This window comes from Medicago sativa, chromosome 1 (assembly GCF_051527215.1).
Source record: "Medicago sativa cultivar Bolivia chromosome 1, Bolivia_mono, whole genome shotgun sequence".
NCBI classification, from domain to species: Eukaryota; Viridiplantae; Streptophyta; class Magnoliopsida; order Fabales; family Fabaceae; genus Medicago; species Medicago sativa.
The window spans coordinates 29,923,071-29,984,018 of record NC_140749.1 but is presented as its reverse complement, the minus strand read 5'-3'; the positions used below and the strand labels follow the sequence as shown (position 1 = coordinate 29,984,018).

Here is a 60,948-nt window from a genome sequence, read left to right as displayed (position 1 = left end):
TGGTTGGTGGCTTCGTCCGTTTACTATTCTCGGCATAGGTTAATTGTTAGTTTCTTTGTTGTTTTGTCCGCCATTGCGGATTGGCTTTGCCATGTGATTATATATGTGACACTGTTTGAATTCTGGTGTTTCTTCCTTAGCACACCTTGTGCTGGGAAGGCCATTTTGAGGTGGTAATACAATTTCATTTTAGCCTCTTAAAAAAAAAAAGTCGTTTTTTTAGAGATACATTGAACAAGTCGTTGTTATTACAAATTTTAAAATAATCATTATGCACAATAAAAGTGGTCACTTTTCTTTTAAGGAAATAGTTGTCACTCTTAAAAATTTAAAAATTTGTATTATACGCGGGATATGTTGTCATTGATAAAAAAAATTTAATTTTTTTAATACTAGAGACGAGTAATTGCTGATATAAATTTTAAAATAATTATTAAACATGTGACATGTCATCACTGATATATTATAAATTAATTTTTATACACGGTACAAATTGTCAATGTTAGATTTAAAAATTATTATTATACATGGGCCAAGTCGTCTCTGATACGAATTATACACATGCCATGTTGTCATTGGTAAAAAACTTTAAAATAATTATTAAGCATGTGGCAAGTCATCAACGATATAATTTTTTTTTTACAAAAAAATAAATAAATAAAGATTATACACGGGGCAAGTCGTTGATGATACAAATTTTAAAATAAAGATTATACATGAACAAGTTGTCATTGCTAAAAATTTAAAATAATTATTATACACAAGACAGATCTTCATTGCTAAAAAGTATTTTTTAAAGTTTCTTTTCAAAGAATGAAAGAAATATTTTTCCAAGTTGATATTTTAATTTGGCAAACATATTTCAAAATCATATATGTTGATATTGTTTTTTGGAGAAAAATTATATAAGTTGATATCATTATTGTGTAAACTTGCATATAAAAAAACTTGAAATTAAATAAATCATCCACACCAACGGGTACCCGTGCGGATGCACGGGTATCTTACTAGTTTCTAATATAGCGATGTAACTTTGATATTCCTACTTTTTCTATATATAAAGAAAAACAATGACTATTTAGATATAGGAAAACACAGGCATGCAGGATGGAGCCAGGCAGTGATATATAGTTTTAGTTTTACGGTTCCTTTTTTTTTTTTCTTTTTTTCTCTCAATTTAAAATTTAAATGCAATTAATTACTTTTCCTTTCCTATAAAAACCTAGGACGAGAAAACACGTAGAATAGGTGTTTCAAATATCATCAATCAACCTGTTTTTTTTTTTTGGACTCATGAATCATCTTCATCAATATATAAAAGGTTTTAATTTAGTGCTCTGATCATTTGCGTTGTACATGTATGTGGGCTTGTCGTATATTGGTGTTATGGCATGATATATCTATAGATAATAAATATTCTTGTTTGTTTGCCTCATTTTTTTATTAGTTTATGATTTATTTAAGTGTGCATTTATTAACATTTCCCTTTATTTAATCATTTTTATGGGGCCATTTGTCACATAGACGCCTCGTCATTTAAAAAGTTTACATGGCAAGACCCAATCAGATGTTCTTCATCTTTCTCATTAGCACCATTTTAAGATTGGAGACCAATTTTTGCTAACGGGGAACAACTTAATCAATTACATCCTTAAAAAATAAAAAATATAATGAATTACACGAGGTAGACCAACATCTATATTGACTTTGAACCAAGCGAAAGAAGAGGACACAAGCTACATGGATATTTATCCTAGCACCAATGTGACTAGGAAAAGAATTCGAATTATTATGATGGCAAATGAAGGAAGTTTGTTGCTTAATCTGAATAAAATATCCTTGGTAACAACAATTTGATGAGAGAAAACCATAGCAAAGCTTTTCATTTCATATAAGTATCTAAAACTCTCCCCGGCTCTGAACTTTGTGGCCGTGGGTTCGGGACCATGGTGGACGCCAAATGTACTTGCAGTGAGTACAATATCTAAAACTATGGTTTAGTATCTGTTTAGATCATGTCTTGAGAATGCTTTCAATGTGGGTATTTATAACCTTTCTTGGCTTGTATTTCCGTAACTTAGGCTCTAAGTCACGCCTTTTGTGTTACAACGCGTTCTAGATGCTTCTAGAAGCCTTTAAAGGCGATGACATGGAGGGGGCACCCTAGGGTTGTTTGGTCCTTACAAGGGGTGCTATGTCCTAAATATAATATTTGTGGTTCACAACCTCCAAACACGAGTCTTGGTAAGAGGCGAAGTGGTTCAATGTGAATTTACTACTGTCCAAGTATAAAGCAACACCAAAACAATTGAAATATAAGTTTCTATCAAACCAGTTATATATACCCATATTGAAGAAGAAAATACTATGCTCCTCTGGATCAATCACCATAACCCTAAATTACGTCATGATCTCACAATCCCTCAACATATAGATTATAGACTTAGAAGAATCAAAGCAGCTAGGACAAATATCATTAGTGGAAGCATATAATGAACAAATGTCCAAAGGAAGGCTCTATAACGATTGAGACCATGCCACTTCCACACCCTATCAAACAAGGGTTATGCACATCATGGGGCGCCTTACTCTTGAATAAAATAGCATAAGCGGATTTCATAGTAAAACTACAATCCGAGGAATGCCAACATACGAAATTTGTGAGGCCGGGACTAGGAGGTTTTGTTTTCTGTTAATGCTCCGGTGTATAGCGAAAAGGAGCCCTAATAATTTAGAATTTGACCGTTAGGTAAGTGAAACATGATCAAGAGTTGTTCAATCGGGACTAGAAGGTTTAACATAAGCATTCATGTAACAAATAAAATCCAGAAATTAAGGCTAATGAGATCCCAATTCCAGGTATCATTTTGCCCAGAATAGCTAACAGGAAAATCAAGCACTCTAGCTGGGAATGGGATGGTATTGCACTGTTGCAAATAGCTTCAGAAGTGCAACTAATGTTTTTAAGCCAAGAATCTTTCCAGAATTTTGTATCCAGAACATCACAACTATCCAAGCGCATTTAGCCTCATCCCAAGCATTCATTATGGCTCAGAATTATGACCCTTTTGGGTTTCATTTAGGAATCAAAATAAAATTGTGTAAAACTATGTAGGCAAAAGGATCAAAAGAATAGATCCATATTTGCACTAAGATATAGATAGATTTAAATCTCATGGTTATTTGCCCACCATACTCCACCAAATGTATATAAGACATGTATGATGTTTAGATACAAAACAGTGTTCATGTGATCGCAAATATCCATCATCCTACAAAAGTTTATTGACATGCACAATGTTTAGATACAAAACAGTGTCCATGTGATTCCAGCTTATCTGGGATCCATGACAATGGTGTGTTTGGGAAGTGTTAGTTTCATAACACTTACAATTACTGCCAAACAAATAAATCACTTCATATTGCTAGAATTTACATAAAAAAATGAATTTAAAACTATAGTGCCCCTGTAAAAAATGATACATGACCATGTGAGGAGGGAAAGTAAACAGTAGACTTTTGTTAAGCTTTATATATGCAGTAAGTTTCAAAATTCACAACTGAGTTTCAAACCACATGCCAACGGTTCCGGACATTTTACAGCACATGAACAACAGGATTTTACTTCCAAACGACCATCATGCAATCTAGCTTTATAAAACGGGCATCATCCTAGTGTAAAATATCCAAGCATCCTGCAAAGTGTGCGAGTTTGCATCACTGAATTGTAAACATCTAACTCAATTTATTATTATTCACAACAAGGTTTCCAATGAACATGATCAAAGATTACAAAATACTAGTCGATTAGTTAATATCAACAGAGATGAATCAACATCTGTATTCAGTGGCTACTTAACTTCAATATGAAACTTACCGGCTTAACCATGACTATCAGAAAAAAGGGGAAAAGAGAAGGGGGAATACAATGCCTTTTTATAGTTTGATTAATCTTCAATCTTACCTTGCGCATGCACCTATCAAATTGTATATATGAAGTACTAGCACAGACACTGTAGAACAAAGGTGTGTCCGGTGTTTGACATCAACACGATACTATTACTGACACATGTGGTTACATTCAATCACTTCCATTTTCTTAAATTATTGCATCTGTCTACATGTCGGTGTCAGTATAGTGTCTGAGGTCCGTAACTGTGTCAGTGTTTTATAGAATTGTGTACACACGAAATCAAATTTGATGCACTCAGTTTTTTAAAGCAGTCAGTTTTATTTCATAATTCCAAAAATACTGATGTTAAATCACGACGCCTGGCCATTGATCAGATGGCCAAGAACACATGACAGCGTGAACGCGGCAAATTGTATAGTTTGATTAAATTATTGCAAGTACCTGTCAAAAAAAGGGGAAAAGAGAAGGGGGAAAACAGTGCCTTTCTTTAGTTTGATTAATCTTCAATCCTACCTTGTGCATGTACCTATCAAATTCTATATATGAAGTACGAGCACAGACACTGTAGAACAAAGGCATGTCCGGTGTGTGATACCAACACAATACTGACACATGTGGTTTCATTCAATCACTTCCAATTTCTTAAATTATTGCAGGTGTCTGCATGTCAGTGTCAGTATAGTGTCTGATGTCCGTAACTGTGTCAGTGCTTTAGAGAATTGTATACACACGAAATCAAATATTATGCAGTCAGTTTTTTAACGCAGTCAGTTTTATTTCATAATTCCAAAATACTGATATTAAATCACGACCGTCTGACCATGATCAGATGGCCTAGAACGCATGACTGTGTGAACGCAGCAAGCAAATTGCAGACTGCAGTCGATCTCGGTCCGTATACACACATATGCTAATATCATTGCAGACAGGTTCTAAGATTCTCGGTCCGTATACACACATAAGCTAATATCATTGCAGACAGGTTCTAAGATTTTTTGTCACTATAGGCATTCACTTCAGTCGTGTCAAAGCAAAAAGTGAATGGATTATGGAATCATTTACCTAATAAGGTAGTATATGAATATGAAGGCAAGTGTGAAATAACCCACAAGTGAGCATGTTTTCCTTGTTGATTTCTTCTCAAAAACCTACAAAATTCAATTTTTATACACTAAATCATTTTCCGATATTGCGGTAAGTAAAAGCAGATAAAATGAGGCACATTGAGAAGTAAAAATGTTACCTTCTTGAATCGATCCATGGTTCCCAACATCATACCCCTTGATCCATCCATTTTATTACCCTAATGAATTCACAGTGGAATCTAATTATTAGAATAGAGAGAAGACAGTTTGTCAGAAAAACAGACAGTATGTAATTTACATACCACCCGATCGAGCATACTGTTATGACTCTCAACCTCCTCATGTATATCACCTGTTAACTGTTGATCAAGTAAATATTAAAAGTCAATAGATAAGGCTTTTTCCTTTTAATGATTGCATCAACAAAATGGTAAATAAGTAATTAGAAAACTATGCTCTGTAATCCAATAGGCTGCATAATTTCTGATATATGTTAAATTTAGTTATTGACCAATGTTTCATATTTCTTACTCACATGTACACATTTGTATAAACAAATACTAGTAGCATGCCAGTTGTGACATGGCAACATATTTTCATTTTAGATAAGATATCACCAGCAAATAGCAAATTATAAACCATGTCCACATACAGTCTTGATAAACAAATTACAAGCATTTTCAGACCTGCAACAAACATGAATTCTCAAAGCCTTTTGATGGCCTTTTATCTACAAATACATTGATGCGAGTTAAAAAGAAAAAATAACGCATTTGTTTTTAGAATACAGCAAAATATTTGTTGTTAAAAAAGAATACAGAAAATTATAAATAGGGTAAACAATTTCTTAATATTAAGTGATCCAAAACAAAAATTCAAATTAAAAAATGAAAAACTAACGCATATGTTTGTAGAATAAATAAACCAAATTAGAAACAGTCCAACAGAGCAACCAATTTCTTACCAATATTTCAGCAAGTGATCCGAAACAAAATTTCATTATTATAAACAAGTTAAACAACATACATGCACAATGTATAACCAACTTCAATGCACTAAAGTGTAGATTTAATGATTGCGAATTCATACAGCCAGATGTTAAGATAAGAAATTAATCGATACATACAAGAGAAATAGTAGCTAAATAAAAAAAAACTTACTTGCTTTAGAAAAGGAACTTACTCGCTTTAGAAAAGAAACTCTGTCGTGCAGAGTGTCTATGGCATTATCATTATCACGCTCATTTATTTCAGATGAGTAAGAAGAAGAAGCCCTTAAACCACCCTCCTCCAGACTATCAAGACCATCTAAAAGTGATGATCTGGATGACCGGTTATCTCTGTTTTTGAAAATCAAACAGATTACTAGTGTTAATATACAAGGAATCCGTTTTCAGCAAAAATAACTAGAAACAACAAAATGAAGTCTTCTAATCAATGGAAAAGACAAGAGAAAAGTAATAAAAATTAGTGGTAAACTTTTAACTCAAGTTGGTTCTCAACGGTTTGAATTCCAAATATTCAATCACGCTCATGGTGGTTTGAATTAAAAAACCAAAATGAATTATTAATGATAATGTAAATAAGATTGACAGCTTCCTGAATAAATTGAAAAGAATGATAATATTCATCAGAAGAAGTTTGAATCAAAATGAAACCTTGATTTGCAATCGCAGATTTAACAAGAAAAAATTAAGATGCAGCAGCAGTACTACAACAGTCTTCTTGTCGTGAAATAAAATGTATTTAACAAAAAAGAAACTCTCACATTAGACTCATGATACCGCTGGAAATTAGGAAATAAAATGCTTTACATGCCATATGATAGCATACAACAAGTTCGCAGACAATTTTCTATAACCCGATTTGACAGAACTAAACCAATGAATTTTCCTCTACTGTTTCCCCCCAGGTAATAGATTCTACAGATTCCATATGTACATGTGTCAAGACAAACCAAGTTTGTAGAAACATAACAGCGATGATTTGAAATTGAAATAACTCAATGCATAAGGTATAAAACTAAGACATAAAAATGAACAGCAAAGTATCTAATAAGAAATTTGACCTCAAATGTTTATCCTGATTTTCAATTTAAAACTATTTTTTATCTAATCGTTTAATACACCTAGAGTAAAAATCGATTCACAAATGATGATACAGGGCAACAAGTTCAAGATTTTAGATGCTTTAAAAACTGAATAACTAGGAACTATGGAAAACCAATGGGGGTTGGGTCTAGCAAAAGGGGCTAGACTCCCACAGCTTGGCGAAAAGCTTCAAATTCCAGCTGGAAGAGGTACCACATTTAGTGTCCCACACTATGAAGCACTGACACTCCTCGGATTAGGTGTATCCCAGTGACGGACACGTGTCGGACACATGTCGGAGTCCGACACCAACACGATCCCTATGATTACACTAAGTTATGTCATTTTCTCAAATTATTATCCGTGTCAGTGTCCATGTTGTATCCGGTGTCCATATTTGCATTCGTGCTTTATAGGTCCCACACACACCTCTAATAGGATTACCTACAAGAGAGTTTGGATTTGCTCCATTTACGGTCCATAAACGAGAGATTGACACAAGTGATAGATTAGTGGGACTCATTTTAACAAGTGGACCCCACTAATGGATCCCACTAATCTCCCCATTGTGTTTATCTCTCTCATTGATGGACAGTAGATGAAGTAAATCCGGACTCCACCTATGGTAAACCGAAAAAAAAAACTCTCGCAGCGGAATATATACATATCAATTTATCCCTTCTCCCTAAAAATCAATCATTCAAAAATAAAAAAACATGCATTTCACTGAAATCTTGATTGTAAGTTGGTTCATATACCAAACAAGATTTAATACTATCCTCTTCAACTTCTTTTCATTTCACGATTCATACTGAATAAGGCACATAAATTCGCGGAATTAGTTACTCCAATTCGGTTGAACGAGTTGAAATGTAAATCATCAGCATTGTCTAGTTGCTACATCACTATTTCTACCGGCACAAGCACAACCTAATCACTAAGAACAACCCAACCACTAAAGGCCTGTTTGGATTGGCTTATTTAAGCTTATCTACCGGCATAAGCATGTGTGAGACTATCTAATAGAACTTATAAAAACAGCTTATGACATGTTCATTTTGATAAGTTCTCTAAACGCAGCTTATTAGAATAAGCGCTTAAATTAAATTAAATGAACGCAAAATGGCGAAGATCGTGCATTGGAATTGGAAAAATATATAAGCGGAAATTAAAATGGAGAGAAAGAAGAGAAGAGATTAACGAACGAACCTTCTATAACTCATTGATTAGTAAAATAAAACGAGCGATCTTATTGAGAATAAGAAAAACAATGTAGAAGATGTTGATTGAATGTTTAGAAATGACGAGAAGGTTTCTTTTCGTTTGAGATCTAACCAGGTAATGTGTAATCAATGAATTGAATCCCTCAGAGAACACGTATACGGTGTCGTATCACTTTTTTAAAAATAAAACGGTGTCGTGTAAGTTACAAGGATAAATCATTTTAAAAGAGTAATGATATTTTGACATCCATTTGATGACAACTTTCTTGACAACCTTGTTTTTCTCACTTTTTATTGGTCAAAAACAATGGAGAGAGAAAAAGGAAGAGAGAGAATAACAACATCATGTGAGTATGAGAGAGAAAGTTGTCCAAAAATTGTCAAAAAGTGGTTGTCAAAATATCATTTCTCATTTTAAAAAGGCTTAAATATGTAAATGGTCTTGTAATTTCCCGCATTTTTGGTTTTCGTCACTGTAAATTTTTTTGTTCTAAAACAAACCCTGTATTTTGCTAACCTTTTGGAAAAGGTCCTTGCCGTCAGCTTCCGTCAACAAAAACGGCATGGTGGCTAACGGAGCACACGTGGCAGTTCATGAGTTGGCAAAGTTGATGAGATGGAATGAGAGATGATAAGTTGTTAAAATACAGGGACTAAAATCAAAAACGTAAATTGACACAGGGATGAAATTAAAAAAACGTTAAATCTTCTTCTTCCTCTCAAATTTCAGTCTTCTTCTTCCTCTCAAACTTTCCCCAATCTATCCCATACCTTGCGCCCTTGAACCAAAACCCATATCCTTCAAGGATACATCTTTTTCATCCCTCTTTTTTTTCCACATTCAAATTCAAACCCTAATTTCATCTTTTCAAACCCTAATTTCTCAAATTCACATTCAAATTCAAACCCTAATTTCTCAAATTTCATATGTTGAAAACGCCAGGTTGTGGAAAGGGGCATTTCAACATACACATACTTGAAAATCCAAAAGAAGTGGCACATGGGTTTCTTCCGTTTTAGCAGCAAGAGACAAACAAGCAACAACACAGTAATCTGAGTGATCCATGGCTTATCCTTTTGAAATATCAAACTAGTAACGAATCTATCACATAATCATTTTATTGGGTGAAATCGTGTATAATCACTCTCATTAATTGTGAAATTGTAGAATCCACGATCTTTGAATCGATTTCTCAATTCTGGTCACAGTGGAAAAGATGTGACGTTTTCAATCGCGGGTCATAGAAAGGAAGGAGATTGAGGTTGTTGTTGTTGTTGGGTTTGAGACATCTTCTATGGAGAAGATGAAGAGAAAAGGTTGTTTCATTGTAACAAAGTGAGAGAAAGCAGAGCCATTTTCAACTATGTAATTTGAACATTTGTTTGAATTGTGTAATTTTGTGTTTTTATGTAATTGATAGAGAGTTTGTGTTGTTTTAATGTGTTGATGAAGAGTGGGTCTTGTTGTTGTTGAATGATGATTATTAGTTTTGTTTTAAAAAAATCTATTTGTTTTTTCTTTCTGTCCTTGGGTTTGGTGTTGATGATTTATGAATATGGTGATGAAGATGAAGAAGACAATGAGGGAAGAAGAAGAATAAGATCTTGATTTTAAATCTGAAATTTTGATTTTACGTTTTTGATTTTAGTCCCTGTGGTAATTTACGTTTTTGATTTTAGTCCCTGTCTTTACACAACAAATCATCTCTCATGCCATCTCATCAAATGTGCCAACTCATGACTTGCCACCTGTGCTCCGTTAGCCACAATGGTGTTTTTGTTGACAGAAGCTGACGGCAAGGACCATTTTCAAAAGGTTAAGAAGATACAGGGTTTATTTTAGAAAAAAAAACTTACAGGGACGAAAACCAAAAATGCGCGAACTTACAGGGACCTTTTACATATTTAAGCCTTTTAAAAAAGGGTTAATTATGTTTTTAGTCCCTATAAAATAGCGACCTTGTAAGTTTAGTCCTTACTTAATTTTAATAGCATTTTAATAGCATTTCTCAAGAAGTTAAGAATTAATTTTTCATAATAAATATTTGCTATTAATGAAATTCTTAACATGTGCCCTAAAGGCACAAGTTAGCATACCCTTTAAATTATCCTATAAAATTACATTACCTTAACAATACAAAAAAATCAAACACACCTAAATGTATATTTTGAGACGGTCGATAAAATTTGAACTATTAAGCAAGGATGTCATATTCAAGAGAATTGTTTTACGGGTCTTTCAGTTTGCTCGAAAGTGTATCGCATTTATCGGATCGTAACTCCCGATGGCATAAAACATATCAGGAGTTACGACTCAACTGTTGTTTATAGAATTAGTTCATAACTTCTAATCAACTTATTTTAAAGGTTGACCAATCCACAAAGCGGATATAGAGCAATCTTCCATATTTAAATCAGGGCTTATTATCTATGAAATCTTTGGTGACTTGGTTTGGTGTTTCAGAGCAATAAAAAGGGCTTATTATCTATGAAATGCTTGGCATGGTGTTTCGGAGATCAGATGAGCCACAAACTTCAACTTTAGGTTGATAATATGGATAAAAAATGAGTCACATCTAAGTTCTAACTAGGAAATAGAGATTCAAGAGTAGAGTTTGTGTATGTTTGGTTCTACTTCAACAAAAATTGATTTTGAATGAACTGAATCTGTAAAATTGATTATGGCTAAAGGTGATTTGCAGATAAAGTGATTTGTATTTGGTGAGTTGAATTATCAATTTGTGTGTTAAAATCAATTCTAGAATCAAAAGTTGTAAATAGTAGTTTCGAGTAGAGTTGTTTTTAGTCTCCAAAACTGATTTCTTAAAAAAAATGTTAAGTATAAAATTTTATAAAGTTATGATTGATTTTGACATTTGAAGAATACTTCTAAGTACGTGTTTGGTTCTGCGGTGGTGAGAATTGAATTTGACATAATTGATTTTGGTTAAAAGTGAATTGAGATGAAGCGATTTAAGTTTGGATAACTTTACACTAAAAATGATTTATGATTGGTAAAGGATACGACGAATCATAGAAAATTATTGTCCGAAATTGATTTTACTTTGCCGTGAACAATTTGTAGCTTTGAATGAACGCAAATATGGGCATAGATTCACGCTGTAGAGATTCGATTTTCCAATTTCCAAACACAAAAATTGGTTTAAATCACGTTCTAGTAGTGTGACTCGTGTTTGGCCGCATAAAACATGTAACCAAACGAGCAATTAGGCGGATTTGAATTCACTGTTGTAGAGTTTGCACGTAATTTCACTCTGTAACATATCTCGTCCATTGATTTAAGATCTCAATTTCACACAATAAAACAATCTCAACCATGTATTTTGATCGGACGATTAACAACATTGTAATTGTATCACACAATTACAACATGAAATCCCATTTGGGAGTTTACCCAAGCAAGAGAGTTGGAATGAACTGAAATTCCAAGCTTGATAATGATCACAAAGCCTGCACATGCAATTTCTTCAAGTGGCTAGAAGAACTAGACCAGTGTCTGTTTCTATCATAGTGGGGACCAAAAGCATGCATACCATAGTTCCCTAATAAGTATTTTTTATAGTACACAGTTGACAGTTCATAGATTTATCTGACAAATATCATGAAGCACTGTACCATAAACTTGTGTTTGATGGTCCTCATTTCCCCTTTTCCATGGCATTAGATCAGCATTTGAGTTCTCAATATTTCATCATGTCAAAAGTGATTTTGACTTTATAGATTTCAGTTTTAACTAAGAGTGATAAAAAGTAACTATATAAATATGAATTTTCATTCAAACTATTATTTCTAGAATATAAAGTATTTAAAATATGAGATTAATTTATATATTATTTTAATGTTAAGAACATTTACATCAATCATAAAAAATGTAAATATTTTATATCAAATCATGTATCTATCACAAAATTTAACGTTCGATGATGGACCAATACATCATTGAACATATTTGTAAAAAAATTTATGGTTTCAGCATATAAAATCCTTAAAATATGACTAACTCTTATTCAAACTTTATTTGAAATCATGTTTAACACTATTTTGTGGAAGGCTTTTATTTTAACTTTTTAGTGTTAACCTCACGATTTTTGGGGGAAAGAGGCCCTAGTTGTTCAAAATTTAGAGGGGAAATAAATCAAGTTTAGCCAAGAATTGTTCCATTCATAAATCTAATATGTTGAAGTTGGTTGGTTGTAGTTTGTTGTTTGTCCCACATCGCTCAGGTTCCCAGACTGTTGAGTGTATGAATATGCTTGAGTACCCTTATCATTTGAGTTAACTTTTGGGATGAGATTCAAGCTTGTTTAACATGGTATTAGAGTCGGGTTAACGATTGCGATGTGGGAATGGGACCCAGGCCCACGTTAGGCGTGAGGGTGGGTGTTGAACTTGGTTGTAGTTTGTTGTTTGTCCCACATCGCTCAGTTGTAGTTTGTTGTTTGTCCCACATCGCTCAGGTTTTAGACTGTTGAGTGTATAAATATGTTTGAGTACCCTTATCCTTTGAGCTAGTTTTTGGGATGAGATCCAAACTTGTTTAACAGAATCCAAACTTGTTTAACAGAATCCAGATTTTTAGGATTTATCATAAACAATTTATCTTTTAATAAAAGACTTCTAACCATATGGTGTGATATAGTTATTTTCTTAAGAATGGTGTGGTGTGATATAGTTGACAAGTAATTAGATTATTTAAGCATATACTAAGGGGAAGAGGTTAATCTCTTAAATAAATTTATGCATCTCAGCATATTAATCTTTGACTTCCAACTGAATGATATTTGGACAGTAAAAGAAAATTGTGCAAGACATTTTAAAGAAACCCAATTAACTCTTTTAATTAATAAAAGACTTCTAACCATATGGTGTGATATAGTTATTTTCTTAAGAATGGTGTGGTGTGATATAGTTGACAAGTAATTAGATTATTTAAGCATATACTAAGGGGAAGAGGTTAATCTCTTAAATAAATTTATGCATCTCAGCATATTAATCTTTGACTTCCAACTGAATGATATTTGGACAGTAAAAGAAAATTGTGCAAGACATTTTAAAGAAACCCAATTAACTCTTTTAAAACCAAGTATAGGCATATAACTTAGTATTAACTACTAAAAATCTTAATGTCTATAATGTCTTATCAAAGTCTTAATTAAAATTGGTTCCTTTTATAGATCAACTTTAAACAAAAGTTTATCTCTTACATTACTACAAGGGTTCATCTTCAAAAGCTAAACTTATGGGCAACCAACAAATTGCTAGAGTGAGTCATAGCTATGGAGTAGTTGTTGCAAAGAAAGCATTAATTCAAATTTGACTAGAAACCAAATTGGGGGACGAATTATAAGTGTTTCCCAAGCCCACAACACAACAAACCTATATCCTAAAAAAATAATTTCACTCCTCTACAATTTTAGTATTCAACACTGAGTTAATATAAATTGGATATATAGTTTTTGTTTTTATATATGCTTCCCTAATCAATACGTAACCCCTTCATTGATATGGTTATATCTGATAAAAAATCAATATTATGATGAGATGTAAAAATTGTTGAAATTGACGTATTTTATTACTGTTATGATGTCAACCTCCAGCTCAACTTCATTTTTTTTACTATGAAACTTCAGCTTCATTTAATAGCCAATACTATATTCTATTTACAAGTTCAGTAAAATTTTCTATACCTCACTCATACATTCAAAATGGTAAAATTACTAGTGTGGCAAAATTACATTAAACTTGTTAAATCATTTTTCAACGTAGATTAAAGTATGTCATTATAATTTTCAAATAAGGTAAATGAGAAAAATAGAATGTCAACGAGTGTCTCGTAAGAGACTAAGAATGGTAAGTTTATACTAAAAAAGGTGTTACAATTTATATTTTCAAGACAAAATTTTCTTTAATAGAATTCTTAAACAATGTTTTTAGAACACTCGTTAACATGATCCATAAAATAACAATTTATATTTTTCTGATTTTTAAATAAAGTAACAATATGAACTTATCATATTATTGGTTCATCAAATACTAAATTGTTACACCATGTATACTAATAGTTTATCATATTTTATGTCCTTGACTACCAAATACACTCTAATAGTGTGGACCAAAATTTTATGAGCCACACAATCAAAAAAGCAAGCACTAATAAACTCATAAAGAAAGGGAAAAACCCACCCACAAACACTCCCCACAAAAGATTAATAACACCCAACTAACACACACAATATTTACAAGTCCTTTATTGCCAAAGTGAATGCACTCTTCTATCTCTATGTTTATGCCACATCATTGCGCCTACTTTCCTAGCTGGATTTAGTAATATTAATTAAACTAGTTACAAACCCGTGCTTCGCACGGGGGTTAGCTACTTTTTTGACAAAATATTATATCGGACGGATAGATTGCGAAATGACAGATAATTATAAACCATAACACAATATTTAGAGTACTCCTGCATCACGGGTTAGAAAATGAAATGTTAAAAACGGCTTATCACGAGTAACAAATGAAAACGTCAAGGACTTTATTGTAGAGAGAGATAGAAAGCAAGTTGCAGCGAAGAAAACAATTGAGAAGGCTAAACATGCATTGGAAAAGTAGTGGTTTTCAACAACTCAATAACCGTAAAGTTAATTTAGTAGAATAATTGTGAACTGTGTACTTGATTTGATCCACCACCCCTGCACTATGCAGAGTCAATCTAACCTCATGGGTACCAATTATACGGGTACTCGTGGGTATTCAGGTATCCATGGGTACCCATGGAGTTTTGAATTTATTTATTTTTTGGTACAAATAAAAACTTTTTTTAATTACCAAAAACCTCAACTTTTAAACATCCATACATAATCCGTTCAAAATTTCATAATCCTTTTTTATGGAAAAAAAATCAAAAACTCCAAAAAAAAATTCATCAAACTCATAGACAAAAACAGAATTGCTATAATGTGTACTCACATTGAACCTATAGTGACATGCCATTTAAAACAAAAGTCATTGGTGAGAATTGTAGAAGAACAAACTGCTAACCAAAAACTACATCAGTAAAAGTCTTGTCTATGAACTATAGCTGATAACCTTTTGAATTGTAAAAGAATGGATAATAATTATTGTAACAAAATCTCTAAATTCAATTCAAACTTTAAAATAAATGTTTGCTATGAATTCAAAAATATTAGAATCAACAAAACGATAAGATTTTAACGGTTAAAATCATTGATATTGTTTGTATTGCTTCCAAATTTTTAGAATGTAGGCAAAAAAGTAGAAGGAAAATGGACTCAAAGGAACACAAGGGTGAGAAGTAAAAATATAAAATGTAGTGCACAATCTATCTTGCACCAAGAAAACTTATGCAGTCAAGAGCTGGTGCTCATTCTTAGTTTAGCAACAGTTTAAACTTCCTGGTTGGCAAATACTAAAACTCCACCCTGTCACAAATTGGATGTAGGAAGAGGGTCATTGAATATTTTTTAAAACCATTTATCAATTATTAATTTTTTAACAGAAAAACCCATTTATCAATTAATCTTAAAGACAAATAAAATATAAATTATCCAGACAAGAATCAGACATGTGGAATTCACATCACAGAAAAATAAAAAGAGAATTGCAATAATCTGTACTCACATTGATCCCACAAAAATATGACATTCAAAACAAAGTATAGTCAATGGAAAGGAGTCATTGGTGAGTATTGTGAAATAAGGTTAGTTAAACAATAGAGGACATCAATGGCAAAAGCCTTTTCTAAATACCTTTGAACATAACATTAGTTCAATATATTTCAGTTACAACTTACAATACAATGATTGTGCCAATCCTGTTGGCATTATTGCTGAAACAGTAAACAAACATTTATGCAAAAACTATATCAGAAACTCTGATACCAACATTAAAAACACAGGTGTATATTCTGATTGTTTTGACGTTGCTCAAAGATCATCCACCAATACACATGCGTGGTTTTTTCAAACACAACCAACTGTTGCAGATATTAGGCCTACCATCATCTACAAAACAAGATGAAAAAATTAACGCGGATAAAATGATACATGATCGAACTATGGACCAAAATAATAATATGCATTTCAGATGCTACATATCACCACTACTGATCTATATGCTCATGCTATATAAGGATTTTCAATTCTGATTATAAGAGTATCATGTGTGTGAAATATTTTGTCTGCTGTATGCAGTGCTGCTGCATAATTCTACTTATAAGGCCTTAGGCAAAGAGCTGTATTACTTTGCAATTAGATTTATGCATCCATTATAAGGATTCGCGCCACAGTTTCTGTTATGCATTTCCATGTCTTGAAATATATCAAAGTTCATAAGAAACTCCAGTTAGATTTTGTTAAACTAAGAATGGGATGTTCTTGATACCATATGAAGGCAATATATAAAAACTCATATTTGATATTATTTACATGAATAAGGTCTAGAACAGTACTACAGAAATTTGTGCACTATCACAAAGTGCTTGTTTCATGCCTTGAAACTAAGCAAAGGTGAAAAATTGAAAATAAGTCTTCCAAGATTACATACCATGCTCTCGAACGCCATGTGCAAAACCATCAGCTTTTTTTTTCCAAACATGTTCATCTTAGTCAGAACTGAATTTAATTTACCTGAAAATATAAAAAAGACCATGATCAATAATATTAAATATGAAAGAAGTATTTGATGAAATATAGATTTAGTAATGTAGATGTGTCTAACCCTTCTTTGATTTTGTGATAGACTTGCAGTATTTGCCGGTAGAATCAGGCAAGTATCTCTTTGCAGCCTTCTGACAGTTTAATCTGTTCAACATAAGAGCATGTTTAGTAAATAAATCAAATTTGAACCAATTGTATTTACTAACACGTGCAGCGCGTGAGTTTGCATCTAGTCAAAATATAAGAATAATTGAGACAGACGCTAGACATTATACTCACACATAGACAGTTGTAATAGTTTAAGAAAATAAGTATATGAATAAACCACGTGTGAGAATCATGTCGACGTCAGACACTAAACACGCATTCAATCTGAAGTATCAATGCTACATATATAGGTCAAATTTGAAAAATTAGGAAAAAGTGATACTTTTGAGTTAGTTCCGAAGATGCTTACCTCAAGAGTAGTAGCGACAGACGAAACTCTAGCAGGCTCTTTCCAGGCTCATTCTCTAGCATCTGATGTATAATAGCCAAAGAACCAACATCATCAACTGAATACCATTGTTGTTATAACTGCATCCAACAGTCAACCTGATTCTTCTTCTGAATTCTACTATTAAGAATTTGAACCAAGCACTTACCTTTAATCCTCCCATGTAAAGTTATGTAGTTAGCCTCCATGGTTAACAAAGCTCTAATATCTCTTATAGCACTATCATAATCATCTAATGCAATATACAACCAAGCCTTCAACTCTAAACAATCAGGTGAAAGCTTAAATCCTAGAAACTTATCTAACTACATAATTCATTCCTTTATTTGCTTCTCCTCAAATTTTTCCAATGCTCTATATTTATACGAAAATGAAAGGGAAAGATCAAGTTGAGTTGCAAAATCCAAATCAAAACCTTTTTCTCTTCCCATATTGCACAATGCTCTCTCTTGATACATCCAACCAACTGGTTTATACTCGAATATGAGTGAACTAATTAACTTACTTTTTTTTTCTCTTTATTAATAGTCGCTATTGAGATTGCTTCTACAGACAAAAATGGGGTCCTCTGATAATTCTTATCCCCTGAATAATCCTCGTAGTTAGCTGCACAACCTAGCCATTCCATAAACAATAGTAACTCGTAATCTTCGCTCCCTCTCATAGCTGAAAGCAGGAACGAAAAGAGGAAAATAGATGAACTATGAGTTAGCAAAGTGATTTATAACCAAATTAACCAATTTGGAAATTAATATATGATAGCTTATGAAAGTTACTGGTCCAAATTATGAAACAATGATCCATCAGTAAGTAGGCTTCTGCAAAATTAATCAAGTCATTGAGATATTTAAGAAGACTGAGTTGTTTCAGAACTAACCTCTTAAGGGAAGAATCAATGCCAATAGTAGAGCCTGATTTTGCACTTTGCTGCCATGCCAATATGAACTGCAAGTGCAATAAAGAATTACAAAGATTATGATAATAAGATATTCCATTTCCGATCATTGGACAAATGACAAGTTCGAAAACGAACGATTATATACCTTTGTAGGGCATTTTGCAACAACAAATGTTTCTGCAAGCTGTGCGGCATCTGTGTTTGATGTCACACCTGATAAAATACAAAAGTCAACATTTAGAAACAACTTTTAAAGATCTGATTGTTGCCATAAATGAAGATCCAGGAAGAATTATAATAAAATGGAAAATTAATTTGAGACAGATTAGAAATTATATAAAATTCAACTATTTAACATATAAATGGAGATTAACATTGTCTATGCTTGTCACCTATTACAATAAAAAAGATTATTCTAACTGTATAGATTGTGAGAAAATTATATGCCTCTAATTTAGATAAACTACAATGAATTTGAAATAGAACTCACCATGTGAATCAATTGAACCACTTTCTATTGTCCTTCCATTTCTCTCTCTCATAGTAAACACCTTCCAGATAAAGGACTGAAATCACATTCAAAGAATAATCAAACCCAGAATAAGCAACTGTTAAATTAACCTTTGTTGACTGCTTGCCATCATATCAGAAGTTGCTTGTCCATCCTCAAATTCATTGTCCATCTAAAAAAACAAAATAATCAAACCCAGAATCAGAATCAGAAAATCACAAAATAATCAAACCCAAAATAATCCAACAACATTAATTAGCATCAACATTTCATATCAGAGAAGCTAACTCATTCGTGGATCAAATTACAGGACTGATAACATTTTTTAAAAGCGCACAAACAAAATTTCTATAACAATCAAGAAATAAGCTTCTATACACAACCAATATAAACATTGATCTTTTCATCATTGGCTTAATAGGGTAAGAGTGAAAAGAAATGAGGAATTTAGCACTGATAGAAATAGTGAAGGAGACTTGAATAATCATACAAAATCCTCATCACTTCACAGTTTGCTAGCTGACATATTGCTTCTAAAGAAGGCTACCACAAAATGCCAGATCAAACCTCTCCTCAGGAGGATCACCAATGAAGTCAAATACAACGTCTGCATTTAAGAAATCTCCATCTGCCGTATACCTGCATAATGCATTTGAGATTAAGAAGAAGTCAAATGAAAAGTCACTACATGTTTAGAAGTCCCACACTACGAAGGCAGCTCGGTTGGTGAGCTAAGGGACATTGAAGGAGTTTAAAGTCAGAGATCTCGGATTTGATCCGGGAAACTAACATAACTTACTATTGTCTGCCTATAAAAAAACATAAAGTTGCTTTCCATTCAGTAAATAGAAATATACCAGCTCTTTGTTACTATACACTTCATCCCAGCTACTTTAGCGGCTGCTAGACCTATAGCGCTGTCCTCGACCACGACACATCTGTAAATAAGAAATAACAACATTTCATATTCAAAAGTTTCACACTCCATGCAGTTCAAAAACAAAATTAAGAAATCATATGATTCTAACTTGCTCTCATCCAAATAAAGTATCTGATAGGTTTATTTGTTTTTGAACTTGCACTCCATACACTTCAAATAGGGTTGATAATAAGTTGCTCTAAAATTTTGGTTCAAATAAATGCCATAAAATTCTACTGTTGGTGAATAGGTTTCAGAATGTATATAACTTTCATATCCTAGAATACTCAGCACAACTAATTAACTAATCTTGCAAACAAAATAGAATGAATTCTATTCTATAATGTCTAAATGACGATAACTTCACAAGCAGACAAGCACCACCTTACAAACTAACAGAGATTTGCCATAATCTATATCCTTCAATTCATTAAAACTATCAAGGTACCATATCTAGAATGACGTCCCTTCCTCTTGGCCTCCTTCATGCGCCTAGCACAGGATAGGGAGTGAATCTTAGTTGGCTTCCTGATAATGAAGCCATCCTTAAACAACTTCCTGATGTTTTGGCCTACAAAGAGAGAGCCACCAAACCATTTAAATAAATTGAACAAAGTTATTGTATCAGGAAAAAGTTAATGTATCAGAGCTGGAACAGGGTAACCATCATCCTCCAGGAAAGAAAATGAATAGAAAGGAGGCAAAAACAAACCATCATCTTGTAGATTGCATCATGTAATGCAGCAATTCTCTGTTATATCACGGACCATGGCGCGGCCACAATTTAAAATGTTACACTACATTAGCCAGATACATGATGTTTCAATACCAAGCAAAATTATACAAAGCCAATATAAACTAAACCGTGCACAATTTTGTTGGTAAGTTACTCCTAAATAACTTCAGTTAAATTAAAAATAGGTTCTCACTTTTTACCAAGGAATTGACCCATTCGAGCTTCCCAACTGCCACATTTGTGCAGTGTTACTCCTCTGTACTTCGAACTCCCTCTTGAGAAAACATTGATTTGTAGACGAAGTGTTTGCAAAGACTCATCTTTCGATAAATTCTTCGTCTAAGTAACAAAATATCGAAAAATTACATGATATAATCCATCTAGTTTCACATTCATCAAGTATACTTGAAAATTCTCTAACCTGTTTAAGATCATCATCATAATCATTCAAATTGAAATTTATGTAAGCACCAACTCCCCTGAATTTAATCGCAGCTCGATCATAGGCTCTGATATTCAAAATTTGGAATCAACTCAACCATAAAAAAATTAATTACACAAAAAAATTGAAAATATGTTCAAAGATATACCTAGCAGCAACATGAGCTGTGTTAAATCCACCTACAAAAATCAAATACAAAACTAAAACAATGCCTAAAATAGTAAATCATATAATATACTAATTAGTTCCAAAATCAAAGAAAAAAATAGTCAAGTATTTATACCGTCCACCCCTGAGATGATCCTAATGATCTGTAGGACTTTTGTGTGTCATCTGATGCTGAGAAATCAAACAAAGCACAAACAAATCAGCAATAGAGAAAATCAAAAGGAAGAGAAGCAATCACACAGACTGATCAAATATAACTACAAACTCATAAAAATCTATGCAAATACAATCATAATTTCCTAAAATGAAGTGAAAAATAAAAACTTGGAAAGATAGGAACAAAAAAAACCAGTAACATCCCAAATTGAAACTTACCCATATCTGATCCATGCCAAATGGTATTTTCAAATTCAAGGTCATCATCTCAGAACTGCAATCAACCAAAGACATACCAAAAAATCTAAATCGATTAAAAAGAAAAAATGCCTCAATCAATTAGAAGAACAAAATCGCACCAAAAAATGGGACATGCAAGCAGATCAAAGTTAAAAATCCAACCTTTGATTGATGATAGAGACAAACGGAAGAAGAAGCAAAACGAAGAAGACGTCGCACACTGAGAAAGAAGAAAACGGTGGAGATTGGTGTGTTCAACGGCGAGGTCGACGGAGGAGACGGCAAGGTGGCGGTGTGAGGAAGAAGAGAACCCGTTTTTTTGTTTACCGTGTGAGGAGAAGAGAACCGGACTGAAGAAGAAGGAAGAAAGAAATTGTACCACAACATATATATATACATGAGGGAGATGGCCATTTACCAATTTACCAAAATACCCCTCCAAGGGCAAAATTGTCAAACGTACGGACAAGCATTTTCCTATCTAGTTTAGTAGACTGACAAGGTAGTTTGCCATTTTAAAACCTCCCCATCTTTTTGTTTGTTGTGTTCTTACTAGGGAAAAAAACTAAATGAAGATAATATTTTGACTTTTGATCCTGTCAATTTTGGCTTAAATAAGAAATAACATGGCATTCCACATATACACCACCCTCCGGTCAGTAATATAAGCAAAAATCCACTTTAGATGCATTCAACTAATGATGTATGTGACATATAATAAAGACCGCATACATCATTAATTGAATGTATCTAAAAAGTGGATTTTTGTTTATATTAATGACCGGATGGTGTATACTACAACACAAAGTGTTAGTTGCTATTTAGTTGAAATTTTTTGTTCTCATTATCCTTCATATTTGGATTTGAAAATAAAATCAAGACAAATAATTTTTAACCATTATCTGCATACTTGCACACAAATTTTGGATGGACAACGAGCTTGACAAAATTATGGTGGCATCGTGATTTTTATGAACTCTAAAGTGTAGTTTTTGATAAATTATCAGCTTACTGTAATTTTGTTAGTCTCACCGTGAATCCAGACATGCACTTAAGCCTGAATGTCAATATATGGATTATTTTGAACTTGATTTATCATATATATAAATGTCCTTGGTGCGATGGGAAGCAAAATCATATAGAAGATAACATTGTTTCAGCTTATAGTTATAAATGAATATCACATATGACAGAATGGTAGTTATGCTGCACCACTACAAGTCAACACAGTACTGTATTTTATTTCCTATTTTACTAAAGAAGTTTAATCACAAATTTACACCATAGGCCCCTCATTTCATCAATATACTAAGCTCTTTTTGGCTTCTATAGCATTAGAGGCCAGCCTTGTCTATCACCAGAAAGGAAACAAATTGAGATGTTTGATCAGTGAAGAGATAGGAAAGATTTTTAATGCATGTCAACTATCTAACACATGTAAGAGATAAAGATCTCACACAATTGATTGTTAGATATTGCACAATTACTTGTATATGTTTCTTTCCATGATTGTGAAATGTGGCAGCTAGTTCAGCATTCAATTTTATGTTGAGTAATATGAATATGTCAAATGGTGTTACTATAATCCTCAAAGGTATCAAACTTACAAAAACATTCTCAAATAAGTTAGGTTAATTTGATCTTCGAATGTGTCTTTTGTTTGTCAGTTTGGTCCATACAATTACTAACAGAAGGAATAATTTTCAACTTTCGATACGATCAAGAACCATAATGACATCGCATCACACATTTTCTCTAGACAGCAACAATGATCTAGCCTATAAATCATACCCTAAATGATATTGCAAGTGTAAAAAAAAAATCAAAATTAGCAACTGCCGGAGTTCAAATAATGTAGATTCTTAAGCAAATTAACCAAGATTTTATAACAGGAAAAACCATGTTTAATAGTAGTATGATAATCAATGGTCACATAAGGTTGAGGATTAACTTAAAACACCAATGCTAGCCTCTGTGCTATTCATGACAACAATTCTAATAAAGCAAACTCTAAGAATTATGCAATCTGTACATAAACTTATTTACAAGTTCAGCATGAACATTTATGTCCCTGTATAAATGACAGCTTATGTATTGCACAAAGTAAAATTATAATTTTAATTAAATACATTAATACTTTTCATGTAGCTAAGTTCAGAATTCCACATTGTATTGAGAATTTTGAGATGATACCCTCATGATAAAATATTTCAAAACGAATAAAATGCTCACCAAATTGAAGATTTTCAAAAATTTAGAGTCTATATACTCAATTGAGAAAAGAAGAACCACATTGTAATTGCCACTCCATACAATCTTCAAAATCAAAACTGCTTGCACAATCCAACAATGCATTTTGCTGTTGTTCGTAACGACATATGTAATTCAACCCAACAAGGAGATCGCAAATCGACTCCTCGGTCTTCTCACGGTCGGCGAAATATAATGTCTGAAGTAGCAGAACATTTGTCCTGCTAACTATCTGGTGCTGCTCGAAATTACGCTCACTCTGCCATCTCATCATATTATGTGCAAGAGGCGCAAGCCACCGAAGCATCCCATCAAGATTTTCTTTCCAATCATGGGCAAGAGGGGCGTCATATATGGCCAAATTCTTGACATACAACTTCAGTTTCGCCTTGAGAGATAACCTTAGGCTTGTTGGTAGCATCTGATATAGATCATCCCTGGCTTCCTCGCCAACTAAATGAGGATAGCGAAGAAGCTTCTCTATGACAATTATGACATTGGCATAGTGCAATGCTAGAGCTGAGCCACCAAGTGTTGAAGGAGGAGCATAAACGGCTAACCTACTTTTCGGACTAAACGTTGAGCAACTTTGTACGCCGGATTTGGCTTGTCTTAGTTCTCCGGAAAACGAAACGCCACTTTGAACATGACTTAGGACACCTGAATGGAACAAATGCTCCCTTTTCATGCTACTATTCGCAATTGCGCCACTGCGACTGCTAGATACATGACTGTATTGTTCCTCGTGATTGATAACATAACCGTCGTCGACATCATCAAATCTTGCAACAGAGCTACTCAAACTTAGACACTCCATAAAAAGTCTCCCCGGACTTGTTCCACAAGGAAAACCAAAATCCTCAGGCCGAAGAGAAGCTAATTCACCACTTCTCATGTCAATCCGAGGCTTACTAGCAGCTCCTCCCCTTCTCTGCACTGCAGGCATTCTTGCAACTGAACCCGGCTGAGATCCATTTCTCTTGCTTGGATTGCGCTTCAAGTTCCCTGAATTCGTCTGCACATTAATATTACCAGAAAAAAATCCACATTCATTTTGCATAGCCGGCGAACCACCACCAACACCAACCCCAAAACTATTGTTCCTCAAAGCGGTTTCGCCGAAGATAACAGAAATTCTAGCATAAATAGTACAAACTGTCCTAGCCAACAGCTCAACAACCTTATCAAAAGTCTGATTCCAAAGAGAAACATCCTTCAAATGTCTCACATCTTGCCTCTGCCATAAAAGTTTCTGCTCAAAAGCTTTCTTACTCTCCACATGCTGATTATTCTGAAACTTTTTCACAGCTTGTTCCAGCTCATTCAACACCTCCAATTCACTATACAAACTCATAGTAACATTAACATACCTATCCATTTTCCTCACCATTCCTTCCATATGCTTAACCAAAAACCCTAACTCCTTCACATCAATAACACCACCAACAATGTCACTATAAACATGCTCAAACCCTTGTAAAGCAGGCTCAGAACACTTCTTACCTAACCTAGAAACAACACTAGCAACACGGTTCAACTCTTCAAGCTTCTCTACCATAGCAAGCTCAAGAAGATAACCTTCATCAGATGAAACCAAATTCTTAACACCTTCAGTGTTCAAGATCTCATTTTTAAGCCTTGAGATCTCAGACTCTGAAAGTGATTTATGAAGATGAACAATTTTTGACATCACATTTGCTACTTCAAAAGAAAGAATTCCTATAGTTTCTTTATTCTCTGTTCTCTTTTGATTATGATGCTTTTTCTTTGTTAAAGTTTCAAGAAGAAGAGCATGTTTCAGATTTGAACTTACTTGGTTTCCCATTTTTACAATCCAAGCTTCTGCTACCATATCTGCTACAAATTTCCTTCAAAAAAAATCTTCTCAAGAATCAAAATATAGCCTCAAAATTCAATCACTTTGAGACTTATATAACCCGAAAAAACCATAACAGGGTTTTTTTTAGAGTAATTGGAACAAACCCATTTGAAAAAACATGAAGAAAAACACAAAAAAGCTATCAAAGTTTGAAGCTTTAATTCTGAACTATACTTCAAGAATGAAATTTTCAGAGGAATTGGAACTGACCCATTTGAGAAAAGAAGAAGGAAAACATAAAAACTTGTTAAAGTTTGAAGCTTTAGAACTCAAGAGTAGTTAAAGATTGAAATTTGCACTGGAATATTAAAATGGAAGATAGTGGAGAAGTCAGAGAGTGTTACAGAAAATTCAAACATATGCAAAATGAGGCATAGCATGCGCCACAAATTGAGTAGGCGTGTGTAAAAGAAAGATGATGGGTGTAATTGATTATAAGCTAGAGAGAGAGAGAGAGAGAGAGAGAGAGAGAGAGAGAGAGTTATTTTATTTGTGGAAGGAATGAATGGAAGAGACTGGTAGTGTTATTTGTTGGAAGAGTATGAAGCTGTGTTGTTTGTTTTTTACATTATGTTTGAAAAATCTTTGATTAGTGTTTGATTTATCAAAAAGAGGTATTAGAATTTTTGAATGTGGACTGTGGAATATAAAGGGGGGGTATTTAGATTTTGTAGGAATTTTTTTACATTTTTTTAATTTTGGGATTTTGGAAGTAGTATTGGTGTAGCTGCTCCATTCATGATTTTATTGTATTGTATTTTTGGTTTGGGTAAAGTTGCTGGCATTGAATTGAAGTATTGAAGGTAGAGTGAGAAACAAGGAAACTGTAATTAATGATAATCAAGATGGAACCAAGCTAAGGGAACAGTGAATGAATGCAAGTTCGGAGAAGTGTTTGAGATGTACTAATGTTGAATGATTTTTTATTTTTGGAAAATATGATTTGATTAAATTAAATGTGTTTGGTTTTACCATGTTTAAAATTGATTTTGAATAAGATGATTTTCGTTAAAATTGAATTTTTTAAAAGTGATTTGTGTGGGTGTATTAGAAGGGTGGTTTAAGGGCGACTGGTTGGTTGAAAGATTTATCTAGTGTCAGAGAGTGTGTGGGAGTGCAGGAGAACGATTGGTATGGGGCAGGTATAGAACGCGTCGTTTGGGTAATGGAGAAAGCTCTTCCTTTTAGAATGATACTTGACTGGAAAGAGGGTTGTTACGAGTTAGATTTGACCGGATTTTCGTTCTTCATGTCGATACTAAAATTCCAGTGGTTAAGATGTGGAGATTAGGTTGAGGGGTCAAGGGTGACGGTTGGAGATGGAGGAGGAGATTCTTTGCTTGGAGGAGGAAATGGTTGTGTAGTGGTGTTCTTTGTTGGATAATATTGTTTTGCATGATCTGTTGCGGATACTTGGTATTAGAAACTAGACCTAGCTCAAGGTTATTTGATAAAAGAAGTTTACAAACTATTGAGTTATGATGATCATCAAGTCAAAGCACCAATCACGGACATCATCTGGAATAAAGTAGTGCCTCTAAAAGTTTTCTTCTTGCATGAAGATTACTGAAGAAGAAAAAAAGATTAACAACTAAGGATAATTTGGCTCGGCGTAGAATTCTTCAACCGGGGTGGCTGTTATGCTCGGCTAGGTTCAGACAGGAGGAATCAGTTAATCACTTGTTCTTGGAGTGTACTTTTTTTTGTTGTTGGAATATTTGCTCTTCTATTTTGCAGTGGTTCGGGGTATTTAGTGTGCTTCCTTATGATATTGCATCACATGCTTCCCATTTTTGGGGATTTCATTTTTTAAGAAGGATATTTGTGTATGTTTTCAAATAATATGACTAGCTGTCCTCGTGAGCATAGCTCAGTTGGTAAGGACAAGGCATAATATATACAAGGTCCGGGGTTCAAACCCGGCCACCACAAAAAAAAAAATAATAATATGACTAGCTTATGTTTAGATTATGTGAAAGAAGCGAAACTTTCTATTTTAAAACAAAGAGTTTTCTATTACTCAGATTGTAGACCAGGTAAAACTTTATTCTTGGTCGTAACTTAAGGTGTACAAGCGTAATTCTTTTTATGATTTTCATGCTTGATTATTCCACCATGTAATATCGTTCGTAGACCTTCTTTTTTTTTTTTTTATATTCTTTGTTAGACACATTTTGTACTTAACTTAATATCCACCTTATTTTTAATATAATTTCTTCGGCTTCTTAAAAAATATAATGAAATATGTTTTTTTTACTTTTGATATAACGATAATATGAAACAAAAGTAGTCATAAAAGTAAAATCTATTTACAGCTTCAATGTATCATTATTAAACTGTGCTATATTTCTACCCATTTTACTTCTCTTATGTATCTACGAAGAGATAGTTTTGAATGGTGACCACCTACCCTTTTGAGACACTGACCTATACTTGAATCTACTGAACCAAATATGAAAATCAATGTCCGTGGAAATTACCCTTTTGCCCTTAATAAGGGCATTTTCGTCAATTAGTAAATGGACTCCCCTTGCCTATATATATGTGAAAAGAAAAAAAAAAACAAAAGAAGGGGGACGAGAGAAACGGGAACGGGAGGAAACAGGAACAGAGAAAGAAGGGTGGACTAATTGCATCAAATTTCATCTCCTTCTCCTTCTCTCTTCTCAAACACGGCCTCACCCTCTCTTCTTTCTTTTCCATCAAATTTCATCAGTCTAATTGCATGCATGTCTCCAAAAAGTTTTTTTTTTTTATGATTTTAAGGGTTTGATTTTGTGGGTTTGGTTTATTGTTTGTTGATTTCTGTCTCATTGGTTCTTCTTCATTGAAGGTAATTTCCTTATCTCTGATGAATCTAAAATCATGATCAACTGTATTTTTTTTTATTTTCTGTTCTATTCTTGCTTTGGATATGAGATTGTATGTTAAAGGTTTTGATTTTTGAAAAAAAAAAATTCAGTCAGACGGTGATTAGGGTTCCAAATTGAAGTTTCTGGGTTTGTTGTTTAGTGATTTTGTATTTATTGTTTCTTTTATGATTTCTTCCCCATTTTATGGTCCTGTTATTGAAATCAATTTGTGAAATTGTTGTTGTACTGTTTGGGATGAAAAGCTAGAAACCATAAGCTGTTTGTGGGATGAATTTGTGAAATTGTTTTTTTCTTTTTTATTCAACATTGATTCTGGTTGCATGTTTTGAGAAAGTTGTTCTTATTATTTTAAGGGTTTTATTTTAAGAGAAGATTGATGCAGATGGAAAGAAGAAGGAAGAAGGGAATGCATTGTTCAAAGCTGGTAATTGTTATGTTCTCAATCATGTGATTTTATTTAAATAAATTATTTATTTCAGATTTTTGCTTTATAAGTTATCAGTTATGACTTTTGTTTGATGTAAAAAGTGAATTGATGTAAAAAATAAATGGGTTGGGAGAGGCGCTCACCAAGTGTTTGAGGTAATGTCTCAATATGTGAAATAAAATTTCTCAATTTGTATAGTTTTGAACTATTGTTATCAGATTGTTTAGAAAGTAGCAGTTAAGTTGTTGTGGGGTATGTTTGAATTGATGTTTTAGTGTTTGGGTTAAAATTGAAGTCTTTAGAAGCAATAAGCTGTCAATTAATTTGTTTTGCAGAAGCTTAAGTTGGAATACAAGTTGTTGTAGGTATGGTTATTTGTTCTTTATATTGGAGTTTTTGTCTTGCTGCGGCCGTATTTAATTTTGGCATCTGATCCAGAAGCTTGCCAAGCGTTTTTATGGTCCGTATAAGCTGGTCAGGCGGATAGCTGAAACCATATGAAGGTGACCCAAATACAACAGCCCTGCATCTGCCAAATTCTGCAGAAGGTAATTCACTTCTGATTCACCCTTTACAAGTTCTGGATTAGAAGGATATCTCTAATGGATGGTCTTTTATGAAGTGCTATATATGAAACTTTGAAATATAAGACATTTTGTGCGGTTTGAATTTCAGGAAATAATAAGTGTTTAAGCTGCGTGAAAATTTTCATTATGCAAGGTAATTTTCTGTGATGTACTAATTATGCATCAGGAACTGTAATTAATTTACATCTGTTGATATATCATGATATGTGTGATTTTTCAATGCAATTGTGTTTGCAACTTCCAAGCACTTGGAATTAGTAGGCATTTTCTACCGTTTGAATTTCCAGATATAATTAAGCGCTTAAGTTTAACAGTCGATGTTTCAACTGATTGAAATGTTTGTTAATCTCCGTTCCAGACTTTCTTTTTGGAAGAACCTTTTTCTGTAACTTTGCTTCAGCCTGAAAAGAAAACAGACACAGGGGAAAATAGTTCCCGTAATTGCTGTGATGTGTGTGAATTTGACAATTTCAGGATATGTTGAGGATGATATCACTGTGAATTTTCTCAAAAATTTTAAACCTGATGAAATCCTCACTTTGGACAATGCTGATCGTCGGTGTAAAAAGCTGAAAGGGTTGGCTTTCTCTAAGGTTTGCAGATCATTTGAAACTTCTTTGCCAAGCTTTCATATTTTATTTCTGTCATACACCTATAACTATATATGAGAGAAAATTATAATTTACTGAAATAGATTCTTAAAACTCATCCCAATCTCTATCCCTACTTAGCATCATAATCTGTAATTTTGATTCAAGGGTTATTTCCTGCATTTATTGAAGTTTCAGTACGAAATATATATGTTTGTCCAAATCAGTATGAGAAGAAAATGATATGGTTTCCAACTAATTAGTACATCATAGTATTATAAATAACAATCATTCCATTCCGTTCAACATATGAGAGGAACACGAGATTAAGTTTCAACGTATGTTTTTAATATTTTTTGCGTAGAACATGAGAAGAACAATATGGGACTGGTTGCATTTTAGTGACTGTCAACTATGGCTGTGCATGCTCTTTCCTCTGAAACGCAACTGACAGTTTCGACACAATTAGGTATTTTATCTCTCTTCTATCTTATATATATCTGTGTGATTATATTTAGTCAAAAATTGTTGAATTCATTTGTTGATTCAAATTCTGGTATATCATGCTATTTGTTTTATTGTTGAATTTAATTGTTTCAAATTCTGGACTATACTTTGAGCACAAGGTTGTGGTAAGAAACTGAGAAACCCCTTCAACAATTTTAACAGCGTGCTCATGTTTTTGTTTTATTGCTTCATTTTACATTTTTTAAAGAATAAGTTACTTGGTTTTCATTTTGGTTGAAAATATATGTGCAATGGACTTTATTTCATGTTCTTGAGCAGACCTCGCTTAAGTTTTAATATATAAAAATTCATGTTCAGTGAGGTAAATCACTTCCAAATTCTGACTTTATGTTCCACCCTCTTGAAGATTTACAAGTTATTCAATAATTGATTCTCTTGGCTTCAAATAAAACTTTTTAGATTGTTCTGAACCAACTGAGGTAATTCTTAAGTCATTTTTAACACAACTATTATCCATAAATATGTGCTTTCTTTACAACTCTACTTGGTAAAGAGGTCAATCCGAAGTTGGCAGCTACTGAGAAAGCCTTTTCATTATCAGTATGGACAACATCAATGGTCATTTTTTGTTGATGTGGATTAGTTCTGATTGCTTTAGGGATGCTTTCATTTTGGCAATTTTTGACACAATGCAGGGTGTTCTATTTGTAGTAGTGCTTTGTCTTATACTGTTGATTCGTCCATTTCAGTGGCAGAGTTTACTGCTCCCGATGAGTCTGTCAATTCAACAACCTATGGTTTGAGATTTTTCTTGGGGCTTTACAAAGTCTAACAATATCTTTTCAGGTTTTGCCTGCAAAAATGATTGATTTTCTAACTTTATGAATATAATGCCGTTATTGTTACTTTTGTTCTTATAAAAATGAATTCTGATTTGAATATATGCTCAAATACAAAAAAATTTAATCTTTTTAATCTTAAGTTTTTGAAATTACCTTAAAGTATTACTTAGTTTAAAGCAAGTTACCTTTTAAATAGAATTTAAAAAAAAAAATCAACTTAAAATTATGATACTTTTGAATTGATGAAGTATTAGTTAGTTTAAATTTTCATGCCTGTTTACAACTCATTCTAGGGAAGTTTTTGAACCATTTCAACCTAAAAAGTAAACTCTTTTAACCATGTAAAGTTTGATTTAATTCTGTGATTTTTATTGTGTAGGTATGAAGAGGGTTAAAGAAACTGTTGAGGAGCTTCTTGGTGTTAGTTTTCTTTTCTTCAAATACTTTGAATAAAAAAGTTTTGATTTTTCCATTGTTTTGCTTTACATTGAAAAAAAGTTTTGATTTTATTTGTTTTTCAGGTTTATGAAGGAAACCAAAGGTTGGCCCTTTATTAAAGAGGGTTCTTACAAGCTGCTATTGAAACTATTCTTTGTAAAGAATTCAGAAATTTTACGCTTATTTATTATTTTTTATTCACAGTAAGTTCTCATGATATTCATAAATGGAAATGTGTAATTATACATTGATTTTTTTTAACCAAACTGAAGTTTTGCGCTGAATTTTTGTCTGTCATAGTTATATATAACCTAACACGTTCATTATCATTTGTAGGCGGATATATTTTTAGCACCTCAATTACATGCTGCATCTAAGAGATTCGACATTCACGTGGTAGTATTCTATCGTCTCGATATTTTTGTGGGGGAATAAGGGATTGTAATGAGTATTGCACTTAGTGAAATTTTGAAACAATGGGAAACAGCTGAAGTATTATGTATGTTCTTTGGAAACAGCTGAGGTATTATGTATGATCTTAGGATGATGGAGTCTATATAATATGTTTTGTAGCATCAGAGAGCATGGAAGGCTTTGAATTGGACTCAGAAGTTGAGTTTATTGACGATAGTTATCTGTGGAATAACATCTTCATCAGAGATTTCTACAAATAAGCTTGAGGTTACTTCTCTTGCCTAGAATGTCAATCTCAATTTTTACTATTTTTTATGTTACATGTCCTCCTTTTATATGGTTGATCCCCTTTTAAAATGATATTTAGTCCTGTTCCGGGTAGAGCTTCTAGGATCTCTTCCCGCAGTGTGTGCATGTCATTTGGTTTATGTAAAACTATATGCATTAGGTGGAAAAATTAATGTAAACTCTATAAATTATATTTGGAGTACTTTCTCCATATTCTGTAGCTAGATTATGAATTGGTATATATGACTGAAGTATTACAAGTTGGTCTTATGATGAATTGGTAAATTTTTATACAGGGTTCTCAGTGGTATGCTTAAAATTTGATTTGAATAATTGCAATCTTTTTCGAGAAATTAGAAGTAGCTTAGCTTTTACATTTATGCAGAATATTAATAATGTATATGATTCCAAACCATGCCCTTATTGATAGCTAGAAACGACTTGGCTCTGTTGTGAATTAACCTTTCCAAATTTCTTATGGTTTTTAAATGAAGATACTAACAGCACCAAAAAATGTATGATTAAGTAATTATTGCTATAATTCATATCATCTTATTGTATATTTTTTTCAATGTATATTCATTATGGTTCCTATGAATTGATTACAGGGAAATGATGATGATAATGATGCATGGTTTGTTGAAATTTCTTTTATGGCTCGTGTTTTTTCCTGCATAATTCTATTAGGTACCTTAAAATAAACTATTATTGTTTTATAAAAACTTTGTTTCCTACGTTACATTTTTTTTATCTATGTGACTTTTACCTTTTTCATTTTGAAGGACTTTTCATGATTGTGAGTTTTATGATATTGAAATGCCTTGGAGCTGATTATGGCGAAATTCACAATGTCATTGAAGCGCAAGAAGTAACTGAAACCGAAGCATTATAAAGAGAGGCCATAGTTAGTATGACCAGCTATGCGAGTTCAGATGCAGCTGTTCCACTTTCAATCCCACTAAATAAGTGAAACCATGGGACAATTTTGAATGTGAGTCAGACTGCTGAAAACTATGTATTATGTGCATAAAAGGCATTTTCTGTCAAATTTGAGGGAAAATTTAATACTGAAAATCTGAAAAAATAAAACACTTTATGTTTAAAAATATATAGTATTATTTGTATAGTAAAATAGATAGATATACACCTATGTATTTAGGTAGGAATGCTATTGCATAACAATGCCATTGAACAAATTTTGAAATTCAGTGGTTATGTATTTTGCAGGAAACAGTGCAGTGCCTTACACCAAGAAAAAAAACTCAGGTTTGTATTGAAGGGAGATCTTTTATATAATAATTATAATGTCTATTATTACATTAAATAGTGATCTCTTGCAAATTTTCAGGGATTAAGAATCAAGGGAAACAAATCTCATTTAAAGGCCATGAGTGAAAATAATCATGAAGTTATTGTCAAGTCAAATAGGTCTGATTGTTCATGTGTACAGAGTGTTGAATCTTCCTTTGGTGCTGATGTGGACTCTACATTATGACCTGAAGAAGTTGAAACTATGGTAAAATTTCAAAGGTGATATTTATGAGTTTAGATGTGGTTGTAAAATGTCTTGCTTTGGCTATCTTCCTTCATTTTCCTGATTTCATTTTTGCAGGTTGCAAGATTATATGAGTGGGTTGTGTTATGAGGGCAACTTACATATCCAGGTTAGCTTCTATTATTTTTTGGTTTATTTCGTTGCATTTTGTTTCTTTGTAGATGATCTTAGGTTTGCCTCTTTAATGATTTTAATGGTGTTTTTTTACAATACTATATAACTTCATTTTACCAGCTCATTCCGTTTACAATATGCTGGTTCTTTTATTTAGAGTTAAACACAAGATTCATCGTTTTGTTCCCTAAAAATAGTCTTCTTTTATTGTTGTGTGCAGAATATCCAATTTTTGTATATTTTCACATTATGCACTCATCTGTCTATGCTCTTTGTGTTTCCACCATCTCAGCATATTGGTGATGATATTGCTTTTGTTGGAAAAGACATCTGGAATTTGAAGACATATATGGTTGAATATGAATTCACATCTATAAGTTAATATGTTTTGCCACTGAGAACCTCAATCCTTTTTATCTAACATTAGGTTTATGGTTGAATTTGAAATCGCATTGGTAAAATGTCTATACTTGAAGATTCTTTGTTTTGATCAAGCATATATGAATGTGAAGTTTTCATGTATTTTTCAATGAAGCAATTATGTGTGTCATATGTGTGTTTGGCGTGACATGTAGAACTGATAACTGCTTTGTTTATATATGCGTGTCATTGATTTCTTCACACCTAAGTAATCCATATATTTCATCCAGTGGACATTTGGTTGCAATTTTGTTACAATGTAGTTTCTTTTTAGTATGCTCCAGGGTTATTTTTACATATAGTTTCATCGCCTGCTTATAGGTAAACACTTTGTATAGACACCATCGGTTTAAATTTATCAAAAGTTGGCCTTATAACAGTTTCATAGCTTTGCTTTGTATGCTGGATACCAAGGCAGTAATCCAATTTATCACTCATTGTTCATTCTTCTTTTTATTCCAAACTATATTTTCACTGCTAATGTAGACAAGAAGTGTGACATTATTTGCTAATTTGCTAGGACAAGGCAAGGCTTCCATTCCAACATGTTTTGCCAAAGAGTATGGTGTTGCCCTTGACGACTACGTAATGTTGCGTGATCCGAAGCGAAATGTCACCATTGTTCAGGTTGAAAAGAAGAATGGGAAAGTTTACCTTACATTATAACTTTGTTTTTGCCAATATCATTGTGATGAGAGGAAAAAAACTCGGTTTATATTTTGTATTTTCAACGTTCTGTTTGTACGTTTTTAAAACACACTAAATAGCAAAACTCCAATTTCACAGTTTCTCTTATTGTGAAGGAAAATATCGATAAGTAAGGATCATTTTAATGAATTTTACATCATGCTTTGGTTCAAGTTTGAACTAAATGTTTGACATATGATTCTTGATTATTATTCCAGAAATACCGACTTCATACGCGGAGAGTTCCAGCTGCAAGTGGTACTGGTCACTCTGTTGTAGTTCTTGGAGATTTATGGATGCCTCAAGAACAATACAATGACTCTTCCAAAGGTGATAGCATGGAAAACGATGATGATGAAAAATCTGAGAATTATAGGATACACTACTTTGAACTAAAGATGATAATGTATGCCAAGAAATGTGTAAATTTTGACGTCAAATGGCATTACATTATATTCAAGTAAGGCTTTGTTTACCCTTTGATTTGTAATGTTTGATTGTATTCTAGGAGAATTTGATTGGACTTGGATTCTTTGGTAATTGGTAGATCTCATCTGTGTGTCTGATTGACGTTTAGTTCTATAAATGGATTTGTTATGTTCCACTTCAATTGTTGTTTATTAGTTTCAGTCTCAGAGTTTCAGCCCTTCTCAACAATCATTGAGTTGATCTTATTTATTTTTTAAATGTTAGTAGTAATGAATTATCACATATAATCACAACTTTGGAATAGGCTTACTAACCTTTTAATAGGTTTTTCTCAACACAAAAAATCTTTTAATTGGTTAATATAAGTTAATCAATTGTATATCAAGTGTGAGTTAGAAGTCCTACATCGGTTTAAAAAGTGTAGGTTGAACACTTTATAAGTGCGATTAAACCCATCGTCTTAAGGTTTTAGATAACTGTGTGTCTATCTCATTTGTCTGGTTGCTCTTATCTAATGTGGGTGGTCCCTCGGAATCCTCTCGTGACACAACATAATGAAAACACAAGAGACATTGAGTTGTGGAGCTATGATATGTAGTCGTGACATGAACTAGAATACACTTGCATGTTATAGAAGCAATTTAAAATTGACAACATGAAACTTGGCATACTGTTCATAAAATATTGGACGCTCTAATTCTAATCATTTTAAAATGCTTTAGTACACGTTCCAAGGGTTAGCAAATCAAGTTATAGGGAAATTAAGCTCCACTTAATTTGTTTCAATCTCTTTTGTGCAAAAATGTGTGTATGATTAAAATATAGAGATGACGAACAAAATGTGCACCAAGATAACTAGACTTATATACTGTATATTAAGATTGTTGAATTTTGTTTTATGCTAAAGCTCTAACACAGATGTTGTTTTGGTTTCTGCTATTATAGTTGAGAAGAACAAATTCATTATTTTGGTGATTGAGTTTTGGGTGGTGCTAAAGGTCTAACACAATTACTGTTTTTGCTTCAGTCATTCCCGTCTTAAAAATCTATATCTATTTTATTTTGGAATATGATTTCATACTTTTAGTATTTGGAATAATTGCTGGCATCTATTTCTGAATTCAATTGGGTCATTAGGTATAACATATTGCAAATCAAATCATATTCTCAAAGTTAGAATAGGTTGTGTTATTAGAAAAATTATGCATGATGTTAAATTTTATAATTTTTCTATTATATTCTGTAGCATTTCCCTAATCACATCTCAAAGAGCATATTGAAAAGAAAGTATCTTCGCATGAAACTCGAAGATGTCGAAACTCACAAGATTTACAAATGTAAAATAAGGACTGCCGGAAGAAGGAATACTGAAAAGTCTATGTGTGGTGAATGGCATAAATTTGTCATCGATAGGGGTTTGAAAAAAGATGACAAATTGATTTTTGACTTGGAGAATCCACCAACAAAGATGTGGGTTGAGCATGTACGCATCCACTAGCAAGTTTTTTGTAAATGAAATTTTCCGATTATGAAGTTGTTTTAGCTATAATCTCATGAATGCATGCTGCAAAAGCAATATTTTGTTATTTCGGTTACAATTTAAAGTTAAATGACTTAGACAATTTTATGTTAACATGGTTGATAGTTTCCCATTTTCCATTTATTACTCGTGACAAGTCGTCTTCATCTATTATAGTCTATAAATATCTGTTATTTCGCAGTTTATCCATCCAATATAATATTTTTCCCAAAAGCATAAACATTATAAGCAATCATTCATGAGAACAAAATATTACATATTGAAAGTAGGGGGTGGATCATGGTTTATGGTAGACCTATCTAGGATTTGATATGTTATGGATCATGGTTTATTATATTTATATGCATGTAATATCTATATTTGAAATCAGTTTACTTTTAAGCGTATTAACAAATATGTGTTTGCCAACAAAATTAACCGAAAAAAGCAATCCACCCCGTGCGAAGCACGGGTTTGTAACTAGTTTTCAATTCAAAACATGGAAATATAGAAGGTGAAAGAGATGTGTTGATTTTGCTTAGTTGGGTGAATAATACACCAAAGTCTTAAAAGTCGAAACAAGGAAAATTTAGGAACAAATTGATTATATTTTTAATCGTGAAGAATAAATTAAAAATAAATTCTCTATACGGCATTATGGCTTCACGTATGAGCTTTGACTTACGTGTTAAAATTTTGAAGTTATTGAACAAGTCATATTTTATGTTTGGAATTTGTAAAGTGAAAGGAATATAGTGGAACAAGACAATTGATTGTATTTCATAATTTAATTTGATCTTTTTTGAAAGTGAAATGTTAGATAAAATAATATTCTTTATAAATGTACTATAATAACTGTTAAATTTAATTAAATTACATTTTTTCTGCAACTTGTAATAAATATTATGACCAAGTCATTTTTTCAATTGTATTACAATTATAAAAGAAAAATGTTAATAGTATCTCTAGGACACTAATTAAGGAATCAAATATGGTAAAAAAAATTGAAAAATATAAAAATATTTTTTTAATGTAATTTTTTTTTAAAATTAATGACCGGAGACATTAGTTAACATGGTCATTTGTAAAATAATATCAATTGTTAATAAACTTTATACTACTATTTTTTTTTTATTAATTTAACGAAATTTTATAGCAATGTACAAAAGTTGTACCACATGGGATAATGTGTATGTAGTTTCCTTCCCACAAAATCCCAAGGAATGGGAACTTTGATATTGAGAGCTTGTGAAAAGTTGGTAGACAAATTGAATGATTAGGGTCAAAAAGGAAGAAATTAGGACACCCACCATGGAAAAACGTATTTAGTGCTTGCTACGTTCTTGGTACTTCTAATCCAACGAAACAAACAATCCATTAACGTTGAAACAGATGTGACTTTTTGGTCTTAAGAATGAACTTCATAACGTATAAGCAACCAAATTTGGTTTTGTAAAACAACCATGGACATAACATTGGTGAACAAATTAATGACCATGACTGAGAGATCCCAAACAATTTGATACAAAAAAGTTGAATGGTATGGTGTACTCCATCTAGATCCAATATACGCAACAAAATTTAATTTTTCTTCATTTGTTGGGTATTTAAGAAAAATAATTAGTGTGTTCCCGTGAACTTAACTCAGTTGATAAGAACGCTACATAATATATAGAGGGATCGAAATTCGAACTTCGGACATCCCATTTAATTTACTCAAAGGTGAAATTTTATGCATTAAATTACTTGATCAAAATAAAAATTATAGTACTCCAATCAATAAGATACTATCTATATTTCTTTTCTTTCATTTTCTCTCATATCAAACAAGATAACATTCTCATTTTTTATTCTATTTCTTTTATTTTCCATTATCCCTTTCACTTTTTTGTTTTGGTTTTGGAAACTAATCAAAGCACTAGAGAACTCACCCCATAACTTGATATGTACTAGAAAAAGTAAAATTTGTGACGGAAAATTTAAAATCCCTCATTAATTTCTTCATCGCAAAATTTAATGACAAAATTAAAGAGGGATATCATGTTTTCTTCTCTAAATTTTCCTCGCTAATTTTTGTTAATTTAATAGCATGATTGGTTCTTCATATATACAAATATGTACAGTCATTATTTTTGTTCAAAGTGTCTGGCCGAATAATTCATATGTACTAAGTGCAGATAAGCAACTAATTGCAGGTTGCGTGCCCTAATAATTACTACTTTCTCTTTGTTGATAAAATGTCTCAAGATTGAGCAAATTTTTTTAATTAGTAAAACATTGCAACAAAATTATTCTTAGTATATTTTTATTCATGGATTTTGGATGGGAGTAGCCTTAATTAACTGCATTTCTTACACTCCACTGAGTTGATTATTTTATGGTCAGCTGGTTATACTATTATAACTTCTCCACTACCACACTACATCAATCATGATATTGTATTTATACCACTTTTTCTTTTTACTAACTTTTACTTTTCCACATTCTTTCCAACCCTTTTCTTTTTGATGAAAAAGAATTCATCATGCTAATTCCCTCTAGCAAGAAACGTGTATATGGAATGATTTCACATTGGGATTAGAGGGAATATTTTTTACTTTCTTTAAAACTCGAGAGGACCAATTCCACCGGCCACTTGCGGAGCCCCGTTTAAAGCTAGAGAAAGCTCCATATGAACTTAGTCTACCGAAATTGCAATCAGATAGAATCGAACCTGAGACCTTGAGAGGAGCAAACTCCAAGATTTCAAGCCAACCACTAGGTCAACCCCAAATGGGTTGGGATCAGAGGGAATCTTAATATACCATATACTAAAGTTTACAAAAAATACTAGTATATATCCTTGTAGCAATGTGAAAATGAGAAACAATTAAATTTCCCATATATATCTAATCCAATGCCCTTTTCAATTTCATTCCTGTAGGCTGGTATATGACATTTTGAAGTGGTTTTGATTTGTTAAGAATAGTGTTGTTGATGAAAACTAACCAAATAATTAAAATAATAAACTAGACAAAGACTAAACGAAAGAAATTGATCAAAAGTATATGATTTAGTGGGATTTGGTATTGCATTGTGTTTGTTTTTAATTAGGAAAAAGGTTACTTCACTTATGGGCCAAAACCAAAATAATTATCCTTCATCTAAATGGATATTCATACCGCAAAAAGGCAAGCAAATAATGACAAAAAGAAAGTTGGACCTAATACATTTATCTATAATGCTTTCGGCTTTTGTTTGTGTGCATCTCATTATATGCTTGACCATATATGGACCAAAACAAAAAAATTTAAACATGTCATCGCTCATAGTATCTTACTTAAATTTATTTAGAGATCTCACTTATTTTTTTTAAGGAACAAAGAATTTGGTTTTTTTTTTCTTCCAGTAAAGTCTCGAATTCAAGTTTCATTAAAAAAAATTAGGAGCTAGTTTTTTTTTTTGACGCAAGTTCTTTTAGGTTTTTCTGGTGGCTCCTCTGGCACATCGGAAGTTGAGTGGTGGACGAATCTGATCGTTTGACGCAACAATTCATTGTCGACTGCTTTTTTGATCTCCGTTGGTGGTGATGGAAAATTGACTCTTGTTGATTTTTCGCTGGGTGTTTTGATGTATTTTTATTTTATTTTGGTGTATTACTTTGGAGTATTTTGCCATTAAAAAAAAATTAGGGTTTGAGAGATATTTGTTATTTTTTCTCTAGGCCCAGTTGGTAATGCAGGTTCACAAAAAATAATGATTTAACCATATATATACAGGCCTAAAAAAATTTGAAGTGCAGTCACCAAGTAAAAAGTCTCGCTATTTAAAAATGATACACCAGTTAATATTCTTTTGTTCTATTTTTTGTTTTAAAAAAAGCCTCTATTTTTTATAAAGTTCTTACTTTTCCTACATATTTTGTTGGGTCTAATATTTTAGATTAAATTTAAATTCAAGTATGTAGCATCATCAATAATTGTAACTATTAGTGACAGAAAACAAAAACTATGAGTACGTCTGGAGAAAATGACTTATAAAGTTGGAAGAAATTTATTTGGATATACATAGTGATTTTTTATTTTTTTATTTTTGCATAAAGGAACAACTCTAATATCAAAAAAATAGAATGACGAAAAAAATAGAAAATACAAAAGGCTCATGAAGTTGTTAGGAAAGGAAGAAAGCACAAAAGAAAAAGGGGTATAGACTGGAATAAAGACTTATCATATCTTTTTTCTAGCAAGAAAAGGATCATCATTCATCACTGTATAACATGTACTGTATGATTGATTATTCTTCAAAAAAAGATGTACTCTATGATTAGCCTTTTTTCTTCTCTTTTAACCATTTTGTAAATATTTATGCGTTAATATTATTTTTTCCACTTGCAAAGAAAGTTTAAATATCCCTTATGGGTGTTGGGGAAGTGTTAATATTTCTGTATTAATATTTTTGACACTCAATTATTTAATTTTTTACTCTCCACTATAACAAATAAAAGGTTAACATAATTTTAACACATTTAATTATCTTAATTTTATTTTCATTTTCTATATATTTAGATTGCAGAGTTTGAAACAAAAAATCACATAACATTGAAATTTAGTGAAGCTTCAACGTGCATTTTTTTATTATTTTTTATCAAAATCACAGTGGCTCACCATAATTAAGTGGATCTCACCGTTAATCTAAACACAATCACAAATTACAAAATAAGATGTTACACTCTCTGGACTAAAACATGAGGCTCCATAACTAAAATAAAAATAATTTATATTATATTTTTTAAGAGAAGACTAAATTAATCCTGTAATCGATCATGTGTGTAGCCAGACCTCACAGAGTCAAAAGTAACAACTTTCACCTACCTAGAACATGGCCAGTTGGCCATTTTTCATGTGTTAATGTTTATGGAAGATGGGTGCAGAATCATCATCAGTTTTTATAAATGGGTTCAAGCTTTTAGTACAGTCGCATGCATGGATAGCAAGCATAAACATGCCATGTACGAACAAGAGTATTATTTCCATAAAAAAAAAAAAAGAGTATTATTATTATTAATGGTAAAATCCAAAAAGATGAGGAGCAATGGAGCATGATATGGGTCCCATGTTCCTCTAATCATTTGGACAAATGTTCCAACAAAGTTGTTTTGTCAAGAAAGTGAGCCTGACTTATCGAACTTATCACTTACAGTATGTTTGATTTCCCTTTCTTTTTGTTTCAAATCATTGTGATTTTCTTGTTTGTGTCATTGTCAATAAACAAATAAAAAGAGGTTATGCTATTGAATTAAAGCAGCTAAATCATGTTCAACTTCTCTTTGTTGTTTCCATTTTTCTTCTAAGGATAATGAAAGCAGCTAATCTCGATCGTTAACTAATCAATTAGTACATGTTAAATCGTTAATCAACTCGTAGAGGGAAGAATATTTTTCATTGAGTAGTGTTGACACGAAAAATAAGTCTCCAACAAATATATTCTAAGGTCAATTTAGGACTTAAGTCGGACTCTTAAAATGTTCTTAATTGATAGGTTTAATGTCTCAAGTCTTTGCTTGCAGTCGAAGAAGAGCATATGAACGGACAAAAATGGACAAATAAATCATTATTGCAACAATAAGAACATTGAAATGTATAAAAAGAGCAAAGAAAAGTCGTAGATTGAATAAGAAATGAATGAGTTACATAAATTGATCGTTCGAATAAAATAGTAAGACATGTTATCCTATGTGGACGAACATGTATGTAGTGGACTATTATACCGAACGAAAATGAAGCACTTTGTGTGAAGAGTGAATCTTTTATAAAAATCATTATTGCAACAATAAGAACATTGAAATGTATAAAAAGAGCAAAGAAAAGTCGTAGATTGAATAAGAAATGAATGAGTTACATAAATTGATCGTTCGAATAAAATAGTAAGACATGTTATCCTATGTGGACGAACATGTATGTAGTGGGCTATTATACCGAACGAAAATGAAGCACTTTGTGTGAAGAGTGAATCTTTACTTTATAAAAAAATTAGAATAAATTAACTCAAGTTTTGCATGCATGACACATGTCTTCTTAACTTCTTAAAAACTTCCTTTGCAAATTTCTTTTGGTCTTTGAATTATGACATTTGATGATTTCTACGAAATAATGATGATAGATCTCTGGCAAGTGCACCAAATACTATCGAAGTAGTAAAAATATCGATCCCACGAGGACTGTGTTAATCTCAATTCAGCAATAAGGTAAAATATTTAGGATGCGTAAAAGTTATTTTTGGTTTGCCCCTAGGCAGTAGATTTGATTGCATAAAATTAAATAACATAAAATAAAGATTTGGTTAGAAAATAAGAGAGATGAGATCAGATCCTTCGAATCCTCTAAGTTCCCCTAATTGGTCTACTGCACCTATTGGTTATGAATCCTCTTCTAATTTACGATGATTAACAAAATAGCCCTAATCAATCCCTTGAGTTAGGACCCTCTTCTTAAACTACAGCCCCTAATTCCTTAGGTGATCTAATAATTCTTGAAGGTATTACCGAACGTTACCTATTATCACTAACAAACGATTATCTATTCCTAGACTAACCCTGTTTATTAGAACAATTCAATTAGGTCTAAGTCGAAAGCCATGGTCAGTGGTCATTCGTTCTCACAAAATCAGGTTATATGTGATCAAGATATAAAAAGCATTAAGAACAATTGAATTGAATAAACTAGAATTGAATTCATAAACAAAATAGAGTTTCACAGCAACATGTGTCAATTAGGGTTACAAAGATTCATCTCGGATCTAATCTCTAAGAGATTTAGCTACTCATAATTGAGTTTACAAATAGCATAATCAATAATGAAATCAAAACATACATGAATTGGTAAAAGGATGATGAAATCGCCCTCCTAGCCGTCTTCAGGTGTTAAAATCGCACTTTAGCTCTCCAAAATCGTCCCCCCTTTGTTTGAGACTGACTTCAGCTTAAATAAGCAAATCTGGATCGCCCAAAATCGTACCACGATTGTAATAATCGTACTACGATGGCTTCATTAATCCTTAAATTACTTTCTGCTCCTTCTTGAAATCGTATCACGATTAGCTGGATCGTATTGCGATCCAGCTTCTTCAAAAACAAGGTCTCTGACTTCAAGAAATCGTATTGCGATGCTGAAAATCGCAATACGATTGGCAGCTTCCAGATCTTCCAAATTTGTTGCTTTTATCATCTCCTGGGCACTTAATGTTGCTTAGAACTCTATCAAAATGTCAAAATAAGTCCTAAAAATTACGTTGACAGCATGTCATCACAACCCCAAACTTAAACCATTCCTTGTCCTCAAGGAATTTGCTTGCAACAGTGACAAACGACAGTAAAATAACAGTTACCTGACAAAACGATAGTACCCAAAAGTTCATTCTCCTTCTAGCTAAAGATGAGCTAGTTTGACTTGTTCGCATCCACCAATTCACAACTCCACGCATCAATATGAAATAGGGTTCTACCAGTCGACATGCAGGTCTACATATTACCATACGCTTGAAAAGTTTCTAAATATCAATCAAAGTCAATATCATTACACACTTTTGAGGTCTTTAGGGTTATAACGGGGCTTAGGTGAAAGGTGGGATATATTTGGATAAGTAGGCTACACAAAATTTGAGTTAGGCATTCCTACGAAAGTTAAAGTACAAAATTCAATCCTTCCTTCATTCACCTTGTGGAATAACAATCAATGCAAAGGTACTAGAGAATGTTTTCAACATTTAGGGACACTCGAGTTTGAAGTTACTCGGATTTTCAATGTTTTGTCCCTTTTTCATCATTCAATTTCTTTTTTTTTGATACACCATTTTTGTGTGTATTTTGCATGACAATTTCATATTTCTTTCATTTTTGTTCTCTTATTCTCTAGTACCCCCACCCCAAACTTAGTTGGTTGCAAATTCCAATAGCAACCCCAAACTTAATCTTTAGCAACATTCTACAATGCCTTAACTCAGAAAATACATTAAGGGACAAGTCCTAAAAGTCTCTAGGCTTGTAATGTAGTTTGTCACCGAACAAAAAGTTCTAATCCTACCGGCTCACAATTGGTTAAGAAAGGATAAATTCAACAAATTAAAACAGGGTAGGCTTCAAAAAGGCTCACAGGACCAAGCACTTTTGCCTCAGTGTGTATATGACAAAGACCAATCAATAATAGAGAAACAATGCAAGTTCTAGAAATGTAGTTGCATGGAAAACTAATCTAAATATAAGTAAATTGAAAAACAAATTTGGCAATGAACCTTATGGCTGAGATTTCTGGGAGTATGTGACTACCTATCAACGCCGTACACTTCGCCTTTGAATCAAGTCACCCCTCCTTTAGAACTTTTGGAATACCGTTTCATCAAACAACTGTTACTAAACTGGAATAGGTCACATAACAAACAAATTCATTAATAATAAACAAGTGCAGGAGCAATTACAATAGGGAAATAAGTTCAAGGGACTTCGACATAAAAAGAAAATAAAGAAAATACATCAAAAGAAAAATAACTGAGAATAAAATACAAAGCAGGAAATGCTAATCCATCAGTAGATCAGCCCTTGTTCACATCATCATCCGGGTGTCTTGAGAGGAATTTCAAAAGTGCAAGAGACACTCTCAAGTGTCTGGACCAAATAAGACACCCACGCCTTGGGTATCAGTAACATCTCAGCATAGGTAAGCATCCAGGACTTTTTCCAAGTCGACCCAGGCCTACACATCGTGGTAATGATGTCATCAAATGTATCCTCCGTCATACCAAATCTCTCCCTCCTCAGTTTCTCAACCCAACACTCCTCCGGTGGTTGAACACTCAGCCATTCATTAAGAGCTTCAGGGCTGAAATCAATGGTCTTGATTCGAACAAAAGTTTGAAAGGGTGTATAGGAAACCCGTGCATTTGCAATGAATTCAACGGTCACGGTTTTTTGTTCACTTCATTGATCATCTCACTCAACTTCGTCCACCCCTCTCCTTCGTAATTCAGCCTCAAAGAACGGATACTTAACAAGCCTTGTGAAGTCAAACTTTCTCTCCCCCACAACTTCAAAACTTTTCATGGATTGGTGGAACTCTTGGGCTTGGTCATTGATGAAATGAATGTCGTTTTCGGGTGGTTCGGATGCGGCACGAGGGCGTTTGGATTTGCTTGTGGATGGTTTTGGGTTGGTGGTTTTCTTTGAGCGGGTGTTTCTTTGGTTGCAGGCCATTTGTGGTTTAGGAAGATGGTGAAAGGAAAGTTTTGTGAAGTTTGGGAAAATTGTGAAGGAGTGTGAATGATAATGGTTTGGATTGATGAATTTGTGGTTGGATTGTGGTTTGATGATGTTTAGGAAGTGATAAAGTAGATGAAGATGGGAAAAATTCGTGAATGGGAAGTCTAGGGAAATTTTTGGTAGAGAAAAGTAGGAAAAATGGAATGAAAATGATGATGAATAGTGAGGTTTTTATAGGCTGAGGCGAAAAATCGCGCCGCGATTTTGAAGAAACAGGGAGTTCTCTCAGGCCAAAACTTGTTTTCTTGAAAAATGCCTGAGTCTTATTGAATTTTTGAAAAACTTTTGAAGAGAGAATCATGCAAGACATCAGTACCTTGCATGATTTTCTTGATAGGAGGTACTAGAACAATTTTTCGAAAACTTTCCTGCCTTGTATTAAAAAGAAAAGAAAAATATTTTTGTGTTTTTGTTTTTGAAAGCAATAAAATCATACCTGAAAATAAATAGTGGGTTGCCTCCCACCCAGCGCTTTCTTTTACGTCATTGAGCTTGACGCTTCAACCACTGTTAGGGTGGCAAATATGTCAGAAAGAATATATCATCCTTCTTCTTCCTCTTGTTTGGTAGGAATTCCATGAATTTGTAGCAAAGAAGTAGATGCTCCCATGCTCTCACAGTTATACCTTTGGAATTTAAGCTCTCCCACCTTAGAGAAGGACATGCAACCATCTGCACACGAGTGATTTCCTCAACCTCCGTTGGTTCAGACTTCGGGAAAATGTCAACACTCCTTACTTTGGGATTTTCTTCCACAACTACCTTGTGACATTCAGTCTCCATCTGAACTAGCTTCCTCTGAGACTCGTGTGCTTTCTCAACAAGATCACCACACTGAACATCAAACTTCTCAAATGAAACTTGATTTGACACCAAGAAATCATCTAAAATATTCTGAAGTTGAGTATTGTAATCGATGTTGATCACCTCTTTCTTCCCTTCACCATCACTACCTGGTTGATTCGCCTCATAACGACCACAACTCGAGATTTTGTTGTCCAAAATTTTGATCTTAAAAGATAGCATATATTTTTCATACTGCAACTTAGCAATCTCTTCTGTGTCATAGAGGAGTACCCTGTCTATCATAGCTGCAAAACTTGGATAAACTTTTCAGTAGCACTGTACAATGAGAAGAAAACAATGAGCATAATATTATTTTTTTTTAATATATATATACAAAAATATAAATGACAGAAATCCTAAATAAAAAACAAAATTGCCAAATTGAAATGACTTAACAGTCCCCGGCAACGGCGCCAAAAACTTGATAGATCTCTGGCAAGTGCACCAAATACTATCGAAGTAGTAAAAATATCGATCCCACGAGGACTGTGTTAATCTCAATTCAGCAATAAGGTAAAATATTTAGGATGCGTAAAAGTTATTTTTGGTTTGCCACTAGGCAGTAGATTTGATTGCATAAAATTAAATAACATAAAATAAAGATTTGGTTAGAAAATAAGAGAGATGAGATCAGATCCTTCGAATCCTCTAAGTTCCCCTAATTGGTCTACTGCACCTATTGGTTATGAATCCTCTTCTAATTTACAATGATTAACAAAATAGCCCTAATCAATCCCTTGAGTTAGGACCCTCTTCTTAAACTACAGCCCCTAATTCCTTAGGTGATCTAATAGTTCTTGAAGGTATTACCGAACGTTGACCTATTTTCACTAACAAACGATTATCTATTCCTAGACTAACCCTGTTTATTAGAACAATTCAATTAGGTCTAAGTCGAAAGCCATGGTCAGTGGTCATTCGTTCTCACAAAATCAGGTTATATGTGATCAAGATATAAAAAGCATTAAGAACAATTGAATTGAATAAACTAGAATTGAATTCATAAACAAAATAGAGTTTCACAGCAACATGTGTCAATTAGGGTTACAAAGATTCATCTCGGATCTAATCTCTAAGAGATTTAGCTACTCATAATTGAGTTTACAAATAGCATAATCAATAATGAAATCAAAACATACATGAATTGGTAAAAGGATGATGAAATCGCCCTCCTAGCCGTCTTCAGGTGTTAAAATCGCACTTTAGCTCTCCAAAATCGTCCCCCCTTTGTTTGAGACTGACTTCAGCTTAAATAAGCAAATCTGGATCGCCCAAAATCGTACCACGATTGTAATAATCGTACTACGATGGCTTCATTAATCCTTAAATTACTTTCTGCTCCTTCTTGAAATCGTATCACGATTAGCTGGATCGTATTGCGATCCAGCTTCTTCAAAAACAAGGTCTCTGACTTCAAGAAATCGTATTGCGATGCTGAAAATCGCAATACGATTGGCAGCTTCCAGATCTTCCAAATTTGTTGCTTTTATCATCTCCTGGGCACTTAATGTTGCTTAGAACTCTATCAAAATGTCAAAATAAGTCCTAAAAATTACGTTGACAGCATGTCATCACAACCCCAAACTTAAACCATTCCTTGTCCTCAAGGAATTTGCTTGCAACAGTGACAAACGACAGTAAAATAACAGTTACCTGACAAAACGATAGTACCCAAAAGTTCATTCTCCTTCTAGCTAAAGATGAGCTAGTTTGACTTGTTCGCATCCACCAATTCACAACTCCACGCATCAATATGAAATAGGGTTCTACCAGTCGACATGCAGGTCTACATATTACCATACGCTTGAAAAGTTTCTAAATATCAATCAAAGTCAATATCATTACACACTTTTGAGGTCTTTAGGGTTATAACGGGGCTTAGGTGAAAGGTGGGATATATTTGGATAAGTAGGCTACACAAAATTTGAGTTAGGCATTCCTACGAAAGTTAAAGTACAAAATTCAATCCTTCCTTCATTCACCTTGTGGAATAACAATCAATGCAAAGGTACTAGAGAATGTTTTCAACATTTAGGGACACTCGAGTTTGAAGTTACTCGGATTTTCAATGTTTTGTCCCTTTTTCATCATTCAATTTCTTTTTTTTTGATACACCATTTTTGTGTGTATTTTGCATGACAATTTCATATTTCTTTCATTTTTGTTCTCTTATTCTCTAGTACCCCCACCCCAAACTTAGTTGGTTGCAAATTCCAATAGCAACCCCAAACTTAATCTTTAGCAACATTCTACAATGCCTTAACTCAGAAAATACATTAAGGGACAAGTCCTAAAAGTCTCTAGGCTTGTAATGTAGTTTGTCACCGAACAAAAAGTTCTAATCCTACCGGCTCACAATTGGTTAAGAAAGGATAAATTCAACAAATTAAAACAGGGTAGGCTTCAAAAAGGCTCACAGGACCAAGCACTTTTGCCTCAGTGTGTATATGACAAAGACCAATCAATAATAGAGAAACAATGCAAGTTCTAGAAATGTAGTTGCATGGAAAACTAATCTAAATATAAGTAAATTGAAAAACAAATTTGGCAATGAACCTTATGGCTGAGATTTCTGGGAGTATGTGACTACCTATCAACGCCGTACACTTCGCCTTTGAATCAAGTCACCCCTCCTTTAGAACTTTTGGAATACCGTTTCATCAAACAACTGTTACTAAACTGGAATAGGTCACATAACAAACAAATTCATTAATAATAAACAAGTGCAGGAGCAATTACAATAGGGAAATAAGTTCAAGGGACTTCGACATAAAAAGAAAATAAAGAAAATACATCAAAAGAAAAATAACTGAGAATAAAATACAAAGCAGGAAATGCTAATCCATCAGTAGATCAGCCCTTGTTCACATCATCATCCGGGTGTCTTGAGAGGAATTTCAAAAGTGCAAGAGACACTCTCAAGTGTCTGGACCAAATAAGACACCCACGCCTTGGGTATCAGTAACATCTCAGCATAGGTAAGCATCCGGGACTTTTTCCAAGTCGACCCAGGCCTACACATCGTGGTAATGATGTCATCAAATGTATCCTCCGTCATACCAAATCTCTCCCTCCTCAGTTTCTCAACCCAACACTCCTCCGGTGGTTGAACACTCAGCCATTCATTAAGAGCTTCAGGGCTGAAATCAATGGTCTTGATTCGAACAAAAGTTTGAAAGGGTGTATAGGAAACCCGTGCATTTGCAATGAATTCAACGGTCACGGTTTTTTGTTCACTTCATTGATCATCTCACTCAACTTCGTCCACCCCTCTCCTTCGTAATTCAGCCTCAAAGAACGGATACTTAACAAGCCTTGTGAAGTCAAACTTTCTCTCCCCCACAACTTCAAAACTTTTCATGGATTGGTGGAACTCTTGGGCTTGGTCATTGATGAAATGAATGTCGTTTTCGGGTGGTTCGGATGCGGCACGAGGGCGTTTGGATTTGCTTGTGGATGGTTTTGGGTTGGTGGTTTTCTTTGAGCGGGTGTTTCTTTGGTTGCAGGCCATTTGTGGTTTAGGAAGATGGTGAAAGGAAAGTTTTGTGAAGTTTGGGAAAATTGTGAAGGAGTGTGAATGATAATGGTTTGGATTGATGAATTTGTGGTTGGATTGTGGTTTGATGATGTTTAGGAAGTGATAAAGTAGATGAAGATGGGAAAAATTCGTGAATGGGAAGTCTAGGGAAATTTTTGGTAGAGAAAAGTAGGAAAAATGGAATGAAAATGATGATGAATAGTGAGGTTTTTATAGGCTGAGGCGAAAAATCGCGCCGCGATTTTGAAGAAACAGGGAGTTCTCTCAGGCCAAAACTTGTTTTCTTGAAAAATGCCTGAGTCTTATTGAATTTTTGAAAAACTTTTGAAGAGAGAATCATGCAAGACATCAGTACCTTGCATGATTTTCTTGATAGGAGGTACTAGAACAATTTTTCGAAAACTTTCCTGCCTTGTATTAAAAAGAAAAGAAAAATATTTTTGTGTTTTTGTTTTTGAAAGCAATAAAATCATACCTGAAAATAAATAGTGGGTTGCCTCCCACCCAGCGCTTTCTTTTACGTCATTGAGCTTGACGCTTCAACCACTGTTAGGGTGGCAAATATGTCAGAAAGAATATATCATCCTTCTTCTTCCTCTTGTTTGGTAGGAATTCCATGAATTTGTAGCAAAGAAGTAGATGCTCCCATGCTCTCACAGTTATACCTTTGGAATTTAAGCTCTCCCACCTTAGAGAAGGACATGCAACCATCTGCACACGAGTGATTTCCTCAACCTCCGTTGGTTCAGACTTCGGGAAAATGTCAACACTCCTTACTTTGGGATTTTCTTCCACAACTACCTTGTGACATTCAGTCTCCATCTGAACTAGCTTCCTCTGAGACTCGTGTGCTTTCTCAACAAGATCACCACACTGAACATCAAACTTCTCAAATGAAACTTGATTTGACACCAAGAAATCATCTAAAATATTCTGAAGTTGAGTATTGTAATCGATGTTGATCACCTCTTTCTTCCCTTCACCATCACTACCTGGTTGATTCGCCTCATAACGACCACAACTCGAGATTTTGTTGTCCAAAATTTTGATCTTAAAAGATAGCATATATTTTTCATACTGCAACTTAGCAATCTCTTCTGTGTCATAGAGGAGTACCCTGTCTATCATAGCTGCAAAACTTGGATAAACTTTTCAGTAGCACTGTACAATGAGAAGAAAACAATGAGCATAATATTATTTTTTTTTAATATATATATACAAAAATATAAATGACAGAAATCCTAAATAAAAAACAAAATTGCCAAATTGAAATGACTTAACAGTCCCCGGCAACGGCGCCAAAAACTTGATAGATCTCTGGCAAGTGCACCAAATACTATCGAAGTAGTAAAAATATCGATCCCACGAGGACTGTGTTAATCTCAATTCAGCAATAAGGTAAAATATTTAGGATGCGTAAAAGTTATTTTTGGTTTGCCACTAGGCAGTAGATTTGATTGCATAAAATTAAATAACATAAAATAAAGATTTGGTTAGAAAATAAGAGAGATGAGATCAGATCCTTCGAATCCTCTAAGTTCCCCTAATTGGTCTACTGCACCTATTGGTTATGAATCCTCTTCTAATTTACAATGATTAACAAAATAGCCCTAATCAATCCCTTGAGTTAGGACCCTCTTCTTAAACTACAGCCCCTAATTCCTTAGGTGATCTAATAGTTCTTGAAGGTATTACCGAACGTTGACCTATTTTCACTAACAAACGATTATCTATTCCTAGACTAACCCTGTTTATTAGAACAATTCAATTAGGTCTAAGTCGAAAGCCATGGTCAGTGGTCATTCGTTCTCACAAAATCAGGTTATATGTGATCAAGATATAAAAAGCATTAAGAACAATTGAATTGAATAAACTAGAATTGAATTCATAAACAAAATAGAGTTTCACAGCAACATGTGTCAATTAGGGTTACAAAGATTCATCTCGGATCTAATCTCTAAGAGATTTAGCTACTCATAATTGAGTTTACAAATAGCATAATCAATAATGAAATCAAAACATACATGAATTGGTAAAAGGATGATGAAATCGCCCTCCTAGCCGTCTTCAGGTGTTAAAATCGCACTTTAGCTCTCCAAAATCGTCCCCCCTTTGTTTGAGACTGACTTCAGCTTAAATAAGCAAATCTGGATCGCCCAAAATCGTACCACGATTGTAATAATCGTACTACGATGGCTTCATTAATCCTTAAATTACTTTCTGCTCCTTCTTGAAATCGTATCACGATTAGCTGGATCGTATTGCGATCCAGCTTCTTCAAAAACAAGGTCTCTGACTTCAAGAAATCGTATTGCGATGCTGAAAATCGCAATACGATTGGCAGCTTCCAGATCTTCCAAATTTGTTGCTTTTATCATCTCCTGGGCACTTAATGTTGCTTAGAACTCTATCAAAATGTCAAAATAAGTCCTAAAAATTACGTTGACAGCATGTCATCACAACCCCAAACTTAAACCATTCCTTGTCCTCAAGGAATTTGCTTGCAACAGTGACAAACGACAGTAAAATAACAGTTACCTGACAAAACGATAGTACCCAAAAGTTCATTCTCCTTCTAGCTAAAGATGAGCTAGTTTGACTTGTTCGCATCCACCAATTCACAACTCCACGCATCAATATGAAATAGGGTTCTACCAGTCGACATGCAGGTCTACATATTACCATACGCTTGAAAAGTTTCTAAATATCAATCAAAGTCAATATCATTACACACTTTTGAGGTCTTTAGGGTTATAACGGGGCTTAGGTGAAAGGTGGGATATATTTGGATAAGTAGGCTACACAAAATTTGAGTTAGGCATTCCTACGAAAGTTAAAGTACAAAATTCAATCCTTCCTTCATTCACCTTGTGGAATAACAATCAATGCAAAGGTACTAGAGAATGTTTTCAACATTTAGGGACACTCGAGTTTGAAGTTACTCGGATTTTCAATGTTTTGTCCCTTTTTCATCATTCAATTTCTTTTTTTTTTTGATACACCATTTTTGTGTGTATTTTGCATGACAATTTCATATTTCTTTCATTTTTGTTCTCTTATTCTCTAGTACCCCCACCCCAAACTTAGTTGGTTGCAAATTCCAATAGCAACCCCAAACTTAATCTTTAGCAACATTCTACAATGCCTTAACTCAGAAAATACATTAAGGGACAAGTCCTAAAAGTCTCTAGGCTTGTAATGTAGTTTGTCACCGAACAAAAAGTTCTAATCCTACCGGCTCACAATTGGTTAAGAAAGGATAAATTCAACAAATTAAAACAGGGTAAGCTTCAAAAAGGCTCACAGGACCAAGCACTTTTGCCTCAGTGTGTATATGACAAAGACCAATCAATAATAGAGAAACAATGCAAGTTCTAGAAATGTAGTTGCATGGAAAACTAATCTAAATATAAGTAAATTGAAAAACAAATTTGGCAATGAACCTTATGGCTGAGATTTCTGGGAGTATGTGACTACCTATCAACGCCGTACACTTCGCCTTTGAATCAAGTCACCCCTCCTTTAGAACTTTTGGAATACCGTTTCATCAAACAACTGTTACTAAACTGGAATAGGTCACATAACAAACAAATTCATTAATAATAAACAAGTGCAGGAGCAATTACAATAGGGAAATAAGTTCAAGGGACTTCGACATAAAAAGAAAATAAAGAAAATACATCAAAAGAAAAATAACTGAGAATAAAATACAAAGCAGGAAATGCTAATCCATCAGTAGATCAGCCCTTGTTCACATCATCATCCGGGTGTCTTGAGAGGAATTTCAAAAGTGCAAGAGACACTCTTAAGTGTCTGGACCAAATAAGACACCCACGCCTTGGGTATCAGTAACATCTCAGCATAGGTAAGCATCCGGGACTTTTTCCAAGTCGACCCAGGCCTACACATCGTGGTAATGATGTCATCAAATGTATCCTCCGTCATACCAAATCTCTCCCTCCTCAGTTTCTCAACCCAACACTCCTCCGGTGGTTGAACACTCAGCCATTCATTAAGAGCTTCAGGGCTGAAATCAATGGTCTTGATTCGAACAAAAGTTTGAAAGGGTGTATAGGAAACCCGTGCATTTGCAATGAATTCAACGGTCACGGTTTTTTTGTTCACTTCATTGATCATCTCACTCAACTTCGTCCACCCCTCTCCTTCGTAATTCAGCCTCAAAGAACGGATACTTAACAAGCCTTGTGAAGTCAAACTTTCTCTCCCCCACAACTTCAAAACTTTTCATGGATTGGTGGAACTCTTGGGCTTGGTCATTGATGAAATGAATGTCGTTTTCGGGTGGTTCGGATGCGGCACGAGGGCGTTTGGATTTGCTTGTGGATGGTTTTGGGTTGGTGGTTTTCTTTGAGCGGGTGTTTCTTTGGTTGCAGGCCATTTGTGGTTTAGGAAGATGGTGAAAGGAAAGTTTTGTGAAGTTTGGGAAAATTGTGAAGGAGTGTGAATGATAATGGTTTGGATTGATGAATTTGTGGTTGGATTGTGGTTTGATGATGTTTAGGAAGTGATAAAGTAGATGAAGATGGGAAAAATTCGTGAATGGGAAGTCTAGGGAAATTTTTGGTAGAGAAAAGTAGGAAAAATGGAATGAAAATGATGATGAATAGTGAGGTTTTTATAGGCTGAGGCGAAAAATCGCGCCGCGATTTTGAAGAAACAGGGAGTTCTCTCAGGCCAAAACTTGTTTTCTTGAAAAATGCCTGAGTCTTATTGAATTTTTGAAAAACTTTTGAAGAGAGAATCATGCAAGACATCAGTACCTTGCATGATTTTCTTGATAGGAGGTACTAGAACAATTTTTCGAAAACTTTCCTGCCTTGTATTAAAAAGAAAAGAAAAATATTTTTGTGTTTTTGTTTTTGAAAGCAATAAAATCATACCTGAAAATAAATAGTGGGTTGCCTCCCACCCAGCGCTTTCTTTTACGTCATTGAGCTTGACGCTTCAACCACTGTTAGGGTGGCAAATATGTCAGAAAGAATATATCATCCTTCTTCTTCCTCTTGTTTGGTAGGAATTCCATGAATTTGTAGCAAAGAAGTAGATGCTCCCATGCTCTCACAGTTATACCTTTGGAATTTAAGCTCTCCCACCTTAGAGAAGGACATGCAACCATCTGCACACGAGTGATTTCCTCAACCTCCGTTGGTTCAGACTTCGGGAAAATGTCAACACTCCTTACTTTGGGATTTTCTTCCACAACTACCTTGTGACATTCAGTCTCCATCTGAACTAGCTTCCTCTGAGACTCGTGTGCTTTCTCAACAAGATCACCACACTGAACATCAAACTTCTCAAATGAAACTTGATTTGACACCAAGAAATCATCTAAAATATTCTGAAGTTGAGTATTGTAATCGATGTTGATCACCTCTTTCTTCCCTTCACCATCACTACCTGGTTGATTCGCCTCATAACGACCACAACTCGAGATTTTGTTGTCCAAAATTTTGATCTTAAAAGATAGCATATATTTTTCATACTGCAACTTAGCAATCTCTTCTGTGTCATAGAGGAGTACCCTGTCTATCATAGCTGCAAAACTTGGATAAACTTTTCAGTAGCACTGTACAATGAGAAGAAAACAAAGAGCATAATATTTTTTTTTTTAATATATATATACAAAAATATAAATGACAGAAATCCTAAATAAAAAACAAAATTGCCAAATTGAAATGACTTAACAGTCCCCGGCAACGGCGCCAAAAACTTGATAGATCTCTGGCAAGTGCACCAAATACTATCGAAGTAGTAAAAATATCGATCCCACGAGGACTGTGTTAATCTCAATTCAGCAATAAGGTAAAATATTTAGGATGCGTAAAAGTTATTTTTGGTTTGCCACTAGGCAGTAGATTTGATTGCATAAAATTAAATAACATAAAATAAAGATTTGGTTAGAAAATAAGAGAGATGAGATCAGATCCTTCGAATCCTCTAAGTTCCCCTAATTGGTCTACTGCACCTATTGGTTATGAATCCTCTTCTAATTTACGATGATTAACAAAATAGCCCTTATCAATCCCTTGAGTTAGGACCCTCTTCTTAAACTACAGCCCCTAATTCCTTAGGTGATCTAATAGTTCTTGAAGGTATTACCGAACGTTAACCTATTTTCACTAACAAACGATTATCTATTCCTAGACTAACCCTGTTTATTAGAACAATTCAATTAGGTCTAAGTCGAAAGCCATGGTCAGTGGTCATTCGTTCTCACAAAATCAGGTTATATGTGATCAAGATATAAAAAGCATTAAGAACAATTGAATTGAATAAACTAGAATTGAATTCATAAACAAAATAGAGTTTCACAGCAACATGTGTCAATTAGGGTTACAAAGATTCATCTCGGATCTAATCTCTAAGAGATTTAGCTACTCATAATTGAGTTTACAAATAGCATAATCAATAATGAAATCAAAACATACATGAATTGGTAAAAGGATGATGAAATCGCCCTCCTAGCCGTCTTCAGGTGTTAAAATCGCACTTTAGCTCTCCAAAATCGTCCCCCCTTTGTTTGAGACTGACTTCAGCTTAAATAAGCAAATCTGGATCGCCCAAAATCGTACCACGATTGTAATAATCGTACTACGATGGCTTCATTAATCCTTAAATTACTTTCTGCTCCTTCTTGAAATCGTATCACGATTAGCTGGATCGTATTGCGATCCAGCTTCTTCAAAAACAAGGTCTCTGAATTCAAGAAATCGTATTGCGATGCTGAAAATCGCAATACGATTGGCAGCTTCCAGATCTTCCAAATTTGTTGCTTTTATCATCTCCTGGGCACTTAATGTTGCTTAGAACTCTATCAAAATGTCAAAATAAGTCCTAAAAATTACGTAATGACAGCATGTCATCAAATGACATCAAATGTAACCAACTTTAGAAAGTGAGTGATTTTGAATCTTTAAATATACATACAAATGGCCTATCTCGAGCGCTAAGTCGATAAATCTTGAGAATATTCTTGGAGTATATAAGTCAATTTGAATCTCACCCTTGCCTCGAATGTTACCCTTCAAAGAGTAACCTAAATGTTTTCTATCTGACATGTTCGTTGATTTGAAAACAATTATTCAAATTTTGCATATAATCCTGCCAAGGCCGGTCCCAAGCCCTGGTAAAAGGAGATGGTTGTGTTAGACCTCGACAGCCAACAAAAAACTCAGTTGAATCTCCATGAGATGAATCAAATACGAAATAGTGTGAATGCTAGGTCGTTGCCCTGAAGCAACACACTGTATATCTAGAGTACAATGTCAAATGAGCAAGGGACATTGCATCGCCGTCTGGATGCATTGAAAAATAAGCAAGGGTTCCCACATCTTCATGAACGGGTGCAAGTAAAGAAGTTAGTTCATGAGAATATGATTCGTTTAAAAAAAGAAAGATAGGTAATCTTATAGGAAAATCTATGGATGTAGTGGATATTGAGATTAGGAGGAGAATTAATTTTATGGGCCTACAAGAAACTAAGCGGGTGGGTGAAAAGGGAAAAAAAATTAGATAGTTCAAGATTTAAACTTTGATATAGGTGTAAAGTTAGATCGATAAATGGCGCATACATCACTATGGATAAAGAGTAGAAGAAAGATAATATGGATGTTAAAAGGATATGATATCATATTATTTCCCTGAAATATGTAGTGGAACAAGACATCTTTAATGTTATTAGTGCTTGCGCACCTCAGATAACGTTAGAGGAACATCTTAAAATAATGTTTTGGGAGGAGTTAGAAGGTTTAATTCATGACACAATGTAAGGAGAAAAGATGTTCCTAGGAGGGCATTTTATTGGGCATGTATGGAGTGTTTAGATAGGCTTCGAGGGCTTTGATGGTGGGTATGGTCTTGGAGAGATAATATGGAGTGGAAATCCACCCTAGATTTTTCATCAGCTTTTGATCTTACTATAGCTGATACGTATTTTAGGAAAAGAGATGAGTATCTTATCACTTACAAGAGTGGGCTGACATGTACTCGGATATATTTCTTTATTACTAGGAAATCATACAGGAAGATTCGTTTAGAATGTAAAGTTATACCTCGAGAGAGTCTAACTACCTGGAAAGAGCCTAACCAATACAAATAATATTGGTTATAGATGTAAGGGTTAATAAGAATGTAAAGAGTAAAAGCCACAGTGGGGCTTCGTGCATCAAGTGGTAACACTTAAATGGTGAAAAAAGGATTTTCTAACTCAAGATCTTAGTGCGAGGTTTTAGGAAACCATAAGTAAGCAAAAATGATATGTGGGACAAGATGACACATGATATGCGAGCCAAAACAGAGTTTTAGCGAGGAACGTCAAAGGCGGTTCGCTAGGCGAGATTTGGTCCACTAACTGAACTAAGGTAGTTTCAAGAAATATCTGAAGACAACTGGTTTTTTCCTCCAAAAAAGAAAGCTTGACGCACTAGGTGAACTGTATTTTGCCTAGTAAATTTACACTTGCAAAAACACTATATATAAATAGAGATGTAGTTCGTTTCTTTCAAACAAACCACTTGTAACCTAGACAAAATAAAGAAAGAACAAAGAGATGAATGCGTGAGCCAAAATAAGAGGGCTAGAGAGCTTGGATTCAAGGTTGTTGATGCTTCTAAATCATGTCAAATACACATATTCACATTGATGGATGAAATTGACAAGTGCACCAAATTGTAACAAGTAATAAAGTAGCAAGTTTATCATTTCCAGAAGGAATTTCATTTAACTTAGCAATTATAAAAACTTATTTTAGAGAGTTAAATTATGAGAGATTAAGAAAGGGTTGCATGGTTTAATTACGCTGCCAATGCGAGATTGGGTTTGTGATTCAAAGTTTGAACGAAGATTGGGGAATCCTTGAATTCCCCCTTCGTCTTTGTTAGAATTAACCTAGTAAAACATCAGATATGTGGTGTCTACTTATGATTTAGGATTCCCCGTTTTCGATCGTTCTTATGTCTGGAAACTCCTAGGAACTTAAAATTAATTTTCATCACTTTGTATTGTCTTCAAAAACCTTCTAAGAACCATTGATATTCAATCTTCATATCCTTGATCCTTCATTTGATGTCTTGATTTGTCGATTTACATGATTTATCACTACAAAACACCTATGGAGTTGCATGATTTAGGATGAAAGTGAATTACAATGACTCGAGTGAAAACAATACAATATGTTCCTTAAACCATTGACAATTCCTCTAACTCTCATCTTATTTGTCTTCAAATACAAAAAAAAAAAGGTACTAAAAACATAAAAAAAAAAAAATCATATGATGCTCTGTCATCACACATCTATTAAATTGATTAGTAATGTTATATGAAGTTAGTGAAACAAAATATCTAGAAAGTATGTTTATTAATGCATATACATAACATATGTATATTAGTTCAAATAAATTAGATATCCTTTCACCTTTGTTGGTGACTGATGCACTAACTTATTTTTAAAAGATGAACTCACATGGTGACTGATGCACTAACTTATTTTTAAAAGATGAACTCACATTCTTCAAATGACATAAATTCAAATAAGTCCAATAGTCCATAACGATGAAATCAAGAAATGTGAATCACACTTGTTTATTCTAGACAATAATGCTAATGATATACATTAGATTCAAATCTCATCTAATCATCTGTTATAGATGAGTTTATCAAGATCATGAAACTCAAGGTCATTACTTGATTAGAATATTGTTTCACTAACTAGACAACACTTGTCTTGTATTCAACATATTGATCCGATTTGACCAAATAAAATGGTTGAGCTGCTTGGATCTGCCGTCTGATGGGGTTGATTCGTCAGTTTGTCCGTCGTCGGCCTGGTTCCATTGAGCTGCAGTGAGAAGATGGCTTTGCAGGTGTTGATTGTTAGCCCTCGGTGAGACGAAGGAGGGTTGTGTACC

At 33.6% G+C, this 60,948-nt stretch overlaps 5 protein-coding genes and 1 long non-coding RNA gene across 63 annotated transcripts; 2 read left to right on the top strand and 4 right to left on the bottom strand.

Moving 5' to 3' along the window:
• Window positions 1-3,251: 3,251 nt before the first annotated feature.
• On the bottom strand, window positions 3,252-8,506 carry ATBET12 (Target SNARE coiled-coil domain protein). Of its 3 annotated transcripts, none has more exons than XM_085714635.1 (6): window positions 8,297-8,506; window positions 6,181-6,337; window positions 5,301-5,357; window positions 5,157-5,216; window positions 4,976-5,061; window positions 3,252-3,695 (listed from the first exon to the last, which is right to left on the bottom strand). In XM_085714635.1, exons 1-6 carry the CDS (start codon window positions 8,308-8,310, stop codon window positions 3,668-3,670), a joined length of 402 nt encoding a protein of 133 aa, XP_085570761.1. In that variant the 5' UTR covers window positions 8,311-8,506; the 3' UTR covers window positions 3,252-3,667. The 3 variants fall into 3 exon arrangements, with proteins under 3 accessions (XP_085570761.1, XP_085570766.1, XP_085570753.1); XM_085714640.1 differs by having other exon boundaries at window positions 4,976-5,084; window positions 8,297-8,461; XM_085714627.1 differs by having other exon boundaries at window positions 3,252-3,720; window positions 8,297-8,461.
• On the top strand, window positions 4,714-5,063 carry LOC146954148 (uncharacterized). The gene is made up of 2 exons (XR_015012048.1): window positions 4,714-4,842; window positions 4,896-5,063. It is a non-coding gene; the product is annotated as an uncharacterized LOC146954148 (long non-coding RNA).
• A 7,560-nt stretch (window positions 8,507-16,066) lies between the features above and the next one.
• On the bottom strand, window positions 16,067-21,935 carry LOC146954145 (uncharacterized). 7 transcript variants are annotated; one of them, XM_085714577.1, is made up of 19 exons: window positions 21,735-21,935; window positions 21,552-21,606; window positions 21,292-21,347; window positions 21,157-21,187; window positions 20,988-21,075; window positions 20,760-20,905; window positions 20,543-20,627; window positions 20,279-20,401; window positions 19,769-19,849; window positions 19,479-19,550; window positions 19,022-19,083; window positions 18,891-18,966; window positions 18,546-18,613; window positions 18,380-18,447; window positions 18,008-18,168; window positions 17,464-17,525; window positions 17,068-17,150; window positions 16,894-16,976; window positions 16,067-16,352 (listed from the first exon to the last, which is right to left on the bottom strand). In XM_085714577.1, exons 13-19 carry the CDS (start codon window positions 18,593-18,595, stop codon window positions 16,311-16,313), a joined length of 549 nt encoding a protein of 182 aa, XP_085570703.1. In that variant the 5' UTR covers window positions 18,596-18,613; window positions 18,891-18,966; window positions 19,022-19,083; window positions 19,479-19,550; window positions 19,769-19,849; window positions 20,279-20,401; window positions 20,543-20,627; window positions 20,760-20,905; window positions 20,988-21,075; window positions 21,157-21,187; window positions 21,292-21,347; window positions 21,552-21,606; window positions 21,735-21,935; the 3' UTR covers window positions 16,067-16,310. The 7 variants fall into 7 exon arrangements, with proteins under 7 accessions (XP_085570703.1, XP_085570709.1, XP_085570697.1 ...); XM_085714583.1 differs by having other exon boundaries at window positions 18,891-18,951; XM_085714571.1 differs by having other exon boundaries at window positions 18,891-19,083; window positions 19,402-19,550.
• LOC146954146 (floral homeotic protein APETALA 2-like) lies at window positions 19,445-21,555 on the bottom strand. The gene is made up of 6 exons (XM_085743779.1): window positions 21,552-21,555; window positions 21,157-21,187; window positions 20,988-21,075; window positions 20,760-20,905; window positions 19,769-19,849; window positions 19,445-19,550 (listed from the first exon to the last, which is right to left on the bottom strand). Exons 1-6 carry the CDS (start codon window positions 21,553-21,555, stop codon window positions 19,445-19,447), a joined length of 456 nt encoding a protein of 151 aa, XP_085599905.1.
• Window positions 21,936-23,453: 1,518 nt separating the features above from the next.
• Window positions 23,454-26,217, bottom strand: LOC146954144 (uncharacterized). The gene has a single exon (XM_085714563.1). It carries the CDS (start codon window positions 25,672-25,674, stop codon window positions 23,842-23,844), a length of 1,833 nt encoding a protein of 610 aa, XP_085570689.1. The 5' UTR covers window positions 25,675-26,217; the 3' UTR covers window positions 23,454-23,841.
• Window positions 26,218-28,263: 2,046 nt separating this feature from the next.
• On the top strand, window positions 28,264-37,466 carry LOC146954143 (uncharacterized). Of its 50 annotated transcripts, XM_085714528.1 has the most exons (20): window positions 28,269-28,534; window positions 28,928-28,998; window positions 29,337-29,366; window positions 29,440-29,549; window positions 29,677-29,721; window positions 30,063-30,181; window positions 30,543-30,647; window positions 31,342-31,492; window positions 31,868-31,908; window positions 32,010-32,129; window positions 32,263-32,322; window positions 32,500-32,607; window positions 33,237-33,315; window positions 33,411-33,619; window positions 33,856-33,894; window positions 33,977-34,158; window positions 34,241-34,292; window positions 35,238-35,344; window positions 35,623-35,864; window positions 37,080-37,466. In XM_085714528.1, exons 18-20 carry the CDS (start codon window positions 35,306-35,308, stop codon window positions 37,111-37,113), a joined length of 315 nt encoding a protein of 104 aa, XP_085570654.1. In that variant the 5' UTR covers window positions 28,269-28,534; window positions 28,928-28,998; window positions 29,337-29,366; window positions 29,440-29,549; window positions 29,677-29,721; window positions 30,063-30,181; window positions 30,543-30,647; window positions 31,342-31,492; window positions 31,868-31,908; window positions 32,010-32,129; window positions 32,263-32,322; window positions 32,500-32,607; window positions 33,237-33,315; window positions 33,411-33,619; window positions 33,856-33,894; window positions 33,977-34,158; window positions 34,241-34,292; window positions 35,238-35,305; the 3' UTR covers window positions 37,114-37,466. The 50 variants fall into 50 exon arrangements, 41 of the variants coding, with proteins under 41 accessions (XP_085570549.1, XP_085570455.1, XP_085570435.1 ...); XR_015012011.1 differs by lacking the exon at window positions 31,342-31,492; XR_015012013.1 differs by lacking the exons at window positions 31,342-31,492; window positions 37,080-37,466 and adding an exon at window positions 29,103-29,156 and having other exon boundaries at window positions 35,623-36,014.
• The last annotated feature ends 23,482 nt before the right edge of the window (window positions 37,467-60,948 follow it).

Excerpts from the sequence above, each read along its gene's own strand:
- ATBET12 (XM_085714627.1), bottom strand. Across the intron at positions 5,217-5,300 it reads ACAGTATGCTCGATCGGGTG|GGTAATAAAATGGATGGATC; the intron begins GTATGTAAATTA and ends TGAATTCATTAG. Across the intron at positions 5,062-5,156 it reads CCATGGATCGATTCAAGAAG|GTTTTTGAGAAGAAATCAAC; the intron begins GTAACATTTTTA and ends TGAATTTTGTAG.
- LOC146954145 (XM_085714571.1), bottom strand. The coding sequence starts at position 18,595 with ATGCCGCACAGCTTGCAGAAACATTTGTTGTTGCAAAATGCCCTACAA. Across the intron at positions 17,151-17,463 it reads CTGTCGCTACTACTCTTGAG|ATTAAACTGTCAGAAGGCTG; the intron begins GTAAGCATCTTC and ends TATGTTGAACAG. Across the intron at positions 16,353-16,893 it reads ACATGGCGTTCGAGAGCATG|ATGATGGTAGGCCTAATATC; the intron begins GTATGTAATCTT and ends CTTGTTTTGTAG.
- LOC146954146 (XM_085743779.1), bottom strand. Across the intron at positions 21,076-21,156 it reads ACAGCTCATGTTGCTGCTAG|AGCCTATGATCGAGCTGCGA; the intron begins GTATATCTTTGA and ends TTTGAATATCAG. Across the intron at positions 19,551-19,768 it reads TGTATAGTAACAAAGAGCTG|GTATACGGCAGATGGAGATT; the intron begins GTATATTTCTAT and ends TGCATTATGCAG.
- LOC146954144 (XM_085714563.1), bottom strand. The coding sequence starts at position 25,674 with ATGGTAGCAGAAGCTTGGATTGTAAAAATGGGAAACCAAGTAAGTTCA.
- LOC146954143 (XM_085714423.1), top strand. The coding sequence starts at position 34,032 with ATGAAGTTATTGTCAAGTCAAATAGGTCTGATTGTTCATGTGTACAGA. Across the intron at positions 34,145-34,240 it reads CTGAAGAAGTTGAAACTATG|GTTGCAAGATTATATGAGTG; the intron begins GTAAAATTTCAA and ends TCATTTTTGCAG. Across the intron at positions 34,293-37,079 it reads AGGGCAACTTACATATCCAG|CATTTCCCTAATCACATCTC; the intron begins GTTAGCTTCTAT and ends TATATTCTGTAG.